The sequence below is a fragment of the Oryzias latipes genome, chromosome 2 (assembly GCF_002234675.1).
Source record: "Oryzias latipes chromosome 2, ASM223467v1".
Taxonomy (NCBI): domain Eukaryota; kingdom Metazoa; phylum Chordata; class Actinopteri; order Beloniformes; family Adrianichthyidae; genus Oryzias; species Oryzias latipes.
The window spans coordinates 16,988,053-17,049,000 of record NC_019860.2 but is presented as its reverse complement, the minus strand read 5'-3'; the positions used below and the strand labels follow the sequence as shown (position 1 = coordinate 17,049,000).

General features: G+C 40.2%; 3 protein-coding genes across 9 annotated transcripts; 2 read left to right on the top strand and 1 right to left on the bottom strand.

Annotated features, from left to right (window-relative positions):
* Positions 1-2,828: 2,828 nt before the first annotated feature.
* acp2 (acid phosphatase 2, lysosomal) lies at positions 2,829-10,193 on the top strand. The gene is made up of 13 exons (XM_004066566.3): positions 2,829-3,002; positions 4,395-4,490; positions 5,581-5,667; positions 5,763-5,823; positions 5,891-5,982; positions 6,052-6,150; positions 6,479-6,568; positions 7,115-7,198; positions 7,274-7,322; positions 7,489-7,577; positions 7,704-7,810; positions 7,888-8,063; positions 8,137-10,193. The coding sequence occupies exons 1-13, from the start codon at positions 2,922-2,924 to the stop codon at positions 8,280-8,282; spliced, it is 1,257 nt and encodes a 418-aa protein (XP_004066614.1). The 5' UTR covers positions 2,829-2,921; the 3' UTR covers positions 8,283-10,193.
* Positions 10,194-11,520: 1,327 nt separating this feature from the next.
* gpr137c (G protein-coupled receptor 137C) lies at positions 11,521-21,592 on the bottom strand. The gene is made up of 8 exons (XM_011484459.3): positions 20,787-21,592; positions 16,192-16,241; positions 15,995-16,102; positions 15,780-15,918; positions 15,407-15,556; positions 14,844-14,969; positions 14,641-14,765; positions 11,521-14,553 (listed from the first exon to the last, which is right to left on the bottom strand). Exons 1-8 carry the CDS (start codon positions 21,153-21,155, stop codon positions 14,265-14,267), a joined length of 1,356 nt encoding a protein of 451 aa, XP_011482761.1. The 5' UTR covers positions 21,156-21,592; the 3' UTR covers positions 11,521-14,264.
* Positions 21,593-22,050: 458 nt separating this feature from the next.
* Positions 22,051-42,670, top strand: txndc16 (thioredoxin domain containing 16). 7 transcript variants are annotated; one of them, XM_023963505.1, is made up of 20 exons: positions 22,051-22,310; positions 22,657-22,735; positions 23,465-23,547; positions 23,639-23,712; positions 25,364-25,438; positions 25,559-25,680; positions 25,748-25,838; positions 26,882-27,050; positions 27,128-27,297; positions 27,384-27,444; positions 27,515-27,638; positions 27,719-27,880; positions 27,989-28,048; positions 28,546-28,744; positions 29,865-29,995; positions 30,126-30,210; positions 31,474-31,618; positions 34,975-35,162; positions 35,241-35,431; positions 41,631-42,670. In XM_023963505.1, exons 3-20 carry the CDS (start codon positions 23,497-23,499, stop codon positions 41,852-41,854), a joined length of 2,322 nt encoding a protein of 773 aa, XP_023819273.1. In that variant the 5' UTR covers positions 22,051-22,310; positions 22,657-22,735; positions 23,465-23,496; the 3' UTR covers positions 41,855-42,670. The 7 variants fall into 7 exon arrangements, with proteins under 7 accessions (XP_023819273.1, XP_023819265.1, XP_023819259.1 ...); XM_023963497.1 differs by having other exon boundaries at positions 22,657-22,821; XM_023963491.1 differs by having other exon boundaries at positions 22,654-22,821.
* Positions 42,671-60,948: the final 18,278 nt, after the last annotated feature.

Below are 60,948 nucleotides of genomic sequence, written 5' to 3'. Positions count from 1 at the left end.
TAGAACTGGGTGTCACTTGAAGGGAAAAAATTTAAGAAGGATGAAAAGTATCGGCCCTAGGATAGAACCCTGGGGGACGCCTAAAGTTAGGGGAAGTAACAGTGAAGTGAAGGAGTTTAGCTGAATAAACTGAGAAAGGAGGTGTGAACCAGTCCGTAAGGGACGAGGGTGAGTTAAATAATATTGAAGAATCAAGACGATAACACATAGGAAGAAAACAGGAAAGCTGCCAGAAGGAAAAACTTTTCAATGTGGTAGTTTCAGTAGAGAAATGAGGCAAAAAACAAAAACAAAAACTGGAGGCAAATTGGTCATAAATATTAGAAGGCAACCATTATCTTTCAAGAATCACAGTATTTGGACCCAGGAACATTCAACCAATGAAGTAAAAATGGATTATACCAGTGATGGAGAGAGCCAAACCAGTTAAAGGTGGATCTGGTTGAGTTAAGATGTTTCTGCAACTAAGGAAAGACTGTTTAGAGCAAATCAGCAGTGGAGCAGGGAAAGATGAAACCAAATGAGCATCATTAACCAGCAGCTGATGAATATTTTGAATTGTGGAGCCAGTTTATCAAAACGACCGTAGCAATAATTGGTGCAGTAAGAAACCAGATCATCTAGAGTAGAAAGTCTGCTTGTAGTTGGTAGAGTTTATGCCAGCAGACTGTTTCCATGCCAATGTCCTCAATGATCCAGCAGGATGATTGATGGTTTAAAAAGTGACAAATTTACCTCTAATGATATTAGCAGTGATCAGCAAAGGCAATCGTCTTTTGTGGCATATCTGTAACGGGGTGCCCTGCTATGTTTTGAGCGCAGTTTCAAGAGTAAAAATTCGTTATGTTTGGTATTTTTGAGTTTATTGTGCAAAATACATTTTTGCAGAGTGTGCACTTGGAATGATGGCACGAAAACCACTCCGTAAGCAAAACAGTGGATAAAACCACCCAAGTGTTTACAGAGAGTCACCAAAATCCTTACACAAGAGTTGACTAAACAAAAAATGCTTTGCTTGACCTTTGAGGTTGTCACAGTGCTGCCACTGTATGACTTCACATAAATGGCGCAGATTGACCGTCTATAAAGTTGAACTTGTAATAGGAGGCACTCTTCAGGCTGTTTTCTGCCAACATTTCGTTCTATTTCCTAAAGAAAGTTATAAACTTTTGGTTCCAATATTTCGACGGTGTGAGGATGGCGAGGTCGCCGATTGTTCGGGTTAAAAAATGCAGCATTAGCGATGTAAAAAGTGCATTAAATTACTGAACAAAATAACATGCTATGTGTTGTTACACTCCAAACCATGTCCATGTTAGTGCTGTTTCGAGCACGCCCCACTCTTTAGGCTACATGAGGCACAAAATGGAACAAAAATGTGGAGTTCTGCTGGCTGTGGTCCAGAGTAGGAGGCAGGTCATGGTGAAGATTGGAACAAACTAGGAGGGTGTCATAAAATCTGTTCATAAAACAAAGGGGGTCTGAGCAGTGAGGATGCACAAAGACCCACCAAAGAAGAAGCTGCTGTTACTTCTTGGTACAGAACTAACCAAAATGTCTTGAAGGAAATCTCTGACATATTTGTGTGGGGTCAGGGTCATGACCTACAAAAAACAGCAAGGCATTGTTAATGATTGACATCTTTGTTGGACCAAAGTAATTGGCGGAAGATGGCATTTAAAAGTCAAATTAACCCAACCTCCAAGTTTATGTGACTGATAATCTTGAGTTACTGTCATTATTTAAAGTTTGGATCAAATGGATATCTTAATATGAAAATAACTCTTTTATTATCCCTCCAGCAATCAGCTATCTTAAGAAGACACTTCTGAATAGTGTTCATTATTTAAAGGTTTAGTGATTATTTGCTAAAAAATGTGAAATGTGTTAATAACAACAGATACACAGACGGTATTACAGGAACGCACAGTTCTTTGAGCGACAACACTGGCCTCTAGTGTCAGGAAGGATGAATGCCAGGTAACTATTTTCTGATTAAAAAGTAGACTTTGGAATGTTTGATTTGTTTATAAGGGCTAATCTTCAGAAAGAAATGCATTTCATTTTGTATGAAAAAGTGGGTCAATTTTTAGAATATATTGGGCAGGAGGAACTCTAACTTAATGAATATTTAAATAAAAGAGGAAAAAGGAAGATTATTGATTTTAAAACCAATTGCTTTCTTTTCATTTTAATTCATTGTTATATACAAAAACATGCAAATAAATGCCTGCTTTTAAAAATATTTTTACCACTTACATGTTTTGAATAGATAATATTTTTGTAAAGCGTTTTATTATATTTGTCTTCAAATAAGAAGATAAATAAGAACATTAGTTATCAAATATATCAAATCCAAAAGACAGTTAATTTTCCTCATTTATTAAATCCTAAAGTGGGTTAATTATGTGTAAGAAAAAATGTAAAAAAAAATAAACATTAAAAAAAAGATTTGGACCTGATGTTGCTTTTGACAGTATTTGGAAATATCAACATAAAGAAAAGATTATTAATCAAACACGAATGAAGTTGTCCACTAAAATCGCCCAATTTTACTGAAAAACAGCTTGAACAGTCATAAGACATTAAGCAAATTGCTGAACTTCCCTTTTTAAAAAAATCACTGTGTCAAAATAAAAGCAGTGTCATGTAACTTCTACCTTTTTGTCTTCTAAAAGAGCACGTTCGCTTAAAAAATGAATAAAAACTTAAAAATGTTCTGAAATTTGAACAATAAATGCTTCCCAAACATGAATTTTTTGTATTTTATTTATCCTTCTCCAATTTTAGGTATTCTTTAACACTTTCACTTCCGGTTTCTCCACCAATGAGAGATGCATAAACGGGACGGTCGGAGGAGCCGCCGCCGCCGCGCTGCTTAGCACAGCTCTTCTGCAGAAAGCGGAGCCACGGACGGAGTCATGATGGTGTCCTCCGTCGTGCTTTTCGTCTTCGCCGTGGCTTCCGCGGTCGCGGAGAAAAAACTGGTGTTTGTGACAGTGGTAAGTATTTACGAGTGGGGGGATAATGGCGTTAAACTCACGTACTTTTTTTCGACAATAAATATTTTTTTTTTTACGTTTGGAGACACAAAAAAACTTTTCAAAAAATACTCAGTGTTTCTGTAAATTCGTTATAGAAATGCAAATAAACATTTAATAAATAAAAAATATATCCTTTTGGCATATTTTGCTTTTTTCCTCGAATGAATTTTGTCCTTGCGGTAAATACACTATCAGCTAGCTAGCTAACAGATAAACTAATTTAAGCGTTTGCTAGTTTTTACGAATTAAAAAAGTTATGTAGTACATTGATTAGTTATTAAATATATTGTTTTTTTAGCATAAAAATAGTATTTAATCGTATCCTACGGTGTTATTCGTGTAAAAAGTCAATGTAGTGAACATGTGATAAAATACCAGAAAAAGTTAGTAGAAATTTATACTACAGTCATGTAAACAGAAGATAAGGGGTTGCTGATGGAGGAATATACGTTTTTTTTATTTCTTTCTACCTTGTTTCAGTTCATTTTTGACTTTTGTTTATAATGTTCCTCCTTTTTCTTTCTTTGGAGTAATTGTTTACATTCTCTTCTTTTCAAGCGAAACCAATGGCTGTGTTATCTGTCTGACCTTATATGCAGATGACCTGAAAACACAAAGAAGCAGTTTAGATCTCACTCCACTGATCTAATGTCACAGATGAATACATTTTTAGTAAAATAGAACCGCTTTAACTAGATACTTCTGTTTTCTTTTAATCTGCAGCCAAAAGCGGCACAGTCTAATTCCTGTTCTTATTCTTAGACCACTAATTTCCTTCTGCAGTAAACTCTTCCTAAAGCGAACGAGATTAGGGCCTCAATAAACGATATAATCCTCACCACAAAAAGAGATTATGCACTTTTCTTTTTGCAGTTGTTAGACGCTTCAGTCTAGCATGTCGGATTTCTCACCTTGTTGTTTTTTTGGTCTTTTTGGTGGTTTGGCATTTAGGGAATGAGACATTTTTAAAGTTTTGAACTGGTTTTTAAACCAAAGTTCACTTCAGCAGAGCGTGTCGAGGCTTTTAGGGCCCCGTTTAGAGTTTGGTGTTTATTTTCCTATAAGTGTGCCGTCAGCTGACTGAATGTCATAACCGCCACTGCTGCAGATAAAAGCAGAACAAAGGTTTTGGCGGGGGTATATTTCATTAAAAACTGCCCTAGATTTTTCTTTATAAGTGCACGTATTTGTCTGAGGGTTTGATCAACTTTTTCTGTTTTTCTTCAGATTCTGTGCTGCGTCGCTTGAGTTGATGGACATCCTTTCGAATATTGGAAATTTTTGAGTTGATGTTGTGCAACAATCGTGTCACCTGATGTGTTTCCTTTTGCTTGCTTTTCATGTCTTCAGCTGTTTCGACACGGTGACCGATCGCCTGTCAAAGCCTATCCCACTGACCCCTACCAGGAGAGTGCCTGGCCTCAAGGCTTTGGGCAGCTTTCTCAGGTATGTGGACTGACTTGCATACTCCGTAAAGTTTGGACACACCAAAAAATCTCAAACATCTGCCTTTTGATATGGAAAAATCTGCATTTAAAAATCACCTTAACTTTGTTTAAATCTTCATTTTTAGTGGGGTAATTATTGTGAACTGGAAGAATTTGCCTGCAGCCCCATACCACCAAACTTCCACCCTCGTGCTTAACAATAGAAACTGCCTAAGCTGGAAAGATTTGGAGGTTTATAAACGCGTCAGCTAAATGTAACCAAGTCATTTTCAACGGCCTGAATCAGTGTGTTTTCTTTCTGAGACCTGGTTCATTTATTATTGTGATGAGCCTTTTCTCACTCATTTGTCCTCTTATTTAGGAAATTCTCAAGCAGTTTTTTTCTTTATTAAAAAATGTTTTCTAAGGTTTAACTCATAACTTTCATTATTTAGTTATTTTAAAAATATATATCAGTAATACTTTAATTATATGTGGGTGGGGTTTAGCAGTGAATACAGTCTAAAGAATATGTTAAAAAAAACACTATTACAATCACATGATTGCAGTTTTTGTGTGTGATTTCAGATCAAGCATGAATATTAACTTCACTATAAAACATCCCTCATTTATTTCTTTTTAGGATTAAAAAAGTCTTAAAGAATACATTAAATATTTTCCATAAAACAATTGGTTGGGGTTTGATGGGATTTGAAGTCTTAAACGGGTCATTAGATCATTAGAGTTAGAAATCCTCCTGGACCCATTTGTGGCCAAACAAATTCAGCGAAACTAAACTTTCTGAACCTCCTTCCCAATGAAATATTATTTAATACCAGGATTCTGGAACAGTTGGAGAGTTTTATCATTTTATGGTCCTTAATTTCACTTGATGGAACCATTTTTCCATCAAGCTAAATGCTAAAGGGTTGTTTGGTTGGATTTTATATAAACACATGAAAATAAGAAATGCTCAAATAGAAGAGACAGCATTGTAATAAAGATTTGTCAGTTTTGATTCCTTTTTCTGTTTATTTTTGGGGAGAACTTAACTAGGATTGACATAAAATCTTGCAGAACCTTCTGGACTTCTTTTTTCTGCTCTATAGGAGGGGATGAGGCAGCACTTTGAGCTGGGTCAGTACCTGAGGTCTCGCTACAAGAACTTCCTGAATGAATCTTATGTTCGGCACGAGGTGAGAAGCGGATTCCTCTGAAAACCTCTGCGGTCACATGACTTCACGGCTCCACCCACAGATGTTTCAACTCCTCTCCAAATCTTCATCGGCAGATCTTAGTTCGCAGCACAGACTACGACCGGACCCTGATGAGCGCCGAAGCTAATCTGGCAGGTGTGAGTCGCCTCTGTCCGTCTTCCTGTTCCTCTTCCTCTCCCTAATCTCTCTTTTGTTTTTTTAGGTCTCTACCCCCCTAAAGGAGAGCAGGTGTTCCATCCAGAGCTGGAGTGGCAGCCCATACCGGTCCACACGGTGCCTCAGAGCGAGGAGCGGGTCGGTGCGACGGGCTCTCTTCTGGCTGGTTGCTAAGCGATGGCGTTCATCCATTTGTGGTTCTTTCAGCTCCTGTCGTTCCCTCTGGGAGACTGTCCTCGCTACAGGCAGCTGATGGAAGAAACGGCGCACACCAAGGAGTTTCTGAACGTGACCAGCACATACCAGGTGCAGCCAAGAATCTTCTAACATCAATGTTTTTTAGAAAAAGTGCAATTTTTCAATCAAAATCTCTCCCTTTTACTTAAAATAAAAACACAGATTTGGTTATTTTTTTAAACAAAAAATCAGATATATGAACTTTTTATAGTGATAAAAGTAATTGGAGCGATGGTAGAGTCACAAAAAAACAGTGATGCTTTCAATTTTAAGCACAAAGAATTACAGTCCAAAAACCTAAGGAGACATTCAAAGAAGGTTTAAATGATCTTCTATTAACGTTCGGTCATTTTTACGCGTTTACAGATCCTTATTTTCAGGTATTTTTATGCTTTAGGACCTCATTGATCTGGTGAAGAATAAAACTGGACTGGAGCATACTACTGTGGAAACGGTGTGGAGCGTCTACGACACACTTTTCTGTGAGGTAACCAACCCCCTTTACCTGCAAGAAAACACGCCCTTATTCTGAAAATCCACACACGACATCTTCTATACAGAAAAAATGTATTTTTTTATTATTATTCTATTACAGACACCTAAAAGAATCAGCAGATCCTTTGCAGGATGGCAGGTTCATGCTTCCAAACATCTAAAAACATTTAAAGAATCTCGCTGAACTTGGAAATTCTTTCACAATATAGTGCCCCCCCCCCCCCCCCGCGCCCTAAAAGAGACAAGCCTGTGCCGAATTTCAAGCTTAAAATGGGAGTTTGTTTTAAATAAACCCTTTTAAAAATACTTTCTTTTTAGCATTTAAGATAAATTTAGCCAAGTTAGCCTAAAGCTTCCTACAGCATGCAGCCTTGATGTTGGCTTTGGTTTTCTCGACTACTTTAGCATTTCAGCATCAACCTTCTTCATTTTATAGCAGTTAAACACATTTTCTACAGAAAGTGTAAATATTTTTTTGCATAATTCCCTTGTTTACCCTATAATTTTACCACTGCTCTCCTGTTTTTGGTCCTTTCAGGCTCGACATAACAAATCCGCACCAGCCTGGGTGACTCCTGAAGTCATGGACAAACTCAGGATCCTCAAAGACTTTGGGTTTCAGGTAGAAGCTGCAGCTGCTTCTTTTATTTTAGTGTAATTTATTTTGAAAGGCGCTGATTCAACTTCCTGTTTGCAGGTCTCCTTTGGCTTCTACAAGCAGCAAGAGAAGAGTCGTCTGCAAGGAGGTGCCAGCTTCTTGAGCTTTTCCAGCCTGAATAAAATGTGCACTTATTTTGAAAGTTCCTGCAGCCACTTAATTTGGATTTTATTTTTTTGGACTTTGTACTGTTTTTGACACGGTGTGTTTTTTTTTGTTTTTTTTGTTTTTTTTTTAACTTTGTTGCTTTTCAGGAATCTTGCTGGGAGAAATAGTGAAAAATCTTTCTAGGATGGCCGTTCCTGACCCGACGCGGCAGTTCAAAATGATGATGCTCTCAGCGGTGAGCGAGTTATGATAGTCCAGATTATCTAGATTAGCTGGTAAGCAGCTCGGGAGCTCTTGTTGCTCCAATGTAGGTCAAATTTGCCTACAAAGAGAATTTTTTTTTTTCCCCCGTTCTCTGCAGCATGACACCACCGTCACTGCTCTTCAAGCCAGTCTGAACGTGTTCAACGGGAAGCAGCCGCCATACGCGTCCTGCCACTTTTTTGAGCTCTACAGGAACGACGACGGGTAAAAATGTCTGAAGTGACGCTGGTTTGATTCCTTAGAACCCATTTGAAGACGAATTTATCTGTTTTTGCACCCAGATCCACATCCGTGTCCATGTTTTACCGCAACGACAGCAGCGTAGAACCGTACCCACTCCAGCTGTCCAACTGTTCCCTTGACTGCCCCCTAGAGGACTTTGTGAGCATTACAAGCCATTTTATATCTCCAAACAGAGATGAGGAGTGTCAGCTGCCCTCAGCAGAGCTCGACAGAGGTGAGCCCCTCGCAAGCACCGCCACCGTCAAAGGCCAACGCACTCACGCCCCTTTGTTCCCGGCTGCTTACAGAGGTCATCATCAGCCTGGCCGTGGCCAGCTGTCTGCTCTTCATCCTCATCGTTATTCTCCTCACCGTCGTCTGTCGGCAGAGTGAGCCCTTCAGAAACAGGGGGTACCACCACGTGAGAAACCAAGAAGCTGGTGAGGCGTCCTGACAGAAGCTCCTCCCACTGAGATCCGCAAGGATCGATTTGTACGATGGCAGTAGCGGCGTGGACGATGATGAACTCTGAACTGTGCGTGTGTGACATTTGTCCAGGACCAAAAAGCCTTAAAATAATGGGCGCTTATCGGTGGTTAGTGTTGTTTTTTTTTTATGGGTTTTCCGATTAAAAGCTGTTTCTAGAGTGTTGGGATCATGCTGGGGAAATTTAAAATGTGGTAGAAATGCTGGATGAAGGGTATTTGGAAACCAAAAGTGACACATTTGTGGGGGTTTTCTCCAAAGTATGGAAGGTCAGAAGTGACTAAATGAAATAAAGTGCAATAAAATAATGAAAAAGGAAAAAGTTATTTTTTTTAACATTCAGAAATGAATCCAACAGTTAAACTAAAAACATGTGATACCCAAAGTCTCCTTATAGCATGACCAGTGAACACATTTAGTGTGTTGAGCCAAGACTTTCACAAAAGGTTTTGCCTAAATAAAGTCAAACTCTTTATATTTGAGTTTTTCCTCTTTAATTTATTTTAAAAAGTGTTACACCCATAATGCAACTGCTGTACTGACATTAACATATGCAAACCAGAAACATTTAGTTTTTGCTAACAGATGTTATGCTAACGTGAGTTTTTAAAACTCCCAATTTGCAATCCAGATTTACTTTTTAGGGTCAAAGCAATTAAAGCTTAGAAATATAAGAATGTAGGTCCAATTGTTGGAAAAAAATAATCCAATTAGTTTAACAGTTTTTGTTCCTTTTGACTTTCCATATTTTTCAGTTACTGCCATTTAAAGAAGGCAGCTGAAGTCCTTTGAAACCCTTTTAATTATGAAAATGAACAGATTAATACATAAAAGTAATCATAATTGTTACTCTAAATTTCTTACAGCTTAATAAAGAAAAATGTATAATTTATTCTCAGTATTAATGTTTGCTAAATTGAATAAACAAACGATCGTATGCTGGAATGAATCAGCAGGTGGGATCTTCTGTCGATATAAGAATTTCTAAATTACAAGCCTCCACCTTAAACACGATTGTTGATTTAAACGTTAGTTTTCTAGCTGAAATCCCTCCAAAAATTTTTAATAAAGTAGGGCAGATCTTGAAGATTTTCATGTGTTTTTGTTGGACTGCTGCAAAGATGAGCTAAATTCCAGCATAACAGACAGAAATTGTTGCATATGCATTCTAATTTCCTTTTTTCAATGTTTTAGTACCAAAAAAACCAAATCTTTAAAGTGTGCCGTGATGAAATGAGCACTTCCAACCGGTTTATGGGATGCAAAATGAGATAAAGACTTTTAAAGACCCACTCCAATGAAAATCAAGTTCTGGGAGTCTTTAACATGTTCTTGTAGCATTTTTCTAATGATGGAGGACATGTATATAAAAAAAATCTTGCTTAAAATTACATTTCTGAAAAAAAATGTATTCAAATGTTTGTGAGACGAAAACAAAAGACCACAAGCTCCTTTCAGCATCAGGGAGGGGAAGTGGGGCGGGGTTGCTTCACACCAATGGTCCCAGTCGTGGTTTCTAATAAATTATGTACAAAAAAAACAACACACAGATTTTGGGATTTAGGCTAAAACGGTATAATCATAATAGGACAAATGGGAAAGATGATCAGATTGGGTCTTTAATAAAATATAACGCGTCACAAATAATTAAATTAAAGTCACTGATCAAAGTTTTCACCAGGGATAAGGAGCATAAAATGATCTGTAGAGCTGCTGTCCTCAGCAGGGGTGACCCTCATCACCCTGTTATCTGGCAAATTCAACCACCTGACCGTGGAAGTGACCTGGTGGGAACGGTCAACTAACAGGGAGACACGAGGACGGTTAAAAACCCTTGCTTTCATAACAAGTTCTGCAACAAATAAATACGATTCCTGTTGGTTGTTTTTCATTTTTTATTTTTAACAACAGTGCAGTAGGCCTTTATTCGAACACCTAGTGCTTTTCCTGCTTACAATTAGTGATCAGTTGCATGGGTTACATTCAGTATGGCCACGGATCAAACCATCGACAACATAAAACACCTTCAAGCTGCAGACTTTGCAGCAAGTCAAGAACATTTTCACACAAAAATGACAACTTGGTGGTGCAGAAACATGCATTCTGCTCTGCGCTTGAACAGCGGTGAGAACTTAGCTTCTTATACTGGAATCCTACAACGGCGGAAAATGGAAAAATGTTTAGAGACTTCTCCGATCTGGCTCTTGTGCAAAGGTTTCATGGTAAAACTTGACGGTTATGGTTTTACAGTGCTATTAAAAATTTAAAAAAAAGACGCAGCATCTCGAGTTTGCTTTACGTACATGATGCTGTGTCGGAAACACACGGACTGACCGCTTTCAATGGAAAGGCGATGTTAATGCATGCATATGCGAGTTTCAGGCTCCACGCGGGTTTGACAAGCGTTTGCAGGTTCCACGTACAAAACGCAGAGCCACTGAACGTTAAACCAGTTGAACTTTGACCAATCACGGGCTCGGATTTGGTAGTGACATATAGGTCAGTGTTTTTCAACCAGTGTGCCACGGCACACAGCTCTGTGTTCATCCTAACAGGCCCTGATAAAACACTGAGTAGTTAGGAAAGTGAAAGATCGTAAAATACTGTTTTCTTTATGTTTATTTGATTAAATTAAAGACATTTTGATAAGAATGACGGTACCGCGATTTAGCTGCAGCTATAACTGTTTTCTGAAAAGTCCCGCCCCTTCAACTGTCTCCACCAATCATTCTTGGAGGCTTAATCACACGTCATCAGTCTGACCAATCAGAAGTGGTTAAAGTCTTTACTTCCCTGTTCTGATTCTGCTCATAAAGTCTCTCAGTTCCAACAAAAATACCAGCTAAAGCTCGTCTTTAGCGGTGTAGCTTTCCACAGAATCTGGTATCAGACCCTGGAACAAGTGAACAAAAAAATCAAGCTCACAGAAGCGAGTCGGTCTGCGTTCGGCGGCTGTTTGCACAACATCTCCCATGATGCATTGGGTTAAAGTGACAGCATCTCAGCGCACAATGTATCTTCGTTGTTAAACGTCTTGAAACCACAACGAAAACGCATCAAACAGTTTTTAAATCTTCTAACTTAACTTTTATTACATCTTTTAGAAAAAACAGCTGCATCCTCCAGCTTTTTCTGCCACAATTATCACTAAAATGCATGTGAGATTGCGGAGGGGCTGTAGATCAATAGAGACTATGAGTTTCTCCTTTTTTTTTTTTTTTTTTTGGGATGCTGGTGTGCCGCGGGATTTTTGTCAAGGTGTGCCGTGGCTCAAATTAGGTTGAAAAACACTGATATAGATAGTTTCATTTCACAGAACTGCTAACAAATTGATCATGTGGGAGAAATTGATATTTGCTGATTGTAACCAGCCAGAATTATATGAGGAATCTTTCAAATATCGGAAAAGTTTGGAGCAAGATTTGCAAGATTTACACCACGACGACATTTTGCACTAAGCGTCTTCCAACTGTAGGTGGCGGACATGCGCTAGTGTCGGTTATCTGTGTGAACGCCACCGCGTTTAAAAACCCGGGTTCCTAAAAACCCGGGTTCCTGAACGCACCACACATGCCCGGTGTGAACGTAGCTTGAGAATTTGGTCTGAGGTGCGAGTCACGGACGACGTATTGCTGACATGATGCAATCCGTGAAGCTCTAGGGGTCACTAAGGTGACGGAAAAAAATAACACACCATAATATATGTTAGTAAAAATCAATGTAAAATAAAAGTTACGTATAAAAGCACGCTAAATTTGAAAATATCTATGACAGCACACAGCCTAAAAAACTCCACACAATACTCATTAGAAACAGATCGACATGGCAACGATTAAAAACAGACACCATCTGATCATTTCTTGTGCAAATATAAAGGAATGCAAATATTTGATATGATAAATGTGATGGCACATTGACCTTTTCCTTCTCTCAGGATAAACAATAAAATAGAGGATTACTAAAGTTAAACAAAGAATAAAAAAACTACATTCAAAACCTTTTTTCTTCCTCTTAAGGTGATCATCGTCCAAGTGCAAAATCTTTGTGTCACAGCTCACAAAACATCAGACGAGATGATATTGAAATTTTTTTTTTTTGGTCACAAATCAGCTTCGATGACCCGTCCCATCCGAACCGAGAGCTGAGTCACATTCATTGCTGACTGAAGTAACTGATTCAGGATCTTAGTGTCACAGACCCAATCTAAATCTAACATAAATCGGATATTTTTCTTCATGTTTATGTAGAAAGAAGGTTTTGTTGCCATCCTGCTTTAGTGACTGAAACAAAGCCTGAGTCATCGATTTATGACCAATGACACACAGACCCTACCATTGACTGGAAATGAGAACTGTGACATCACCAGTAGAAAGTGGCTTACTTCTGGCACCAACCACACGAAGTCAACTCAGTCGTCTCCATGTTGGAACCATAGATTATCAGTTTACAGCGATCGAGTTGGACTGAGTATTCCTTTTTTGTGGCAACCCCTCTAACCAATCAGGAGTGAGCTTGTTGTATGGCCACACCCCTGCCACTTTAAAGTGGGTTACATTAAAACTGTCAATCCGATGTCTCAAACATTCAACATGAGATCGCATGCTTTCATAGAGGCATCTGATTGGTCGGTTTATAACGTAAATAACTTTCACTTCAGGAAAAAAAAAACTATGATGAACTAGAATATGTTAGCTTCTTGGAGCCAGTAGGTACTTCCTATTTAGAATGTGAGGGGGAAGGGTCACTCAGTCCAGTTCTCACCTGCAGTCAACTACCCTACATATGGGTTTTGATTTCATTTTCTTATTGTTTGCCGTTATTTTGTGACTTAGCTTAACATTTAGCATTGCTAAAAGATGCAATCAGGCGACACGAGACGCCTTTGCTGGGTTCTCACAGTTTAAATGGCACCAAAATGTACAACTTTAGCCAAAATTAATTATGAGTCGTCTCCAGCAGCTAAAAAATTGGAGGAACTGTTAGCTACATTACAAACCCCTAGCTAGCTTCAATTAGGCTATGTCCAAAATTCCACCCTACTGCCCAACTACTAAAAAATTATAGTGTGGAACTATCTAATGCCCTAGATCTTAAAAGAAATTCAAACATCATGCTCACAACATTATTTTATATGCAAATATGACGTTGACAATTTCACAAAGTAAAGAACTAATAAATGTTGCGACAAGCGTTTATTAATCCACTGTGTTCTGATAGTGGAAATGTTGATAGTTTATTAATAAAATACTTTTTTTTGTTTGTTTGGCAAAAATGTTACAAACGCAATGAATTGCGGTCTATATACCCCAATCTAGTCAGTATCAATGCGCACTAGTTTTTCAAGGAGAAATCTGGGAAATTGCTAGGGCACTCGATTTGGCCGAACGCACTACATAGTGCTCTAAGTAGTGAAGGAGTTCGGACATAGCCATAGTGAACCTGAATGTCCCACTAGCTAGCTAGCACCTTGTGACGTTTTTAACACTAACACTGGAGATGACACCGGCGACACCGAAATAACACATTCTTTGGCAAACCGCAACTCTTCAACAATTACGTTACATAAGTAGGAGCTTGAAGAGTTACAGTTGTCCAAAGAATGGCAACACTGGAGCTAAAGCTCTGGTGGTAAAGGGTTAAAAGTTTTGACCTTTCATGATATTGTCGGGTGTCACGTTACTAACATAACGCCTTAAAGATGTTAGGCTTCTTAGCTGGACGAGCTGGCTGCTGTACGCTTACGTTTATTTTAATCCGACTAACGTTTAGATCGTGATGTTTGGTCAGAGCCGTTGGCATAAAAGGTATTTAGATCGCTGATCATAAATTTAAGAGATCCTTGAAATGTTCTTTTTTTTGTTGCGAAATTCATTCTAAAAGCACCAAAAATCGATGACTTGCGTGACAAACACACTATTCAGCCCCGTCCAGTTTTCCTTATGGGTGCCCCTTAATTCTGGGGGGTGCAGAAGTACATATGCGATGCACAGTAATAATTCTGAGGCGTGGAATAGTAGTTATTGTGCGGATGGTGGTGGTTGTTGTTGTTCTGCGGGGTGGAGTAATAGTTGTGATGATGATGATGATGTGGATTCTGGATGTTTCCATTTGCGAAGAGGAGGGGGGCTGTTGAGGGCAGGGGCTGCTGGGCAGACGCCCCCCCGGCTGCTAAAGTCCCATTGCGCTGGATGGAGCCGTACCAACTGGATGTTGACAGCTGGGGTGTGGTGGAGAAGAGACTGAGAGGTAGGAAAATCTGTTAGTCTGGGGTTTTTTTTCTTTTCAGGTTAGAGTAAAACATGGTTAGCTGACTCATTAGCACTCACCTGGCGCGATCGCTCCTCGCATTGATGCTTTTGGACAGGTCGTCGTCACTATCGTACCGCCTGGGGTTATCAAAGAAATAGGCCCTGGAGCTGAAACTGTGGCTGCTGATCATTCCCCCCTGAGCCTGGAAGATACGGGATGTTCAACCTTTACCACCACCTCCACTTGGTGGGAGACGCTGAGTTGGGGCTTGCTAGTTTACCAGGTTTTGATGGGGTCTCTGGACCCTGAAGAAAACCACCACCAGGCTAGTCGGCAGCAGCTCCCAGAAAAACAAAATGACCCCAAAAATGATGTAGGCCTCGCCGCTGACCTCTTGTACTGCAGCCTTTAAAAACATGAAACACTTTATGGTTTGGTTTTTTATAGACACTGCCATGCTGGACAAGCCTAAAAATGAGGGTTTCAAATGTATGGGTTCTAAAATGACAATAATTGACAATTTTTCAAAAATGAAGCAAATAAGGAACAAATGTAACAAGGGTAACAAACTCAAGGATTGATACTTGATTTATAGTGAGATTAAAGCTCCTAATACCAGACTCTTCCCATATCAGATGCTTGGGTTGTTTGACAAAAGTACACAAAAACCAGTCTAGATTGGTTTTGGCTGTCAAGCCCCACACCCCTTGATGTAGGTCACGATGCACACGCAGTTATTTATAGCCAGACAAAGCCCTTTACCCCACCATGCGTTGCTCTGCCAAATCTGCTAGGATGGATTGTCTTCAGACGGTAAGTGTTCAATCAAACACAACAGGGTACCTGATCGGAAATGCTGTACCAGCCATAATTGAAGGGACTGGGTCTGTCCTGGGGCGACAGGGCCACCACCACGAGGTTGTAACAGGCTCTGGATGTGTAAAGGAGGATCACCATGGCTCCAATGGCTGTTGCTTGGCACAAGGATGTACCCTGGAGGAGGATTAATGGGGTCGTGAGCAGCAGCTCACCACACGAATTTAACTAAATGTCTAAACTAAACCCAAGAAAATTACAAAATATGTATTAAAGATTAAATGTTTTCGCTCGGGTTTATACGCAGTTAAGTTACTTTCACATCATCTCTGGCGTTTTACAATGAAAAGTCTATGTGTGGATTTTAGGGTTCCTGCATGTTTCATTTCCCCCTTCTTACCTTAGACTCAAGGTAAACGTTGGCAGAAGACATCTTCGCGATCTTGAAGATACACACGGCCAGGGATATGGCACACAAGACGAACAGACTGTCGTTGATCAGGACCCGCGCTAAGACCGCATGCTTGATTCCTCCATCGCTGGGACATAAAGATAAGCTGATGCAACGGAGCCGAACCCAAAGGAAATGATTGGGAACCTTTTGTTTCAACTTACCTTGGCGGCTTGGAGTGCTCAAGAGCTCCTTGCACTAACATTGCGCATGTGAGGTTCACCACCAGGAAGAAAATACTGAGACACAAGAACAGCAAACGCAGTGGAACCCTTCAGGAAGAAAGAAGAGCAATTTATTTATGCACAACCACCTTTTTAATTTTGAAAATTTGAGATTAAAGTAGAAAAGAAGGCCCTACTTGTATTTGGAGAGCTCCGGTGAATACTTGGCTTTAGCTTTGAACATCACCTACAAGGAAAAAAAAACTATTCATAACGTGGAAAAGACATTTAAATGACAGCGTTGCCGTTTTCAGACGACCTAAAAGTTCAATAATTAAGCCGTGCACAAGTCCAGGTTAAATAAACAACGCTAGTGTCAGTGGCTTTGAGGGAAAAGGTTCAGTGAGGCCACTTTGAAAACCAATCCTCACAGTTCTATCAGGCTGAAAGGGCGTTGACCGCTTATTTTAGTTTTTCAGCCAAGAACAAGAGGATGTAACAAACCAAACTGCTCAGAAATTTCACGCAGTGTTGCACTTGTCCACAAAACTTGTGAACTTTTTTATTTTTTGTTTCTTCAGATTCGCACTGTGATCGTTTTTCTTCTATTTGAATCAATAGAAAGTTACTTTGCATTCATACTGTAGTGAACCGCATCAGGGTGCACCTGCAGGAACCCTTGATTTACTTCTTTGCCCTGCATCCGAGTTTAAGGAAGCTTTCAAGCTTCGCTAACAGATAAAATATGTCAACATTTTTTTAAATTTACCACTTATTTGATCCATTTATTTTACTAAATACTTGTTGATCCGTGTGTTGCAAAAACCAACAGAGTCTGACTATATTTAACTACATTTACAATATGAAACTTTTCTTTCCACATTGTTTGAAATTATTTTAAACAAAAGATGTATGTGATTGTTTCCCTCTGTGTTTCACTTTTTAGTTTACGCTGTTGAAATGCATTCTATTGATGTAAAAATATTGCCTTGCAAACTGAAAAATTTACAACACAAACAGTTCCTACTGAAAAAAGAAATAGAAAAATGACTTAAATTAAAACTAAACTGTAAAAGATGATGTTTGTGTTCTTGCAAAATTGTGTCCGGCAAGCTGGAAAACAGCCAGATGACAAAGAAAAGAAGTGTACAAGAAGGGAATAATCATATCTGATCAAAACATTTTTAGCTTTTGCACTAAAACATAAATTGGCTATAATAAATCATAAATGCTTAAGGAAATCTGGACGGAACGATCTGAACTGTTGACTGAGCTTCGGACTGGAAATGAATCATGTTCACATGATGATCCGTCTGTGAAATAAGGGAAATGCTTGGTTTTTGTAGCATCTGTTCCCTAATAAATGCCTTTTACAGTGTTGAGTTGTTTTTACCACTGAGTCATAAATTAATGCACAAAAAAGAACTTATATAGAAAAGAGGAGCTACATTACTTCTAAGAAATCCATTAAGAGTCACAGATTCTCTTCTTTATTACTTTTTCCACAAAACAGAACACGAGTCCCTAGTTTCTAGAGCCTTCCTGACCTATGTTTACTTTTCAAAAATACACAACCGCAGGTAAAAAGCACAGACGCGTGAAATGTTGTGTTGACATGCAACCCACTCAGTTTTCCCAGCATGCTTTAAAAGCTTTTCTGTGTAGAACCAAACAGAGTAATACAGACTTAAGCAAAAGAAGAAGAAAAAAAAGACAATGTTTGGTCTTCTAGTATCAGCACAAATGCTTTAATTAAAACAGAAAACTGTGTATGAATTAGTCAAAAATGATATAAAATATGGTATATTATAGATTTTTTTCATAATATTTAATACCACAATTTGGTGCTCTTTCTAAGAGTGAACAAATTAGCTATAATTTGTTCCTTTAAAAATGATATTTCAATTCTGCAGTTGAAGCAGAGCAGTTATTTAGGGCATAACGTTTTAACAAAAATGTCCACCTTGTTTGTTCTGACCAGTACTCAGAAGAAAAACGTAAAAAACAAATATGGAAAATTATACATTTTCTTGGAGGTGGAAATCAAGGAAGTGTGCCTTCTCCGTTTGGAAAAAGAGTCTAAAAAGCCCTCACTTTATGGAACAATGTTATCAAAAATGTACCCGGGGATGTGGTGAGGCTGTCTGGTTTGGACAAACTACACTGACACAAACTGAACAAAAACAACTGTCAAACACAGTAGTGGAGGCTTTATGATGTGGGTTTTCTTTGGAGCTACGTAACTTCTAATGACCATTAACAGCAAGCAGCCATGTCTATTTTTTTCTGAGAGCTCAACACTAAAATTCAGGTTAAAGAAATTGTTTAAAAAATTTTTTCTTTTATTTACATGAAAAAAAAATGACAATTCCATCACTTTTCCCTACACAGGTATCATAGCTGAGTAGTCATCTATTAGTAGTTTTTGTCCTTTTTTGACTTTGTGCCCCCGCTCCTTTCAAATCCTGTGCACGTCCCTGTTAGTACCAGCAAGAAACTGCAATCCTCCTAGTCACCTGATCACCAATGCTTACTCAGCAATCATGTGATGCCGCCAAGAGTCCACCCAACCAGTGAAACCTGCTTCCTTCCCTTTTTAACCACATGTGTGAATGAACCAGGCTTTAGCATTAAAAGGTGTTGGCTGAGCGATATCAGGCTAACCCCACAGAGCCTGAGCGGGGCAAACCGACCCCTGACCGCTGGGCCGGGCAGTCCGCCACCCTCGGTCGGTTGGACAAACGGGAAACTGATGGCGGGGACCAATATCTGAGCTTAGGGGTTTTAAACAAATGTACAGTACCATCCTCAGAGGTGAATGTTTGGTCTTGTTGGCTCCCATTGTGTGCTTTGGAATTCACATTATGTCCAGATTCTAGGTTGTTCGTTTTAAAATACATTAAAAAAAAATTGCAACAAGTTTTCCTCAAATCGCTACCCAAAATCTCCATAAAATAACATTTTCTGATGCTTACAGTCTTTTTTTTTTTACCAAGAGTTTCCTTTTAGTAGCTCGTCTTTAGCATAGCTAATATTGAGGAGTTTTACAACCTCAGCCTTTCATTAAACACCAAAAAAGGTGACACTTTTACAAAAACCTGAAAATCAAAACACCATGTTCCCCACTTTAAACTTATAGACAAAAAAATGAATTTTCCATTTTTTTAAAATAGAAAAACACGACCCATAACAGAAAGGTTAGAAGCAGAATTTTTATTCCAAAATCAGCTTTAAAATTGAAATCTGAAAAGCTGCAGAAAGCTAAACATTGCAAGAGCTATGGCTAACTTTGCTAAATAAATATGATTAAATAGGTTATTGTGAGTTATATTTAAACAATGTTGACCAACAGAAAAGAAAACAGCATTTTTTTTTCAAAATAAAAGGTTGAAAGATGATTTAAACAGCTATAAAATGGAATACACTTGATGTTAAATGTTACCAACATTTTTTTTTTACATACATTTTATAAAACCTGACAATTTTTTGTAAGCCTCAGCTGTATTTATTGACATTTCTGATTTATCTGTTCAGTATGTAGATGTTAAAGTTATGAAATTGTTGATTTTAACCCAGAATCTTTGGTTGATATTTTTGTTTTAAGATTTTTTCTCTTCTGTTATTTTTTTAAACAACATTCTGAGACTGAATTAAAACCAGACAAAAAAAATAAATACGTAGGCAAATCTGCTGAAGGATTTGGGGTTTGCTGAAAATCTTAGACCACAAGGTTTTGGATTTGAAACGGCACAATCCAAATTAGGCCACTAAAAAGTTGCATCAACAGTGGGAGGATGTTTATTGTTGTACAAATGTACAAATTTAGCACCTAAATTTGACTCCTTCACAAAAATATTAAATTTTAACTTGTGTAAAAAAAACAAAAAAAACCAGCTGTTAATTAAAGTCATTCCTTAAGCTAAACATAAAAAAAGTTTCAATTTGGTTTACGAACTTTGCTCGTGTCGCCTCGTTTTTTTTGAGCTACGTACACACCAAACATTTGGCGCGCCTGCCTAACATTTAGCCCACGCTGTTCACACTGGATAGGCAGGGAGGGGTTTCCTCTTCTTTTTCCTTCTACTGTTTACTAGCGCAGTACCGCCACCTACTGTTGGTGCGAAACGTTGAAGCAGTGCTAATCTCGCAATTTGGCCACAAAACAAAGGTTTCGGTTCATTGCTAGCGTCCTTGCAACCTGGCCATCCTGTGAGGTTTATCTTTATTTGAAGAAGAAAAAAAAAGCGCAGATAAAAGGAAATCATTACATCACTACCAATTCCAAGTGGCGAGACACATTCACACATTCATGCGTTTAGTACGTAGAGCCCGAAAACTGGAAAAAACTTGCATTAAGTACACATGAGCGCGAGAGATTTATGCGTGGAAGTCTGAACTTGCGCAGCCGAGGGTATTTTTACTTCAAAGTACAAAATTTTTGAGGAAAAAAAGTCATACAGATAACCTTGCTAATGTCAGGATAAAATGCTACTACAGCTACAGCTACAACAACTACTTTATCTTTATGCTACCCGGATTATAGAAATACATAGTAACCATTCAATAAATGCATAAAACCATAAACAATGATTTTAAATCACAGGGCTTATCGCTAAAAAAATTTAGAACGTAAAAATGATCAAATACACTGTAATGTGTGAGAATGGGAACATGAAAAACTTTTACCAAGATGAAGATGGAAGTGATGATATTTTTTTTCCCTGAAAAATAACGTTCATAAATAAATAAATACATGAAATAAATGAAAAATCCACGCCTGGACGTGACTCACCTGTGTGAAGTAAAGGTTGAGCAGGCAGAGCGTGAAGAACTGCAGGCAGACGGGGCAGCAGTACAGCAGCCAGAAGGCCAGAGGCTGCAGCTGGTTGGCCTGCACCACATTTTTAAAGTAGAAAGAGAAGAGGGTCGTCCGCAGCGCAGCCCACAGCAGACACAGGAACAAAAACACGCTCTGGAAGCTGAAGCGCTTGTGTCCGTAGTGCAAAATGAGCCAGAGCTGCAGGTAGACGAAAACGAAGAGGAAAGAGTAGAGGACGGTGTAGACGATGGTCAAACTGAGCTCCACGGACGGGGAGATTGCGCGTCCGGAGGACTCCTCCGCGGAGGTAAACAAGTCCTCCCCTGCTGCTGACGAAAACATCTTCCGCGAGAGAGATAGAAAAAAAAAAAGGACAAAGATGCTAAAAGCGGGTCAGACCCGGACAACAAGATCCGTGGTTGACACAAAAACGATGGCACTCCAGTGAAAACGTGCAGAAAAGTAGTGGCATTATTGCGGTTTTAAAGTTCAACTTTTGGAAGTGGATTTGTTTGAAAGGGAGTTTGGTAAAAGATAAATACAATAAAAATATATAAATAGGGGGCGGAAAGGTGAGCAAAAAAACAAGAGAGGTTCCCCTCTGTGATTGTCTGCAAAGCTGCTGTCTGCAAAAAAACAACTTGAGGGGGGGAAAGCCTCTCCAGATCAGCTGTGATGCAGTTTTAGACCAGCCCCCTTGCTCCAAATTGAGAAGGAAACTGGTTCTCCATGGACCGCCATTTTGGGTCCTAGCTTGTATGACTTCAATGGGAAAGAAACTCCTTCGGAGCCGCAAAGTTTTAGCAGTTTCCGAGGCACACTTCCTTGATAACACAGAAACGTCCGCCCACTTTTCTGCTGTCTCTATCGATTTGCTAATCGGATCGCCCAGCCTCCGCAGTCTTCTCTTTCTATTGGTTTTCAATGATGTCAGGATGAGATTAGCCCGCCCACTAACTCATGTGATTGGTGGGTTTGTTTTCCCCTTATATGATTGGTTTAAAAAAAACCTTGCAGTTTCTGACAAAAAGGAAGCGAAGTGTTTGAGGTTTCGAAATAAAATCTTAATGTAATCGTGTCTTTAAGTATTGTCTCAAAAACTACATATTACAAGAGTATTTTTTTTCTAGTTACGATACAATCTTACCTGCTACATTATTTAATACCTTTTTCTTTGCAAGGAATAAAATCAAAAGTCGCACGAACGGATCTTATTTTGAAATTATTAGAGGAAGTTGTCGATAGCGTTGCTAATCAGAATGAACTTTTTTCTATAAAACATGTTTTTTTTTTAACGAAATGTATTATTCCACTTGATGGAACAGTATCCAGAGTTAGCTTTGTTTTAGCTGTTTTATCATTAGACATGACGTGTATAATTTAAATGCGTTTATTTTTATCCCACGGCTTATTTTTTGCCAACATCCGCTGCTAATGAACGGTTGGCGTTTTATCTTCTTGTTTGGCTGAACGAACACGAGATTTAAACGAATATATGTAGGTATAAGAGCCTTTTCGCTTTTTTGTGGTTAAGAGGTATATTTTCCTTTGAAAATATAAAATGTAAATCCTGCCTTTTCTCAGGTAAGAGTATATTTCAAAGTAAACGCTGGACACAAAATGTAATTTTACTGTAGCCTTTTTTCTCCATTTTTTGGAAGAGGCAACCTACTTACTTGCAGTTACTTACACTTTTATTACAAATGCTGCATGATAATAATTCAGTTTGTAAACTAAAAGTTTCCAATCGATTGGTAACTTAGGACCAAAACATGATATATTAAAAAAAGGCTTTTACTTTGCTTTCCATTTCCGCCTCTCTTCCTGTCAAAATTCCCAGCAGTGTCCTTCAGGATGTGGATCTGGACTGCCGTTTTCCTGCTGGGACTGAGCTCAGGAGAACGCACGGACAAGGAAAAAACGTACGAACGGATGGAAATCACAGCTGGAGATTTTAATGAGAAGCTGCAATCTGGAAAGATCCTATTTATTTATTTTGAGCACCAAGGTAGGCCTCTTATTTGGGATGCTGGGAGGGCCCAAATTGAAAAAGATGATGAAAGGAAAGTTTGAAAAGTTATGACAATTATGTAAGTGAAATAAAAGTCGTCATTACATGACATTTTACTCTGTTCTGTGATTTTGATATTAAACTTTCCATTTTGATGTAAAGTTTTAATTGTTGACACTCCAGCAAAAGAAGAAAAATGTGATGCTCTTCGTATAAATCCCACAGAAAACCAATTTGGGAGAAAAACAACACTTTTGAATGACATAAAAGATCAAGTTAGTTCAGAGCCAGTGCAAATATTTCAAAATTGGAGTAGTCTACGATCTGTAGACAACTCATTTGAGCTGTGTGAACACAAACATTCTGTTTTAGCTAGCAAAAATACAATTTCTACTTTGCAGCACGGTGGAGGGAGTGCGATGATTTGCAGTTAATTTTGCTGCATTATTTGTAAAGAAAACAAAAGTTATGTGTTTTTTATTTGCTTGGTTTTATGCATTTCCCTAGTAGCTTCATCTCAAATTTGTATATTTTGATGTAAAGTGTAACTTCAGTTTGCCTATAAACAAAACTTGAGACATGCGGGAAGGGAAATTAAGGACTTGCAGAAGTTTAAAGTCTTCGCTCCTTCTGTTTCCAGTCTCTCCACCCGTCTCTCTGTTCCTAGTGGAGATGGAAAAGTCAGCCGAAGTTCTTCAGGATTACGGCGTTCTAGTCAGAAAAGTAACTTTAATCTTCACTGCTTGCAAAAAACATTATTTTAACTTTCGCTGGTATGTGCGTTAGAGGTGTATCATGTGGTTTTGGCGTTTAGGTGAACTGTCGGACAGAGCTGGTTCCCACGTACTGCACGGAGGAACGGCTCCAGCGCACAGTGTTTCTGTTCCGGTAAGCCCCGCTGATGGGAACTGTTCTTAGAAGTTTGCTGCTCCACATATTTTTGAGGGTTTGATGGAGAGCAGTGTGTCATCGGCATATTGATCTTCAAGGACATACAAACGGTTAAATAGGAGCAGACGCTTAGATCACACCTGGATGCAAACCGGGGTTTATCTGTCAAAGTTGTTGGATAGTTTGGAGCTGATGTGCGCATTTCCACAGCAACATTTTCGTGTCCCGCGGCAGTCCTGGACTGCATATTGTTTTCACAGTTCTTTCTGTCCCTTTGAGCCAAAAATTCACCCCTGTCGAAACTCAAAAACACGCACCTAGGACCTGACAAAGAATTTGGAAGCCCACTCAAAAGATTCCTACAACACAAAGATAAAAATTGAAAAAAGGAAAAAAATAAATCCACTAATGTCACCAAAACACAAATGTTGGTTTTAAAATTATTATGGGATGGCCACAGGACCTACGGCTTGGGTGGCCATTTGTGGCGAAGTGTGACATTTGGCGATTATTGCATCTGGCAATATGAGAGAAGGACATTTTTGTTCAAGTGGTTTTTTAGGAAATTTCGCACATATGCCTTCAGCTTAAGTCTACAAACACAACCCAAGTAGCCGCCATCTTGAATTTTCAAAACAACCAACAACAAAAACTGTCCTTCAGTACCAGATATCAATTTAAATTCCTACTAGAAGTTCAATTTATCTTCTCACGAATTGGGAAGCTAATTGGGAAAAGATATTTGGTTTCAAAGTTTGTAGATTTGTCTTAAAGTGACGTCTTGCTGCTTGTGAAATTTAAAAAACATGAATTGTTGGTGCTAGCTGAACAAAACAAAATGACATACTATAGGAACATATCAGAAAAATGGGCGTAGTTAACAATAAACCTCAGTTGCCAAGGAAATTCAAAAATGTACTCTTGCCTATTCTTGGGGAGCCGGTTTAGCTCGTGCTGGTTTACGGCGCCTTCCGTCCGTGAAACCAGAGTTCAACTCCGGGCTGCTCTCTGTTCCCTTCTCTACTTCTGTGCCGGTACCAAGCCCGGTTGCTTTGAGAAGGCTGCGTCAGGAAGGGCATCCGGCGTAAAACATTGCCAAGTTTACCGTGCGACTCGTTCGCTGTGGCGACCCCTGATGGGAAAAGCCGAAAGAGAAACAACAACAACTCTTGCCTATTCTTCTGAAAATCACATGGTTCTGTTTATCACCCCCAGTCGACAAAAAAATAAAATGGTTGCTATGGAGATAGAACCAACAGAACTTTTTGAAAAGTTTTTTTTTAAAAATGCATTTGTCATGTATAGCGGGAGAGTGAGGGGCGTGTAGCAGCCACTCAGCCAGTGAGGGTCAAAAAGTCGTGGTGGGGGCGGGTAGCGGGACATACAACGCCCCCTGCAACTTTAATTAGTCTTCCTTCTGCCTCGTGTGTTAAAATAAGCACACTAAAATAGGACTAAAAATGTCGGTTTGAAGGCTGAAAATGTCCTCGCTCAAACATGGAACACTTGGTTTTTTTAAACATGTTGCAGCGACAGTTCTAAAACCTAAAAATGAATCGGAAAGTGAACTCCTGATGTATAAAATGACCCTCTTTTTGGAGTGCCGAAGTGCGAAACCTTGTTGTCTGAACCGTTTTTGTGTTTGCAGAGGCGGAAAGGAGTTCCTAAGCTTTGATTTGGACACCGTCTTTGACGTCAACTCCATCGTGGCGGAAGTGCTCTTGTAAATGATGCTCTTCAGTTTCTGAGCCTTCGGGGAAAATGTGTGTGTGTGTGTGGGGGGGGGGGGGGGGGGTGGGGGGGGCGTGACGGGACCAAAAACCATTTTTTGTGTCTCCTCCAGCGCCATACTACGCGAGGAGGTGAAGTACGTCCACACGGACGCCGACCTCCTGGCCATGGAGAGGACAGCCAGAGGGAAGAAGGACATGGTCCTCAGCTACGTCCAAAGCCTGGGAACACAAGGTGAAGACGAGACGCTGAGAAAACGCTGAGGAAAACCACGCCGTTGAGCAGAAATGCGTTGTTTCAGAGCACAGGTCGATCATGGAGACGGCGTACGTGTATGGATCCAAACATCAGTTCATCCTCATCACTGGAGGTCCTGTACTGAAACAGTTGGGGTGAGTTTCTGCCCTTTTTCCTTCAGGAGGGGATCACATGTGTTGTGCTTGTTAAACGTGGCCTTCTAAAGGGGAGCAAAAGCACACACTGGGACACAGTCTGCAGTCAGAACATACAATCCATTGTTTATTGGTGCAGGTGCAGTTTAAATAGGCAGTGACATGGCATGACCACAGGGAACACACCTGAGAAGAATTCTCAATAATTGGGAGCACACCCATTGGACAATCAACCTGTTAACAGTGCTGTTGAAGCTCAGGCATTGGAGGAAAGCAGCTGGTCTCTCAATGACTCAGCAGTTTATACATTGTGTTATGATTTAGATTAAACAGAGATTATTTCTACCTTTTAGAATATTCTTTAAGCGACTTTTGCTTTGGTATGGTGCAAACAAACAAAAAAAACCACCAAAAAATACAAACAAAATGAATTATATTAACAAAAAAAAGCTTTGCTATAGAAAGTCTTCATTATATTCTGACCTTTTGAATAGAAAAAACACCACATAAGTAGAAGCTACTATCTAAAAAAAATAAAAATAAAGAAATAATTAAAAAAAATAATATATAGATATCATAATAAGGATAAAAAAGAAACTTAAAGCATTTTAAATCTGCAGTCAAAGTCATCAACCACAGAACATTTAGAACGGTGGAGAACCTTCCAAAATGAGTCAAAGAACCCAGCTAGAAACCAGCCAGGAGGTCACAAAGCAGTAGAACGAACAAACAAACCCAAAAACTCACAAATAAAAAAAAAAAACATTTGGACAGAAAGTTTGTTGGGATCTTTTAACCGGCAAACATGGTGGTGGTCGGATGATGGTGTGGGGCTTTGAACTGATGGGATGATGATCCTAGCGTATCAGAAAGTCCACCTGCAAGGACTAAAGGCGATAAAAAGTGGGTTTTAGATTCTGTATTTGGACATTGGTGCTGAAAAACTCTGTATTGGGCGCAAAGTAGGAGGAAAATTGCATATAAGGAAATGACTGAAGCGTCGATTTGAATCTGACCCTGATCTGAATTTTACTTCCCTGCAGGGTGAATGAGTCCTCGCTGTCGTCTCGGGTTTGGTTCCTGCACTGCCGGATCCCCGGCGGGTTCCCCACCCCCACGGCTTCCGAGCGCTGCCCTGTGACCCGTATGAGGAGGGCCCTGTCCACCCTGAACCTGCACTCCTTCCTGCAGCTGATGGAGGCGCCTTTAGTGGTGCGTCATCGCCAGTTCCTTTTTCTCACACCTGTGCTGCTCTGACATGCTGAAAACGGCGTTTGTCTCGTCGGCAGCTTGAAGTGGACGTCGACCCCTCCTCCGTCCCGCCGCCTCAGTTCCCCTACCAGCTGACCCCCCAGGTCTTCCTCTTTTCCCGGCCGGCGACGGAGCACCTGGACCGGGATGCGGCGGGCGCTCTGGCCTGGAGGCTGCGCGGCGTCGCTCTCCTGCTGCTGGTGCACAGGTATGGCAAAGCTGTGCTTGCAGAAGAACGGTTGCCTTTGCCCCCTTCTGTTAGCGTAACCCCCCTCCCCGATCATCCGCTCACAGACAGAGTCCCGCGGTGAAAACCCCCGAGGAGTTCAACGTTGCGTACCGCCGGCCCGAGAAGGTGCGACGCTCTCGTTCACAATCAGACGGAGATTTTGCCTTTTTAATTAGACATTTCTCTCTGCTTCCAGAGTTCAGAGGTGAAGTATTTGACCTTACACAGCCTCGATGAGGTCTCCGAGATCTTCCTAGATCAAGACAAAGAGGAGGAGGAAGAGGAGGAGGAGGAAGAAGAGGAGGATGAATCACAATTTGGTAAAAAAAAAAAGGTAAAAATAAAACCTCAACAGGAAAAAAAAGCGTTTCTTGATGTATTTGTATTTTGTTTTCCTAAGGAAAGCTGAATGATGAAGTTGCAGCGTCTGTCTTCGAAAACACAGGCAACCTGATGGATTTGGACTCCATTACCCAGCTAACCTCTGAAAACTTCCACTCTGAAGTTGCACAAAGCAGCCTCACGGTGGTGCTGTTCTACCTCAAATGTAAAACTGATCTCAGTGAAGTTCCTTTTTGTTTTCTTTAATGACAGAAAAATAGACGTTTTTTTTGTTGATTATAGAACATCAACCCATAGTTTCATAATATTTTATGGTTTTGACCACTAGGGGATGCTGTTTCCATGGCATTTCTCAGCTCCTTCATTGGAGTTGCAGAGAAACTTGAAGGTAAACTGGTAAACTTTGTCTTTTACGTCGTGTTTTAAACTCCCTTTGCGCCAAAGTAAGCGCACAAAATTATCTCAGTTTATGTTCACTTTCTACCAAAATAAGGGGACAAAATTCTCTGTTAAATGTTCATATACCTGAGTTTTGTGTTTTAGGCAAGAATTCCTCACATGTTTTATTTTCTGCTAACGCCCAGCTTTAAAAATCCTTGAGTTAATGTCAACATTATTAGCTGAGTAAATAATCTCAAACTTACCCGTCAAGGTGATAAAACATTTAGTTTTTAAGACGCTTTACCCTTTGAAATTTGGGCTAAATAATTCGAATTATGTCCACAAATGGAATAAAATAGCCTTTTGAACTTAAATCTGATACGAGCTAATGTGGTTTTATTCCATTTTTCAAAATTAATTAGAAAAAAGTTTTTGTGCGCCTCAATTTAAATCTTGTTTTTCTTCTTGATGTGTCAAATATTTACATTTTTATTTTATTTTTAGAGTCCAAGGTGGACGATGTTCTGATGAGCGTGGTGGACTGTGGAGAGTGGACTGACCTCTGCGCCGCTCAGCCCGGCGCACTCGTGCCTTTCCAGCCAATCACAGAGTTTCCCAGCGTTGTGCTGCTCCGCCCACAAGAGTCACCGCAGTACTATGCATCCATGCTGGGCAGTGAAGCGCTACATCGCTTTATCATACTGTAAGAAGATGCTAAGCTAAGTCATTCTATTTCAGATTCACTCAAAAGGATGTTTAAACAAGTACATGTGCTAAAGTAATTTCCAATTTTATAGGGATTTAAAATGAAAAATGGGGCAATACTTCAACATTTTGCTATTTGATGTTTTCAGTTCCAGCCCAGAGTAACAAACCCAAAAGGGAAAACAAAAATGTCTGCTAAGGCTGTGTTAAAAATTCATAATCAAATCATACTAAAATTAGTTCAGATGCTATATTGCTTTAAAAAATAGCAGGAATTTTATACACATATCAAAATGCTTTATGATAGAAGCCCCACCCCCTGTTTTTAGATCCAAAAGGTGTTACAAAAAGCTGCAGTCGAATAACTGGTTGCAAAATGTTTAAGAAATTCTATTAATTTATATGTGAAAATGCATCAATCAAGCCAAAATAATGCAGAGTCTTGTGGCTGTTATCATAGAATATCAATTGGCTGTATTTATGTCTATGTTAGCAGCATTTGTGCGTAAAAAATTGGGAACATTTTAGCTCAAAATGTAGTCAGGAGTGCGTCAATACAGTAGTGCAGTTTCCCTGAGACCAATGCTTCTGGATTCTAACTACAGAGTGTGACTTCAAGTGAACCCAAATAATAAAAATAGAAAATTAATGCAGGTTTGTGTCTCCAGTGGACGCAAAGTAAAGAAGAAAATGGAATATTTCAAATCTCCAAACACAAGTTATGCTCATTCATAACAAACACTTTGGAAATGTTAGACTTCTCTGAGCTTAAGATGTTTGTCTGAACAACAACCAGTTGATTTTTGTGATTTGATTCAATAAAGTTAAGCTTTTTTTCCCCCTAAAACAGCTAAATCAGAATAGTGTTTTCTTCTCTCAGAGGCTTCCAGCCACACTTTGCAATCCCCATCGCCTCATTTTTCCTCAGACATTTATTGGTCTTGTGGTTTTTTTGGGTTTTCTGTTCGCCTGCAGGCTTGCTTTAAAAGTTTAAGGACAGATTTACGGGATCATTTTCCAATTATCGATCCAATTACCGCTGGACTTTTAAAGTTCTAGTCTTCCGTCTGTGACCAAAGAACATGTTAATGCAGCCAGGTGTGTTTATTTTCATTCAGGAGCCGCACTGCTGCTCCAGTGCGACTATCTACTCAGGAGGAAGTGACGTCATTCCTTCAGGAAGTACCTCACGGATCCCAAGCAGGCGACAGACCCGACAGAGTCTTGGGGTTGTTCAGGTCACCGACAGGTAGCTGTAAAAAAATTAATAGATAATTATAACAATTCTCATTAGAATTTAAAGGAAGTATTATGTCTTGATTACAAAATAAAACGTGGCAAATCTGAAAAAAAAAGACGTAGATTGACTGTTTTTGCAGATGCATCAGCGTTCCTCGAGGCAGCCATGTCCCTCAGAGGGGAAGTGCTAAGCGGACTACTGATGGATGGAACGGCAGAAAAATGGTATCGCCCCAAATTCTACATTTTCACTGCTGCTCTATAAAATGGGTCATCCTCTGCCAGCTCCTCTGCAATTGTCTGGAACTTTGAAGTGGGCGTGGCCAAAGAGGCTAAATATTTTGTTCAGATTTTAATGGAAAAACAGTTTTTTAAAACTATTTTCTTCTTCTTAGCATATAGGCCTGTCAACTATTTAAATAGCCCTTAACTAATAACTGATCAAATGAATGCATGTTAAAATCATTTTTGTTTTATTTTGAAATTTTATACTGATTTGAATGATGTAGTATTGGGGCCACCATAAACGAAAATAAATAATAATGAGAATACAGTCACAAATTTATGATTTAAAAAGTTATAATTTTACAAGGAAAAGGTTATGCTTTTTTTTCAAAATAAAGTTCCAGTTAAATGAAAATAAAGTTTTACATCCTGTTACTCTGAATTGTCAGCAGTGTAAATGAAAGTTGTGTGATTGTCTGTGTTGAAACATTTTAAAAGCTAAATGTAACTTTTTTTTCTAAACAAAAGTACAACTTTTTCCTTTTAAAATTACCACTCTTTGAGGCATAAATTTATGACTTAACTCTTGTAAATTGTTAATTTTGTTTTCACAAAAGTTTGACTTTTTTCCTCACAATGGTATGATTTTATTCTTCAATTGTTTTTTGTTTTTTTCTCATAAATGTGTGATTTTCTCCCAGACTTGAATGACTTTAACAACAATAATTGTTGATTTTTTTTTTTTTTGGAAATGCACCACATTTTTCCCAGAATTATGTCATTTCTTTTTGTTCACAAGTATATATGTTTTTAACTTTAGAACTAAACTTTATTCTTTTAAATGGTCTAAATCTTATTTTTATAAATGTATGACTTTTTCTAGATATTGTACATCTTTATTTTCGTAAATTGCTGAATTTTTGGTTATTGTGATCCAAGCAGTAATTTCAGCAGAAACGAAACCTAAGTTTCTGCTGAGTGTGTTTTAAATTGAAGAATTGTTGCATTGACCAGTAGCTTTTTTCTAAGTTTTTAACAGAACAATTCTTAGTTAAAATGATAAGATTATACCCTTGTTGAGTTTAAGCCACTAGTTATGTAAAAAATGTTGCACCACCAGTATCTGCAGAAAGTAATCACATTTCTTAGTTTCATCAAGCTTATATGCTTTTATTTTGAAATTCTGTAAACATTTAATTAGATTTTAGCCTTTTTTTCTTTAGTAGTTAGTGTCTGATCCCCTTGTTTGTGTGTGACGCACAGGGCTGCAGCCCACGCCCTGCATCTTCCGGCCGTGTTGGCCTTTCCCTCCTGGAGGACTCCTGCTCATCCGTCGGCTCTGCCGGCGGCGTCCTCCTCTGCGGCGGAGCTGCTTTCGCAGGTTCGCTTGGCGATGCTCCACCCCATGGTACGCACATTCGCCTCTCTAACCAGCACTGCTTTGAAATGTGTCCAGAATTGTGACGTTTGCAGCTTCGGAGCAATCACTAAAGTGCGTTTCAAAAGCCTCATATCCATTCAGGCCCTTCGAATAACAAAGTTCCTTATAGACTGGATGAGTGTAGCCTCTGTGCAGCCTTCAGGAGACGTTGGAAATCTGGTTATTTGAAAAGTCATCTGACCTGAAGATAAGATGAAAGCGACCTCTAACAGCCTCTGACCGTTTTTTACAAAGACAATATTTATTCAACAAAATAGAAGAATTTCCCCCCAAAAAGAAATAGTATGAGGGCCACACAAAGTTCATCATATCTGCTTCCACGGTGGAATAAAAGGAGAAAATTCATTTTTTTTAAACAAGTCATTAGTGCATTGAGTTGAAAAATATGTCGATAGATATATATATATATATAGTCGATTGCTAATCTGGACATGCCATCAACTTTACCCAATTTTCAGGACAATACTGCAGTTCCAGAGCAACAGTTCAGTCTGTGCTAGCATCAGTTAGCATCTTAAAAGACCTTGACTGTACAACAGGGTGAAAAGAGGACAACATATTAGGAAAAGTCACCAGTGGAAGCCTCTCATCTGACCTGAAAAGATCAAATGCCATTCTTTTCTCGTCTGAAACTCCTCACTGTAAAGCACGGCGGCGGTTGGTTCATCATATGGGCTTGTGTTGCAGTCATGACTTAAAAATCGAGGTGCCAGCTTTTTGACTGGTAGAACTTCTCTTATATTACGAGTTTATTCAACAACGAGCGATTTTTGGAAAATCCGGACTCTGCAACACGCGTTCAAGTGACCGATTTCTGTTACGGCTTGAGACACGAAGGAACCCAGGAGCAGGAAGGACTTGAATCCAAATGGTGGGAGAGCCGACATGTGTAATAACAAAACTCACCACAAGCGTGGGTCAAAAGTGGGTCAAAAACATCAACAAGAAACCTGCTGCCCTTCACAAATCATAACAAATTTCAATGAATAAGGTTGTATGTGCAGCCGTACTCTCCCAGCAGGTCCCTGAGGTCATGTGACCAGGGTCTGCTGGTTGTCAAGAGAACACGGTTAAAAACTAAGGCCGCCTTTACACTGCATGGTTCAAGTGACCCAATTCCAATTTTTTTCCTCTCATTTGGCACGGATCGGATATGACCGGTGAACGTGTAAGCAGGACAAAAGCGCATGGATTCCGATTTTCTCAGATCGGATTCAGGCCTCATTCATATGTGGTAATGAATCAGATACGAATCGGATCCGTGCATTTGTGTGTGCCATGTAATCAGACAAATCAGATATTCCCCAGTAAATGCGAGTCGTACGTCAGTGACGTCAACTCAGGACACCACCTACTGAGATCACATGACTTATTAAGGTGCTTTTATGCGCTGATTTTGCTGTCAGCGTGTTACCTTTCAGCCTCAGGCTTCAGACCGTAGTTGGAAACCGCTGTTATGTCCCGTCCGGACACAAACGGTAACTAATCAACCGGGACACCGTTGCTCTGGAACAGGCTAGAAGCCATTTATTTCTTTGAGGGGCGTGTATGATGGGGACTGTGTGTGTGTGTGTGTGAGCGCGCGGGCGTGCTTGCGTGTGTAAGGAGAGGAGAGGAGCGTGAGCGCGGAGCGGGGGACTGTCGGAGAACCGTAAATTAAAAAGAAGGTGTCTCCCCCAAACGTTTTGGAGTCTTTCTTAACCCACTCTGGAGGCCGGAGGTTCAGAACGGAAAAGTGAACCCGGAGGAAATCTCCCGTGCGTTTCTGACCACGGTTGGAAAAGAGAAGTCATAGCGCAGGAAAGGTTCAACACTTGGATCAAACTGCTAGTACAGCACGTCTGCAAACACTTCTTCCTCTCCCGCGCATCCCCTCAGGAGCGCCCAAGGCAACGCCTCCTTCCGTCGCCGCCTTGCCTCCATGACAACCGCAATCACAAAAGTCCGAAAGAGGTCTGCGGAAGGCGGAAATACTGCTACTAGTCCTCAGAACGTCTACGTTTGATAGTTTCAGCATTGTATAGTGTAAATGCAAAAATCAGATACGGGTCACTTTTAAAAGATAATGTAAGCAGGTCGTCAAAAAAATTGGATATAGTCCGGAAATCAGATATGGGCATCAAGACCTGCAGTGTAAATGCGGCCTAAAGGTGAAAGAGCCTTTGCAGCAGTGGCTCCATCCCTCTGGAACTCCCTTCCTCAGATCTGCAGACTCTTTTTAAAATTATTTTTTATATTCCATATTTTACTGTGAAGAATTTTGTGATTTGTATCTTGAAAGGTGCTATACAAATAACTTTAATATTGTATTTTGATATGAACGTATTTATGTTTAAAACTCTCATTCATGCGTCACTACACAAGTTTTGAAGTAAAATTTCAGTTTCTACCGACAAAATGCTGCCAATAAACACATGTTGGAAGATAAACCAGTCAAACTTTGACCAATCAGGGACTCAGATTTGGTAGTTGATGACGTCCTCTTTAATTCACAGAAGTGCCAACCATTTGAATATCAGTCATAGAGGAGGAATTAGTAATTGCGATTTGTGCTCAGCCGGAATCACACGAAACCACTTCTTTTATACAGTACAGACCAAAGGTTTGGTGTGTCTAAACTTTTGGTCTGTACTGTATATCGGAATAGAGCTGAGAAGGAAAAAGCCTGGAGCGAGGGATTTGGTCCGTTTCAACAAGCCTCTTTCATATGCGAGTACATGCGCTACAATTACGTAGCCACGGTTGAGTCTGAACATCGTATGCTAAAAGCGGGTTCAACATTGCGCGTTTAGCGCGTAACTGAAGACACAGCAGATGCCTGGTTTTGAATGTTGCATTAGAGAAACCAAGTCAAAGTCTCACTCCGAACATCTATTTTAAAATCGTTTCTGCGGAGCTGCAGTAGTTCATTCAAAATTTGCAAACCCTAGCCTCCTTCCTCTCCACACTGCTGAGAGCTCTCTGTTTACACTCCCTCCTGCTGGCTTACAGCCCCTCACAACCCCCAATCTAACGGTGCAACAAACACGGCGAGCACTATAAGATATAAACAAAGACGTACACGGATCTATTTATTCCTGCAAGTGGATGCATCAGAATGGAGCAGAGCAGGGAACTTGAGGCGCATATCCTACGTAACAAACAACTTTTTTTTCATCCGCTCCTGATTTACCACTAAATGTCACAAAAACATGTTAAAAACACCAAAAACATATATAATGGCCTTATTTAGGATATCGGTATTCAGGTTTTTTGATAGCTTCATATCTCTTTGACATTAAAGCAGAAAATGGCCAACATTTGTCTTTTTATTCTATTGACAGCCTGAGCTAACGGTGGACAACCTGCCGTCCTTCCTGTCGCTGGGTAAAGCCTTGCTCCTGCTCTTCGTGGGAGAAGAGGAGGACGAGATCGGGCAGAAGCAGAACCAGGAGCTGGTGGAGGAGATGAGGAGAGCGGTGGAGCTGGGAGGAGCCAGGATGGAGCGGTACCTGGCCTGCTGGATTCACCTGTACGCGATTCATCGTGAGGATTTCTCTCACCAGAATCTGGGTTGGTGCGTCAACGTTTTTGGTTCTGCGCTTGTCAGAGGCAGCACTCCAGCAGGGATGTCCGTCCTGGGATCTTACCTGGGGTACATGCCCCCACTTCCTGCGCTGGTGCTCACGCATTTACCAGACGGGGAGGAGGTTTATCAGTACCCGGCCGACAGTGTTGTAGCAGCCCCCTCTGTTTTGCAGTGGCTGCAGAGGATTGAGGACGGCGCCGAACCGCCTGCAGGTAATGCGACACGACAGTAAAGTTTCCCATTTTACATAAACATACTTGATTGGTTGAGGGATTTGTCAAACACAAGCCCTTTCCAGGCCTCCTTGGCGGCTTATGTTCTGAAAAGCGTCAAATCTGGCAACGCGTTTGGAGATATGAATTTAAAAGCGCGTTTTGTTCGGCTATTTCTGTTCTCACTAAGCAGGAGCGCGTGCTGCTGTGAGGCTCCGCCCACTCCGAAGCAGTTTCCACAGTGAATGTGACAATCAACTCCCCGGCAGGTGCAGGAATGGGGGATCCACACCCCGCCAAAATTAAAGGGCAAATAAATAACATTCGATGTTGCAGCAAATCTCCCCCAACTTTACAGCGTGGAATGAGAATATATGATTCTCTTCTTCCAAAACCACTTTAAGAAAATTATTACAACTGATGCTCCAATGAATAAAATTGTCATGATAATCAGGCGGAGCGAACCCAGGCGCTGGAACCCAGAGTAATGACAGGTAAGTTGTAGGTGATTAAAGATTTATTGTTTCTCCGTGGAAGACTGGGACTTGACTTAGACGAGGTCCGGACTTGAGGTTGGCTGGTGGCGTGGCTGGAGGTGCTAACGCGGTTAGCGACAGAGGCAGAGGCTGCAGGCTTCCTGATGCTGCTTAGCAGAAGGTCCACACTGGCGTCACTCCTGAAGTGGTTTACTGAGGCACGAGAACAATAATTAGTTTCAGTTTGAGAGCAGGGAGAGCATGACGGAACATGAATGGGACCAGGCGAGTCACCGTTGAAGGGCAACAAACTGGCGTCGGCTTGAGGCTTTGCAGCTCCTTAAGAGGAGATGAGGTGATGAGGATGAGTGACTGCAGCTGGTGGAAATCAGGAGTAGAGTGGAGCAGAGCTGGAGGGGGAGGAGTCTGACAGAGGCACCATGACAAAAATAGAGATGACCTTCTTTTTTCTGTGATTAGCACGATCACTCCTGGGAAAAAAAGGAAGATGTTGTGGGCTAGTTTATGCAAAAATGTTAGAATTTATAACAATACGATACTTTTTTGGATGGATAAAAGAGAGGGTGCATTATTGTTTTTATGTTTTACCAATCGTTTTTTTCCGTTTGTTTTACCTTTTTTAATATGCTCCATGCAAACAGTATGCTTATTAGGCAATTACCTAATTTAGTAACTTTTGGCTCAGCCAATAGCAACTCTCCTTAGTAATGCGATGGTAACAATGCTTTGAGCATCCTGCAATTCTACTTGTAGTTTATTGAATATCCACTAGTGGGCAACAACAAATCGCTTTCAAATTCATGCGCAATCGGCTTCCTGCCTTTTTGACACTCAAAAAGGTTCAAAATGAAGATGACCCCGTTGTACGGCAATTTGCACGATCATCTAAGAGAAAAAAAGGGAGATGTTATGGGCTAGCTAACGCAAAAATGTTCACGTTTTACTGCTGGGACTTTTTGTTTGGCAGCACAATGTTAGAAACTAAAACACGAAACAATACAAAGTAGTAACTTTACTCTATGAAAGTGTTTTTTTGAAACACTTTGCCTGTCCCAAGCATGGATAAAATAGGAGAGGATGTCATTGCGTTTATATTTTACCGTTTACTGGTGAAAAAAAACCTCAATGCCAAAGATGCGATTACGAAATTCGGCAAATTCTAGCGACTTTTCTTACTAAGGAGATGGCAACAGTGCTCTGTGCATCCTACTACTCTACCTGTGGTCTATTAAATATCCACTAGAGGGCACTAGCAAATGGCGTTAAAATTCATGTGTAATCCTCTCCCTGCTTTCCGGTGTTAGGCTCAGATTTTTATCATTTTTGGATGAACCAAAAATCCTCAAAAAGTCCTGCTGCCATTGCTAGCAGCCCCATGTGGTCAGGGGTGGTATTGCTCCACTACTTGTTTGTATGTGTAAATGTTCCCAGAACTGACAGAAACAGAATTGTACGATGAAATTGTACCAATGACACATTTGACAGTTTTCCCTGCTTTTTTCTTTTTCAAACCCAAAAAAAAGGATTTGGTTTAGTCAAACAAAACCAAGCCATAAAGCCAAAACTAGATTAAAACAGGAATACATCTTTTATAGACTTGTTTTGTGTTTCCGCCGTCACTTTCCCCCTTTGAGAGGCTTAAATGCGCTGAGATGGCCGCTGTTATCACCCCTCCAGTAGGTGATGCCACTTGTCAATCAGTCAATTAATGATTACTCACAGACACACGGTTTGGATTTAATGGATGTGTGACTGACCTCGAGCCTGCTGCTCGTGATTCAGTTTGAAAGCATCTAATGAGACATTAATTTCCTGTTACGACTTTCCAAACTACAGAAAAAGTGATGGTGGGGGGTTTTAAGGCTGCAGGCGTCACCCATCTAAGTAGATCAAAGGGTCAGACGGTTTCAAGCTAAGATCTGATAAGAAGTGTCTAAATGATGCGTTGTTTGTTTGAGGGGAAACTGAAAGGGGGTTTTGTTCTGAAAATTTCCACTAGCAGCTGTGGATGCAGACTTGTTTTTTCTTTTAAAAATATTGCAGTTCCACAAACGACTACTACAGGGGTCGGCAACCCATCGTTTCGGAGCCACATGTGGCTCTTTCAACCATCTGTTGTGGCTCCCTGTGACTTTGGAAAATAATGAGTATTTTATAATAATTAAATTTTATTTTAGTTTTTTCATTTTTCATGGCATTTCAAAGGCGCTGCTGGCTCCGCAGGAAGCGCGAGCCACGTAAAAAACAGCTTCGTAATGAGCTCGTATTTATCGGGCGAGACCTGCAGAGCTGATAGCAGGGAGAGGCACGCGGGCGGCTTCAATAAACACTCCGATCTTCTGCCGGGAACTTGACGTACCGCGGGGCAGAGACTGATGACAGAATGAGAGTTCGCGCCAGCGTTGCCAGATAGAGTCACAGTTTTCCAGCCCAAAAGTCATCTGAAAACCGCCAGACCCAGCCAAAAACCGCCCAACACAAGTTTTGATTATGTTTTTTTCCCGTACTGGACTGATAAAATGAAAAAATTTTCTAAATAAAAGATAGTTCAGACTAATAATAAAATGTGTACAATATTGAATATTTCTTCAGCGGGCCGCCTTCTTCCATTCATTTGCTTAACCCGCTCTATCCCCGCTATAACCTGCGTCCGGCTCTTTCATCCTTGTGCTGCGCTGGAGCGCCCCGACTTCCGTATTTTGCGCTCTCTGTGTAGGACACACTGAGGAGCGCGGGGGAAACCAACTCTCAGCTGCAGAGGATGTGAACAGGTGAACAGGTAGAGAGGTAAAGCAGGTAAAGAGGCGGAGGAGGGGCTTTGGCTTCAGACTCTGTCAGAGAGATGCAAACACGGGTGTCAGATTGAGACGCAGCTTTCACTGCAGGAGTTGAAGCAGAGACTTTCCCTGGGAGGATTTTATGAACTTAAACATGGAAACATGATTACCAAGTAGAACTCTTCAAAACAATAAACCTGATCTCTCCACATTCTCAGTGTCTACCATGCATTGATAAACACATCGCTCCATGCAGCGATCAGAACAGAACCAGTAGCTCCTCCCACACGCGGCCGCGGTATCATCCTTTGAAGAACATAATGTGCATTTGCAGCGACGTATGCTTCAGACGATGTCCGATTGGCGAATCTACATGTCAATCAAGTCCCTTACTTCTCAGTGAGGATTTTGATTGGCTGGTGGATTTTAAAGAAGTACTTTTTTTTTTTTAATCTTTTCTGGCCCGCGATCTACACTCATGTCATTGAAGGTCGACCGGTAGATCGCGATCGACGTAATGAGCACCTTTGAATAATATATACATGCATAATATATATAATGATGTCAAAACGGGTTGTGGCTCCGAGTGCTTTCTTTTTTATTAGGGGCGGTCCCAAATGGCTCTTTGAGTAAAAAAGGTTGCCGACCCCTGCACTACTAGATCAGGTTGCAGAAAAGGAGCAATTTTCTATCGACTACGGAGTTTATTTAGTCTATTTAAAAGTTTTCTTCCACATGTAAATGAGTATTGTGATATGATTATAAAAGTATGTGATGGTTTATGTGAATGTGAATATACCTGTGTTACATATTTTTTTGTTTTCCCTCCTAAATAAACAAAATTTAAGTGAATTAAATGAGAAAAACTCTATTTGTGGTTAAAGTGTAAAAAAAGCTATCCCGATTAAACAAATTATATTTATTTTACATGCAATTACTTTAGTTTCTTTGCAATTTATGTATGATGATGTCAAGGTATATAGTAAAAACATTTACAACAATTACAAAGTAGAAGGAGTGGATAAAGTCCGCCCCATTACCTCAAGTCTCTGGATGCTCGTGGTGTGTCTTAGCTGACATGTCTCTGCAGCATCGCGTGGCAGTCTGCAACTGTACCACTGGACTGGCAGACTGGGGTGGTGGTTCCCTTTTTCAAAAAGGGGGTCTGGAGGGTAATCGCACTCATACTACCGGGGAATCACCCTCCTGAGCCTCCCAAGAAAGTCTATGCCAAGGTACTGGAGCGGTGACTATTGTCCGATAGTCAAACCTCACATCCAGGAACAACACTGCAGTTTCCATCCTGGTCGTGGAGCAGTGGACCAGCTCCACACCCTTCATAAGTTGCTGGAGGGTTCATGGGAGTTTGCTTATCCAGTCCATATGTGTTTTGTAGATTTGGAGATGGCTTTCAACCTTGTCCCCCGTTGTGTCCTGTGGAGGGTTCTCTGGGAGTATGGGGTCTGGGGAGCCTTACTGAGGGCTGCTTGGTCTCTGTATGACCAGAGCAGGAGCTTGGTTTGCATAGCAGGTAGTAAGTCGCACCTGTTTCTGGTGTATGTTGGACTCCAGTAAGGCTGCCATTTATCGACGGTTCTGTTTGTAGTCTTTGTGAACAGAATTTTCAGGCGCAGCCAGGGACCAGAGGGACTCTGCTCTTTGCAGATGATGTTGTCCTGTTGGCTTCATCAAACCAGGACCTCCAGCGTGCATTGGGGCAGCTTGCGGCTGGGATGACGGTCAGCACCACTTAATCTGAGGCCATGGTTCATGAGTCCTCTAACTGGGTGGGTGGAGTGCTCCTGCCCCAGGTGGAGGAGTTTAGATATCTTTGGGTCTTGTTCAAGCTTGGTCACCTAGAGAGAGCTCGGAGTAGAGTCGCTGCTCCTCCACATGAAGAGGAGCCAGTTGAGGTGGCTCGGGCATTTGGTCCAGATGCCTCCTGTACGCCTCCCTGGGGAGACGTTTAGGGCATGTCCCACTGTGTGGAGACCCCGGGAAGACCCAGGACACACTGGAGAGACTATGTCTCTCGGCTGGCCTGTGAAGATCTCAGGCTCCCCCCAGAGGAGCTGGAGGAAGTGGCCGGGGTGAGGGAAGTCTGGGTATTTTTGCTTAGACTGCTGCTTAGACTGGATGGATGGAGAATTTGTTATAATTAAAACTTTAACTTTTAGAAAGTGTCACGTTCAGCTCGTAGTCTCGGAGGATATCATCATGGTAGAAGCACACGTGGAGTCTCAGGACTTGGGTTTAGCTCAAATCTTTATTTTCCATTTCTTCAATTGCCACTTCACAGGCATGCCCCAAGCTCTAACCACTAACCAAACCAAATGGTTACAACTCCCACCTTTATAGGATTTCTCCTTTGGGAGCTACCATCCACCCAGGTTTCCATAGACAATCTATTTACAAAAAAGATTAAAATATATACATTCAAAGTTTCCCCAACCCCAGTACAAATAGATATTTACTCATGCAAAAATAGAACTCACTAAACTAATCCTAAACCATTTCAATAATTCACTCAGATAATAAAATGACTACTCTAAATCTTCCCTCTTAACTTTACAATAATTTTGGTTCCCTCCGGAACCAATATAAGGTTCTTGCACCCTAAGGGATCTCTTTTGTTGGCGGACCATTCCTAACACAGAAAACAGAGGTGAGTCACCACAATTAGACAATTAATACACATAGACATGTAGTGCAGCAGCAGTAAAACCTAACTATTTCAATATATCTGCTTTCACAGGTGCTCCTGACCAAGAAGAACTTTGCTGCTGCAAATTATTAGTTTAGCTGCGTTAAACTAATAAAAAAATCAGTCACTTAACCATCTTTGCCTGTTTCTTTAATGTGACAACAGTTCATTGTGACAGGAAGTTTTAAAAGCAGTGAACAAAACAGTCCCATTCTCCATAGGGATGCTGGGAGCGGACAGCTGGCCTCCTTCTGCCGAGTTTTACGATCTCCTGAAAGTGATGGAGGAGGCGCAGGAACCAGAGTCAATGCAGCAGCCGACTCCAGCCGACGAGGAGGAGCTGGAAGAGGAAGAAGAAGATTTGCACGTCGAGGAGCCTTTGGTGGCAGAAAAGGTGACGGATGGGAGTCCTGAACCTAATCCCAGCATTCACTCTGAACTTTAGGGACGAGGAGATGAGAGGTGAGCAAAGATGGAACATGATCAGCTGCTAACAGGGTTCAGTAGGAAATGACCACTGATTGTTGTGTCATGTATTGTATGTTCATGGCGGTTTAGAAGGTTTTAATGCACCTGCAAACCCTGCCTCCATGTTTACTGTAACACTTTTTTATATTTCTGTGGTCTACTGAATGGAAACAGCAGATAAATTGAGGTATTTTTGTATAGGTTTTTATGTTGCAACTCACGTAGTTTACCTCAAATTCACCAAAGGAATGGTGGATACAGTTTGTTTCTTTGGATATTAATTAAAAAAACACATGAAAATTGCTATATATTTCCATGGAAATGTCAAACTTTTTATGATTTACATCTTGTTGGAGCCTTTAGAGAAGTTTATTTTGCTTTAATAACTTGTTTCCTAGAAACATAGAAACAACATATTGACTGTGTAAACTTTTTGCCCGGCTGCCGGCGAAAACCCAAAGTTTGGAAAATCTACCAACTCCATTGACGCATTTTCTTGTAACTGTACTTTATTGGAAATATGTGGTACCATTTCCCATTACTTCAGCTGCTTTTTGGGTACTTTTCAATACAGTTTTATAACCGGAAGACGACCTACTTTTTCGCATGTGGGGATGTTTTCTGGAAGTTTCCACAATGTACATGCAAAGATGGATAATAACTGTCGACGGTATGCGTAAAGTGATGTCATAAAGTAAATGTTGGCTTGAGACCTTCAAATATAAAGGATTGTGACTCACTTTTAAATATTATTTACTGTTTTGGATGATTAAAAGACATTTTTACAGTTAAATTGTCTGGAAAAGCGCAATAATTTCACTAAAAGGGTCAAATACTGAAATACCTGGTAGAATAATACAAAAAATAAACAGAAACACATTCAGTTAAATTTCACAAATTGAAAAATTATTAAAAAATGAAACGAACTAATTCAGTCGTATTTTGTTGGTCAGATAGTTGTCAGTTATTTTATTTGATTCAAGAAAAAAATGGGAAATTAAACATTAAAACATTTCAACTGTTGAAATAATCCAACTCACATTTGGTTTAACCTCCGAGGTGTTCAATAAACTGTATCAAACATTTTGGCTGTCTGATCTGTTGATGGAGACAAAGCCAACCAGGAAATACTGCATGTTGCAGTTCCTCAAATGACCACTAGGTTGCAGAAAGGGGCAATTCTCCATAGACTCCCAAGCTAAAAAAAAATAATCTAATTTTGAATGTACAGTCTATTAGAGCTCATGATTTCCTTTGTCCCCGCCCATTTTTGGGTTGTTTTTGAGGTGGGCGGAGTCTGCCTTCAGGCTTCCTTTTCACTGTTCAGAATACTACGGTTGATGTCATAGACTATCTTTCAAGCTGATATGAATTTATCATTAAAAACATCAAACACATACTTAGCCAAAACCAGTTTTCATCAAATTAGAGGGCGTCGTCCCAACTGACAGCCAACCTCTGCGGTTTTACTCTGACACTTATTTTTGACTGTCTAATCCTAAATGCACAGGTTTTAAATTCATTAAATCAATTCACAAAACTTTAAATCTTGTTTTCTTCTTTTGTGTCGGTGGGATGGTATAAATTGCGCAAATATATCTCAAAGGTTTAACACAAAACTGGAAAATGGTAAAAGGCAGCTCAAGGGAGGGTGGGGGGCTATTATGAGAAAAACTGTATCGTCAAATGTAGTTCAGACTTAAAATAACTTTATATTCTAATATTGGCAGCTATTTTTTTGTTTATCATCAGATGTTAAATTTTGACTTCATTCTCAAAAATATAAAACATTTACTTTAGATTAGATTGAGCAAAATGTTTAAATTTTGCGTTTTAAAAAGTCAGAAACAATATTTTTAATTAAAAGTCCTTTTTGGCCCTAAACAAGTGTTTCATTTTATTTTATGGGATTTAAAGCACCATTCAAACTCTTTTCACAGATTTTTAAAATCTTCTAAAAGAAAAAAGTGAGATTGTACGGGATAAAAAAGTCCTTCTTTTTTTTTTTTTTTTTTTTGAGTTAACGTTGTTTCAAGCTGAAAAAAATAAGTGAAAACAATTTTAGTTATTGTACACCAGAGGTGCTAAGAAAAAAACCTTCCTTTTTGTTTCATTAAAGCAGAAAAATGTCTTATTTCAGGTCAGCTATGCAGTAAATGCAGCTGCCAATGGCGATGCCGGAAAGACGTTGGCGTCTTTAGCTGTGCGGGATTTTAGAGATAAACGATGGTTACAGAGATTTTATTTTAGTCACATTAATGAGGAAATTGATCTGTGACGGTCAAGAAATAGAAGGTATTTGGTTTAGCTAAAGGTTTAATGAAAGAAATGGACTCAAAGGAACATATATCAATCAAATACTAGGGGAAATACACAAAATCAAAACAGATACCAAGAAAATAAAAACAAAGTACAGTTTATTTTTTAGTAAAACAGGTGTCCACATGTGATGTAACTTCATCCATTTACGAAGAAGTTAGTATATTAAGCCACATTTTAACCAGTTTGACTGAAGCTATTGTGACCAGCTGTTTTTTAGGAAGCTATAGACCAATTTGGACGACTGTTTGGCTGTATTGATCAAACACGAACAGGTCAAAATAATATTATGAAGCACAGTACGATGCTCCACATTGAAGATTTATTCCATCCATTTTCCAAACCTGCTTGGTCTCTTTTGGAGTCATGGGGTTGCTGGAGCCTATGCTAGTCGCTGTCATGGAAAGGCGGGGTACAAACGTTTTGACTTGTGAGTTCTAAGATTTGACAGAAGGGCCGGGCTATTAGTATTTTGTTAGCCCAGCTCACCATAGAACGATAGAACATGGAATTTGGATGAAACCATGCCTACATTTTGATTAAAAATGAGTATATACATTTCATAACAGGACATTTTGAAGGTTTTAATTCCAAACTGAGGCTTTTGTTCTTGTTATAGTGCCAGTTGCACCAATGGGTTGATGTCCCTCAGGGGGAAAAACGTTAAACACAATGCTGTGCTTATGTGGAAGAATCTGAATTCTTCCCCTACGGCTCCTCCTCACCCCTGCATTTAGAAAAATAGTGTCTTCTAATCTGGACGTCACTCCCAATCCATGACGTAATCCATAGTCGTCGTTCAGCTACGTTAGTGCGTTACTGAACGGCGTAAAGATGCGGCGTATAATTTCTTCCATCCAGGTTAAGGCAGGATTTCTGGAAAGCCGCTGTTTGCCCACCCCTGCCCTAGAGGGTTTGCCTGTACAATACAGGGTAAAAAAAGATTTATTCTAATATAAAATATCTATTGTTTCTAAGCACTCTGCAGTTAGTTGTACAAAAAGGCAATAATTGACGTGTCGCCAATAAGCAGAACAGTAAAGGAGAGTAAAGAATGTAAACAATAATACATAATAAAAACATAACTGATTATATCTAAAGAAGTGAGGATTTTGTTTTAAAAAAAATGGGACCATTCAAATTGGTGCAAGTGGTGTGAAAAGGTGAAGATGTTCACCAATATTTTGATAGCACTAGTGTGACCAGCAGATACTTTCATTAATAACTTCCATTAAAATACTTGGTAGAATTATAAATAAAATAAATAAACACATTCAGTTAAAACATTTCACTTAAACAATGAAACTAACCGATTCAGTCGTATTTTGTGGGTGCAGATAGTTGTCATTTATTTTCTTTGATTCAAAAAAATGTTTATTAATTTTGAATGGAACTTTATATTGCATACAATATTTCCCCTCAAATGAGTAGCTGTGTTTATGCTCAAATGGTTTGGTCCACTCTTGAAAGTGCAGTGTGAAAGTGGACCAAACCAAACGGGGTGACATTGTTGCACATATCAATAATCCTAACAAGAGGAGACGAGCTGTGACTTCCAACAAGCTGACTCCTGATTGGAGAGAGAGAGAGTGGTTGCCATGGAGACGAAGACTCAGACCAACTAGGACCAATCACTGCTCATTTACAATGTCTGGCTCCGGCGTGGCGGCTTCCGTACTGCTAAAAAAAGGCTACTGAATTGAGTTTATTTCAGAGCGTGAGTGGGTTTTTTTATGGCTGACATCGTCCAGGTCAGATATAAAGTTAATGATATATAGTTATTTTTACTGTACTGATTTTAACGAATCTAATTGAAAAAAACAAAAACAAATTTCCTAAAGCAGGTTTAGTCCAAATTCAGTATAAATCCACCATCATAGTACATAAGTGATGTTGAAAAAGTACTTTTTATTTACTTTTCTGATAGTTTTCAAGAGAAAATATTTAGCATTTTTGGATTAACATTACAAGCAAGTAAAAAGGATTTCCACTTTTTTGTCTTAGCATAGCGAGATACTTTTACAAACCCACCACATCTACACCACACAACTAATTAATTCTCCCCACATGCTCCTTCATCACCGATTAGTTCCTGAAGTGCCGATGAGGAACGCTGGTATTTACGAGGTGCTTTGCATGTTTACTGTTTAGGTTAGGAGGAATTCCAGGAGGTTTTCGTTAGTCCTTTTGGCTCTGAGTGGAAGCAGACTAAAGGTTGTAAAAAAAAAAAAAAGAAAAAATTGACTTTTAAGAAAAGAAAAACTGCAGAAGGACGGGCCAGCTTTAAATCAGAACAGAAAAAAGTCGGCACATGAGGAAGGAATCTGACTCCATTCCACGCAATCATAGGGTTGTTAGTGTAATAGCACACAGATGCATCAGTGTGAAAGCAGAAAAATGGAAAGATTTGGACCAGATTTTGTAAATGATGAGCTAAAATTTCCCATCAGCACTTGTAATATTGTGATTGACCCTTGTACCGCTGGAGGACTTCCTGTTGGCAATTTCCGTGCAGGGCGGCCAAAAGTGTCCGAACTGGATTTGTGCGTGTGTGGGAATTTATCGTTATCAAACTCCTGACCATAATTACTCATAAAGTCGTGCGGGAGGTCAGCTATTTGTGTTCTCACAGACGCAGCATGAAAACACGGAACATTGGATTTATTACAAATGCACCACGCCCAAACTGATTTGCTTTTTTTTTTAATGTAGCTTTTTGATTTCCTTTATACATTTTTTTTGTTTTAGACTTTGAATAATTTCTTGTGAAAAATTCAGATTTTTTTTTTGTTGTCTTCCTGTTTTTTGTAGGATTTATAGATTTTGTGTGATTTTCCATCTTTGCTCACTCATTTGTCATCCTCCTTAAATTCTTGGATTTTATTTTTTTCTTATTTATAGTCCTTATGAGAACATTTCCCACAATCCCCTATTGTTACATAATCAAAGTCAGTTACCTAATTACTCTTTTAGATCCTATCTAGGCATTAGATAATAGCATTTCCCTCTTATATATACTCTCAAAACTTTGCTTGGAAGTTCCTTGTGCACCAATTTTCTAAAAGAAACGTTTGAAATAGAATTGTGTTTTGTTTTTGTTTCCGTACTTTTGGTCAACAACCCCACATTATGCATCTCCCACCACCATGCTTTACTGGGAATAGTGTTAGGGGTGAGAAGTTTTCTTTATTATGAGAGGATCTGCATCAATGGACTCAGTGGCCAAGTGATAGAGTGTCCTCTCTGAGGTGGTAGGTTCTAGGTTCGAATCCACAGTCGAGTCACACTAAAGACCCAAAAACTGTGATCCAAAGCCTTCTTGTTTGACACTCACCATTAATGGTTCCTAAAATTATGTTGCAAATTTGTACAATTTTACACTTAATTAGGAGGTCAACTTTAAATAACTGCAACGTTCAACTGCCATTAAAAAACGTATCAAAAATTTTTTTTTGCCATCATTAGAGGAAAAGTTTTTCATTAGTTTTACTGTGACTGGATTTAAGGAGGATCACAAACAACTGAGTGAAGATGGGGGGGAAAAAACACTAAATCCTACAAAATAAAACAGGAAGACAATAAAATAATAGCGGTATCTTTCAAATCAGGATTATGAGGGTTGGTTTTTGTATCCAAATTTCTTCAGATTAACTGTTTTTGGGAGGCGTCCAGAGGTTTAGGTCCTCCAGCAAACTGGATTTAAGTGGCAGCTCCTCCCAATCCACTATGAAAACTGTAAAAAGGCCTCTTCAGTGAATGGATTTTCTATTTTTTATTTGGTTTGTTGAAAGCAATAAAAGGTCACTCATTGAATTAAAACTTTTGTTTTTGTGAGGGTCACACTTTCTTCAAAATTGCTGGCGTCACGTCAAGAGTCAAACATTTTTACTTTTAATTAATTTTATTCCCGTCAGCATATTTACAGAGAGTTTAAGACACAGGAACCAAAAATTACAGGTTCTGCTGCTTGAATAGCAATGATCATGTAAAGAGCTGAAGCTCTCAGTTTGCTGTTCCCATTTACAATCATCTCTAGCTAATAATAAGCTGCAAAATAATTAAAATATATATATATATATATATATATTAGCTTATAGCTCTGAATAAGCAAACTAAAAAACAATCAAACATAAATTGTACTTAAAAAATACCCAGTAAATTGTTCCTGCTATGAAATAGTCCCACATCATTAACCTTCCTCCACCGTGCTTGACAGTTGGTCAGCGCTGCTATCAAAATTGAGGCACAAATCCGCCTGGAATTCTGAGATATTATTTTCGAATCCATTTTTTAATCAAAGTTCTCCACAATTAGACATTTATTTCCCGTAATTCCCGTCCCGAACTGCAAACCTCTGCATCGTTTTCTTGTCACCTGTGTTTTCCTCACCCACGTCTCCTCTGGAGATCCCCTGGATCCCCTCTGAAGTTCTCCTCACATCCTGCGGAGCATGGAGCCACGTTCACACCTGCATTGGCCATGCGCGTTCAAGCCACCGCTCCCAATGAAAAGGCCGTCTTAAACATGCGTTAAAAATCTCATTTAGCATGGTCTTGAACATGCGTTTTAGCCTTTGACCTTCACACCAGACAAGCATGGAGGACTTGGTGCTTTACAATTCCACAAACCGCTATTATTATTGTCTTCCGTGATCGGCCAAACAGTTCCGTGAATTCAAAAGGGACGTCATCCAGACATAACTACTAAATCTGAGGCCCTAATTGGTCAAAGTTCCACGTGGTTCGACTTTCAGCGCCATGTTTTTTGTACTTAGAGCCCGAAAACAGTTTCGCAAGTTTCCCCTCGTTTGCATAGACTTTTGATTGGAAGGGGCTGCTTTTGCAGAGGGTGATGTGAACGTAGCTTCATACTCATCCTGTCTGACACTCTCCACACCTCCAGAACATTCTCAGTAAACTCCTCCCTACTTCCACACCATGATAAAAAATATATCAATTTATAAGTCTTTCTCCAGGAGATCCGTCTTTTCCATCACGTCGGCCAAATCTCCAGTTTTTTTTCCAACATTCAAAATTCCTGCACTCCTGCTTTTTATACCATTTTCTTCTGTGTCCGGCGTGACCGATTCCAGGCCTCGATCTCTGGCGTCCGACATGTTTTCCAGCCAACCTGCCATTGAAGCTCCCTATTGGTTTAACACACCTGATCCAGGAAATCAATGGCAGATAAAGGAGGATTTCTGGGAATCCAGCAGGAGGCCGGCCCTCGAGGCCTGGACTTTGATGACACCCCAGTGTCCAATTTGATTGAAATATGATAGATAATGTCCGTCAGTGTGCATGTAGGAGCGATTGTGTGCCCTGCGACAGAGTGGCGACCTGTCCAGGGTGTACCCCGCCTTCGCCCCACAGTAGCCGGGATGACGCCACCGTGACACTGAAAAGGATACAGCAGGTTAAGATTATGGATGGATGCATAATTGATTGAAGACACTGAATTATGCCCCATGTGTTTACATTTACCCAGTTTTACCTTCTAGTCAAGTGTTGTTTCAATATTCTATGAAATGTAAAGGTTTGAGAACGTTGTGTGCCTGTGTGAGTTTCTGGTTTCCCCTGTAACAACTAAAGTGTGTTTTGTCACGCTGTTAGCTATGACTAGCGTGTGTTTTTTAAAGGTACATCAACTTATTTTCTGCATAATCTCACAAACACATCAAACAAATAGCAAATGAGTGAGGTTTTTTTTGTTTGTTTGTTTGTTTCTTGATAAAAGTGGTTTGTTTTTGCACAAATGCAGCCTGAAGTGTGTCAGACTCGCACATAATCCCACTAATGACGCCAGTTTGGCTTTTTGCTGCATCATCAGCACCGACAGACTTTTAAAATCAAGTCTGGAATGAAAATCAGCGGGAAATCAATGCGATGAGAACACAACGTCCAGGAGAAAAGAGGCGCAGGAGAGGAGTTCATGTCAGGAAATGTGCTGTTTTGGTTTGATGGAAGCATTTTCTCGGAACCAATGCATTTTTAATTATTTTGAAGTTCTAAAATTAGGGGTTTCAAATGGGACCTCATCCCTGACAGTACTCTAAAAAGCTGCAAACATCCTTTGTGTGATGCTGACTGGTGCACAGCCTCTAAATGGTTTAGTCCTGAGGAGAACAGCTGTCTGTTCAAACCGGAGCACAGAGAACAATGAAAGTGCCTCCAAAGATTTTTCACGCCCGCCTTATGCAGGGCATTAGAGGGGATTCCAGGTTTTGATTGGCCGACGAACTCGATGAAGCAGCCTTAAAGTTCGATCTATGATGTCATTTTTAGGTTAACTAAAAAAAAAAAGTGTCTGCAGAGAAGAGGTGTAAGAAACTGTGTGAAGTTGATCTTAGATTGTATTGTTTATTTTTTTGAAGTACATTTGCATGTGGTGTTTTATTTATTTGTCAAGCGTAAAAAAACACTCTGTAATTAGAATAAAATGCTGTTTTCTTATTTCAGTGTTGCATTTATGCAGGAAAAAATACAAAGGAGTGTTAAATTGCTGTAAATTAAGACCGTTTTGTTTAACAAGTCTTAGTCTTGAAGGCCCCAGACGCCAGATCTAAACCTTTAGGACTTTTTTTTTTTTTTTACTGATACCTTTTTTTCTTTTTTAATCATTTCCTCTCATGCTTTCCAACCAAAAAAATCAATCTCCAAAATAAAAGCTTTAGCTTATCTGTCATCAAGATAAAATGCAGTGGGCGGTCTTTCCTCACCTTTCTTGCGGCGCTCCGTCTCTCAGTCTGCATGACTGTTCCAAACGTGTTTCTTGTTTGCTAACAGTCGTTCCAGTGGGTTTTTGAGTTAGTCTGTCCTCTTCCTGCTCTCTTGTGGTTGCAGTTACTAAAATATTTCCTGTTTTTTTGCCAATACATCTTCTGTCATGTTCTGTTTGCTGCAGTGAGTTATAAGCGAGTGTTGTAGTGAGTTTGTTGTGTTGTCTTCTAGACGTCTCCCGTTTGTCTGCCCTTCTCTTGTGAGGCTGCAGCTACAATCTCACCGGGTTTCTCAGTGTCACAGAAGGTCACCTCTAGCTTGAATTATGTGGATTAAAACAGTAAAGACATTTGCTCGTTGACGTTTCACTGTTTTTTTTGTTTCCTCAGATAATTTGCTTGTATTTAATCCTTTAGCTCACTTCACTTTGTCTGAAAGTCTCTTTTAAAAGGTGCGTAGTGGTTTTTCAAAAAATAGGAAGCTAAGTTACAGTGTTCCTTATATTTAAGCGGAAAAGAACGTTTTGTTTTAGAGGGATTTTGCTATTTTTTTCCCCCCTCCCATCAATTGTAGCGAAGCAGCAAAGGGGAGCCAGTCATTAAAATCCAATTTTTTTGGGCCTGATGTTGACGTTTAGACAAAGAGCGGCTCTTCCACCTCCAGCTGCTGGCAGAGACACAATGCAAACCCTCTCAGCACCTTCTTATATGCTGCAGAAAAGCCTGGAAGTTCACATCGCTGCAGACCTTGAACAGGACCCAGAGGAAGATGTGGCCGTCATTTTTTTGTTTTTGTTTTTTTACAAAGAAAACCTCCAAAACAAACCATTTCCACTTTGAATCTTAAGAGAGGACAAATTCCAGTTTGTGTCTCACATTTACTGAAGTTTTTTCTTTGGTGCAGAATAAATGCAATTCCTTTTACCGGCTGCTGATCCTTTCAGTCCCGGATAAACTGGCCGTTTCACCTCATTGAGTCCTCATCGCTCTGAGTTTCAGATGTTTGCTTGTTTTCTACGGGAAACCGATGGATCGAAACGCCATCAGGAGTTAGGAATGTTTTGCTCTAAAGTTCTGTTTTAAGATCACGTTGAAAGAGAAACCTCAGCAGTCCGAAAGTTTGTTTGGAAAGCTGTCGATTTGCTGGAATCAGGAGACATGAGGCAAGACGGAATAAAAAAAAAAGAAACTTAATTGAGTCCAGCAGGACGTGAAAAAACAGAACCGAGGCTCCGACCTGGAAACCACACTGGCGGTAAAACAGAAGGCAAATAACTGAAACAGCTGTAGATCAGATGTTCCTTTAATCCTGCTTAAGAACAGAATCCAAAACTCTGATGTTACTGGAAATGCCTTCACTCCCTTTCTCCCACACCATGATGCAGCCGCCTCCTACGCAAACCCAATTTAATTTTTCTAACCCTGTAGAAACATAAAATCATAGATTTCAATTTCTGTTAAGTATTATAATGAGATAAGATTTAAAGTGAAGCGGAAAATTTTAATATATATCACAACTTTAAAACACATTCAAAGACACATTTACTACATCATCATCATCATCATCCTCATCAGCCTGTCTCCACGTCTTACTCCACTCATCACGGTTTTGGGCACTCTGGGTCCACGTGCTGCCTGCCTTCTGCTCGATGTCATCTCTCCATATTTTCTTCGGTCTTCCCCTTCCTCTCTTCCTGTCCCACGGAGTCCATTCTGTTGTTTTCTTAGCCCATTCGTGGTTCTTCCTTCGGGCTACATGTCCTCCCCACTTGCCTTTGGCTTCAATCACTTACTCAATGACATCATTCATCCCTGTTCTTGATCTTAAGTCTTCGCTCCTGACCTTATCTCTCCTCGTAACACCCAGCATTGATCGTTCCATGCTCCTCTGGGTGATTGCCAGTTTCTCTCTTTGGCGGTTGGTAAGTGACGATGTCTCAACTCCATACGTCATTGATGGCAGTATGACAGCGTTCATGATCTTCCTCTTCAGACACATGGGCATTTTTTGATCTCTCAGAAACGTGCTGTACTGTCCGAATCTCTTCCAAGCGGATGTTACTCTCTCGTCTATTTCTTTCGCCATCTCATTTCCTGGTGTTAGCAGTCTTTACTACATATTATCATTATTTATTATTATTTTCATATTAATGTGTGCTAAAATCAAGAATTCTTTGCCTTTTTTCTACTGTGTTTTATAGCCAAACATCTCTTAACCATGATCTAGAAAGGAATAGCATAGACGCCACCTATAAAACTAAGCAATATTAAAATGACATTAGAATAGTACAAACAAACCACAGAAAAAAGAAAAATAGACCCGAAAAAAAAGACATTTTGCGTACAAATAGAGCAGAACTGGGTTATTTAAGGGGACATTTTCTCAACTCCTGAAGGTAGAAAAACATCTGATTAAGGAGTTTTTTGCTATAGAGGCAAAAACTAATGAGAAAACAAATGAGGATTTTATTATGGAAGACACTGTTACTAATAACATTAATTTTCAGAACAATCATGAACGAAATGCCTTTGTTTTAATTTTTGAGAAAATGATGTAGGAAATTGTGTTTTTTATTTATTTTTCAATAATATAATTTTGGTTTTTTTTCATCGCAGTACCAGCAAATACCGCTGGGGGCGCACACCAATCTAGAAATCAGAATTTTACAGACGTTCGAAACCAGATCATTATAATTTAGCAATTTTATGTTTATCAACGCATTTTACTTTTGAATTATTTCATACATACATACATATGACTCACTCTTACTAGGCTAAGCCTAAATGAGGCTTCCCCCCTTTTTTTGTGACAGGAGGACACAGAAAACTGAACACAACCTTAAAAAACAAACAAACTTAAAACTCCCCCAAAAAACTCCGATGAAAAGATACCAATCCTGACTTTTGATGGTAAAAACCACCACTATCATCTGGTAAGATAGCAAAGAGCAGAGCAGAGGAGACTGGAGCCCTGAGCCTGTGCAGGAGGAAACATGCAGGATCTGCACTGTCCTTCTGCAGCTTCAAAAAGACGTCTTTTCTTGCTGCCTGGAAACCACTTTAACTGTAGGACCATAAACTTATGCAATCGGTAAAATGGAAAGGAATTTGTTTTCAACAAATGCCAACGTAGTATGTAGTTTTGCGGCTATTCCTCCTCCAGTTTTCTGGGATGATGGTGGGGGGAGGCGTCATGTTTTAGTTCTTCCTCCATCTTATTTCTGCTCAGCATCCAGGTGTTGTTGATTTAGTCTGGACTGGTGACCTTCAGGAACTCAGTCTGGGGGGTTTGTGAGTGATGCTAAGCTCAGATTTCCTCCTCTGGTTTTGGGGTTTCTGTTTTTTTGTTGTCCTTTTCTCCTTTACATCATGTTTTTTTCCTTAATATCTTTCTTTCGATCGTCCTTGCATGGATGTTGGGTTGGTAGGTGACCTTGGGGTCTGTTGTGGCTCAGCAGAAAGCCACCCAGCTCTCATCCTTACCAGATTTCTGCTTCCTCTGGACCCACACAGAGCTCCAACTCCATGGGGTCAGAGGGGATTCTCTACAGGTCCTTGGCTTCACAGGCCCTTAGGGGGCCCCCGTGGCCCCACTGCCTAAAGGAAAGGGGGATTGTTCTTTTATTACACTGGTTTTTTTCGGCATAGTCTCAATTTCAGCAGCAGATAAGGTCTCACCTTTAAGTGGAAAGGAAATTGCAACAAAATGAATGCTTTACTTCCAAGTCACTAAATGATATAAAGCTTTCATTTCTACAACAGTGTTCACATGTAGTCTTACTAAAAATTAATTACTTGCCCCGCCTCCACTGGCTGGGGCCCTCACTTGGTTTTATCTCCATAGCAACCATTGTCTTTTTTTGTTGCCTGGGGGTGACAATCATGCCTGTGTAAGTTTTGGAAGAATTGGTTGAAGAAGAATTGGAAATTTTTTAATTTCCTTGACAACAGAGGGTTTTTTTGCTGGTTGCGCCCACATTCCTAAGATGTGCATTTTGTGCGTCGCATCGTTTGGTTCATCTTGAGACAAGGATTCATGAATTCAAATTTCCCAACATTCCAGTACAGAAAAGTGCGAGCTACAGGGAAACGCCACTTTTGTAAGTTTGCCACTCTTAACGCTGTTCAAACTCTACAAAGAAAAGAAAGAAACAGTTGTTGCCCAGTTATTTTCACAATAAAGATGGAGGAGTTAGGAGGCAATACATCGAGATTCCTAGTACTAAAGGGGATTTTTTTCATCTATTTATTTTAATTCTAGTAAGCGGCCTCTTTGTGAGGTCAGAGGTTTCTTGAATATCTCTCGAACTAAAGTTTTCGTCTCCTATATTGTTCAAAAATGTGCAACTCAGCAAATTATTGCCAGAAAATGACCGCTAAGCTGTAGGTCCTGTGGCCATCCCATAATAATTTTCAAACTTCTGTTTAATATCCCAGACATGTGCATTTTGTTTTTTTTGGTGGATTTGAATATTGCTAGTGGCTGGGTGGCTCGGTTGGTAAGGTGACAAGCTACCATGCAGGAATCCAGGGTTCAATTCCCGGAGGGGAATAAGCAATGGTACTGGGGGGCAATTACCATATCAATGGCGAGCAGTTAACATCACCCAGTGGGGGTCCTTAGGCAAGGCCCTTAACACTACTGCCTCCCGAGCGCGGTTCAGCTGCAGCTCACCGCTCTATGAAGGTAAAAATGCTCCAAAAAGAACGCACTTGTAGATTTGATTTGAGAACTTGTAATATAGAATGTGAAAACTTGTGCATCAAAAATCTGCATCTGTGTGTAAAAATCTTCTGCTGTGAACTGACAAATTTCCATTTGCATGTGTTTATTTAGAGTTACAACTTCAAATCTGTGATTACAACTGCTCAAATGTGCTTCAGCGTGTGCTTGAATCTGCTGGCGCAAATCACAAGTGCGCTACAACTGCACTCTGAATTCTGACACATTCCTTGCGAGAAATTTGTGTCAAAAGTGATCTGTGTCCGATAATGGAACAAGGGGGGGAGGGAGGGTTAGAGGAGGCGGAGTCAACCAATCAGAGTGCATGACTTAGAGTACTTGGTAAAGTTAGAAAGATCTTCACAGATTCGGACTTCCTGCTTCAATAACTCTTCCGATAATCGTTAACATGTGACAGAGAATCTCAATCATTTTGTATTAACATGGAGAGTGAACTACAAATGCATTTCTAAAGAAAAATGACCGTTTTTTCCTGCATTTTAATGAGAAATGATCTCTTCGTGCTTAAATGAAGACATGCAGCTAGACGGCTGCCAACAGGAAAATCATCTTTGTTGTAGCAGGACAATAGGGCCAGGGCTATTGAGCATCTTTATTATAAATCAGATTGATTAACATTTGAAAACATGTATTAGAAACCATACTGGGTCTGTGACACCGCGCTATGGCCGAACTCCGCGGAGGAAGGAGATGCGAGGACCCGCTGACCGACAGCGGAGCGCGGCTGTCGGTCAGACCCAGCCTCGCCCAGCGCCGACGCCGCTTTACGCCGTCGCTCAGCGACCAGCCCCCGAAATACGCGGAGGAAGGAGATTCGAGGATCAGTCAGCGGGATCCTCGCTTCTTCTTTCCTCCGCGGAGCTTGGCGACTGGCCGCGGTGTCGCGTAACCAGCGACACAGCGGCCAGACGCCGAGCTCCGCGGAGGACGGAGAAGCGAGGATCCCGCTGACCGACGGCGGAGCACGCCTGTCGCTCGCGTAGAGCCAGCCGTCTGGGTCCGCCACAGCCGCGCTCCGCGGTGCCGTCGCCTGGAACGTCGCTCGCGGGGAACGCGTTGATCTAATCGAATACATTTTTTTTTCAAATGTTAATCCATATGACTTATAATAAAGATGCTCAATAGCCCTGGCCCTGTTGTCCTGCTACAACAAAGATGATTTTCCTGTTGGCAGCCGTCTAGCTGCATGTCTTCATTTAAGCACGAAAAACAGAGTTTTTTTCTTTAGAAATGCATTTTTAGTTCACTCTCCAAGTTAATACAAAATGTTTGGGAGACTTGCTGTCACATTTGAACGTCAATTAGAAGAATTATTGAAGCAGGAAGTCCGAATCTGTGAAGATCTTTCTAACTTTACCAAGTCCTCTAAGTCCTGCATTCTGATTGGTTGACTACGCCTCCTCTAACCCTCCCTCCCCCCCTTGTTCCATTATCGGACACAGATCACTTTTGACACAAATTTCTCGCAAGGAATGTGTCAGAATTCAGAGTGCAGCTGTAGCGCACTTGTGATTTGCGCCAGCAGATTCAAGCACACGCTGAAGCACATTTGAGCAGTTGTAATCACAGATTTGAAGTTGTAACTCTAAATAAACACATGCAAATGGAAATTTGTCAGTTCACAGCAGAAGATTTTTACACACAGATGCAGATTTTTGATGCACAAGTTTTCACATTCTATATTACAAGTTCTCAAATCAAATCTACAAGCTCATCCATTTTGGAACATTAATACCTTCATACCGCTCCCCCAGGGGATGGGTCAAATGCGGAGAAGAATTTCCCCATTGAGGGATGAATACAGTATAAATTTATTTATTTTATTTTATTTAATATTTTTGGGATGAGAGCTTTTGGTCCCCATTTGTTTTTGACAGTTTTCTCCCATTGTGATGTCATCGTTGTTGTATCATCTTATTTAGGTTTAGCCACAAGGGGGCCCGGTCTGGGTTTCCCTGTGCCGGTCCCCAGCCCGGATAAAATACAGGGTTGTGTCAACGAGGGCCTCCAGGGTAAAACTCTCTGCCAAACCACCTGTGAGGGATATGCCGAAGGGTTAACAACAACTTTAATCCATTTAATGTCTCTTTAGTCATGCTTTTAAATCTCAACTTTATTTTGACAGGGAACATTGGTTTCCTCTTGATGTTTTCCCTTTAATTCTTTTAATTTATATTATGAGATTTTTCTTCTATAAACCTCTAAATTTGGAGCTTCAGTCACTATTAAATCCCAGTAAAGCTTTCAAAATAAAAGCCTAAAATGATTAACTTTTTTTTTCTTCTGGAGTTTATCTTTGGTTCCTCCCTTCACTTCCTGACTCGTTTGTGCTCCAAGTTGGAAGAGGAATGTTTTTGAGTGTCAGGTTCGAACGTTTTTGGAATTATTTTTGAAATGGTTTGAAAGCAACTTTAGTTACATGGATCCTAAAATTGCAACCACCAGAACCTAAAAGGTCTTTTCTCCACCGCTTGTGTTGTTCTTTCAGCTGCAATGATAAGACGATAGACAGGAGGAAGTTCTGGTTTAAAAAATAATAGCGCCCATTTTTTTTGGAAAGTAATTGGAAAGCGGGCAAGGAGGGCCGGAGTTGCAGAGGTCAGCATTCCTGTGAGGCGCCATGAGGAAACAGGGCTGCCCTTTCAAAATAAGACACGCTGCAGGAGGCCGCCGTCGCTGTAGGAGCACCGATCCTGCCGCTGAAGCAATAAACCAAGTTTGATGGGGAAAACTTATTTTGCCAGAACGTAGACCAGCGTTAAATCTTAAAGAGCGCCACCATTTATTATGTTGCCATAGCAACAAGTCCAGTCACCTGGGGATCTAAAACGAGGCCTGTTTCTTGTCTCTACCAAGAGTTAGATCAATTTTTTTTCTTTTTCTTTTTTTCAATGAAGGGGGAAATTCTGGGGAGATCTTGAGAGGACTTATCCAACTTGATGTTGTTTTTCATAGAATTTCCGCTCCCAGCTCGTTCTCCTGGACGTGTCGGATCAGAACCAAAACCTCTTGAGTTTTGACGATTCGAGTTTTAGCCTCCAAACGAGGCTTTCAGATTTCTACCATCAAATCATAGGAAAACTGAAAATGAAACAAGAAACATTGAAGTCCCTCTGGGATCATCTTTTGATCTATTTGCAAAGACTTCCCAGTGGTCTTTTAATTATGATTTTGCAGTGTTTAGCCTGAATCCACAAAAACCTGTCGTTTTCCAGGACATAGTTTCTGTGGAGCTGCAGTAATTCACCTCTGAATCTACACGTTCACACCAGACATGTGATGCACAGTGAATACTGATACTTTTAGCATACGGTGTTCACTTTGGATAGTTGCTACCCGATACTAGCACATTAGTTGGAAGCTGGAAATATGGAAGCGGTGCAAATTTCCTGAATCTTGCTTTAGGCTTTTTCTTTAACAACTATTTTCCCATAAATTGTCATAAAATTCTGGCCAGGCACGACTCGTTAAAATCAATTTCTCCTTCATGATCAATTTTCAAACAATTGGCACTTCTGTTTTTATTTTATTTTAATTTTTTATTGAGCATCAGGTATACAGAACATGTACAAAAACAAGGTCAAATGTCAGACACTATTCAAACGATGCTCTTTTTTTTTTTTTTTTTTGTAAACAAAACAAACACATACCTGAACCCCACTCCCACCCCACCGCACAGAACATGAGAGACGTCCGAAAAAGAAAAATAATAATAATTAAAAAAAGAAGAAAAAAAAAAAATATATATATATATATATAATAGAAAATAAAAATAAATTCAAAAAAATGATTACGTCAAGTGATATAAGCAGGTATGCACCACTAAGGCTCAGTGTGACAACACAGGAAAACAGGAAAGTCGTTGGAAGCTGCTACTTGGGGACAGTTTTGAGCTCATTAAAGTATGATAGTATCGGGCACCACACAGAAAGAAATTTGTCTCTGGACCCCCCCTAGTTTTCTAGCTCCATAAATTGTAACAAGTCACTAAACCATAAACACACTTTGGGTGGTTTATTTGACTTCCAGTGCAGTAAAATCCTTCTACGTGCAAGTAGTGTTGTAAAAGAAATGATATGTTTATTTTGTTTTACTTAGAGTGGATTGTTTTCTACCTGTGATGCCGAATATAGCCATGGCTGCGTTGGGTTGAAGATTAATTTTGAGAGCTTGTGACAACGTTTTAAAAATGACAGACCAGTGGGACGTCAGAGATGGACACAGCCAGAACATATGGGTTAAGTCAACAGGAACATGGTGACATCTATCACAGCTGGCTTGTACATTGGGATAGATCTTTGCTAGTTTTGCTTTGGAGTAGTGGATGCGATGTACATTAACATATACATTGGATGCCATTTACTTTCCGTAAAGCATCATTCCATGTCGTCCTCCAAAGCCAGTTCCTCCCCCCAACTCATTCACCCAATCTGTCCTGAGTTTAACAAGATTTGTGTTTTTTAAGGAAGTTATCTGATCACATATTCTTGAGATAAATCTTCCAAGATGTTCTGGGATTTCTAGAAGTGCTTCGATACCTGCGCATGACGGCAAATATGGAAAGTCTGGGGTATGACGCTGAAGCAAGTGGCGAATTTGGAAGTAACGGAATAGACTAGACCGGGGAGATTAAACTTGTGTGAAAGATCATCAAAGCTGGCAAAAACGGAGTTTAAGTACATGTCTTTGAACAAATTAACACCTTGAAACCATATTTTAAGAGTATTTATGATGACTGGGTTATCGGTGTGTTTAAGGGCATAGAGAGAAAAGTCAGAGGTGACCAGAGCACAGAGGGAGGTTCAGATGCATGATGCAGCTTCAAGAAGGCACCAGTCCACACCTTATTTTTTTATTTTTATTTCTTTAAGGCCATCCATACGTCACTAACAAACAAATCAAAGTCCCTGATTGGTTAAAGTTCAACTGGTTAAACTTTCAGCGCACGTTCAATGGCCAGGGGTTTAATGCGTAGGGCCCAAAAGCAGACTTTAAAAAACTTTAAAAAAACTAAGAAAACGCGCATTTACGTCGACTTTCCATTCCATCGGTCATTTCCGAGCCCTGTGTGAAGGTAGCACAAGATGATGGTGGGACTGCTGGCGCAGAGCAACCCTCCCTGTTGCTGAGATCTCTCGGTTTACCCTCTTTCCCGCTAGCTTACAGCCCCTAACACCAGTACCCTAACATGGATGTAGTCGTCTGCTTCACAATGGGGCGGAGCAAGGAGCACGTGGCCCACCCAACGTAGGTTCTACACTGATTCTGCTCCTGATTTACCACGATTTGA

Coding starts and splice junctions, on each gene's coding strand:
- acp2 (XM_004066566.3), top strand. CDS start 2,922: ATGATGGTGTCCTCCGTCGTGCTTTTCGTCTTCGCCGTGGCTTCCGCG. Junction 3,003..4,394: donor AACTGGTGTTTGTGACAGTG/GTAAGTATTTAC, acceptor TCATGTCTTCAG/CTGTTTCGACACGGTGACCG. Junction 5,668..5,762: donor AATCTTATGTTCGGCACGAG/GTGAGAAGCGGA, acceptor CTTCATCGGCAG/ATCTTAGTTCGCAGCACAGA.
- gpr137c (XM_011484459.3), bottom strand. CDS start 21,155: ATGTTTTCGTCAGCAGCAGGGGAGGACTTGTTTACCTCCGCGGAGGAG. Junction 15,919..15,994: donor GAGCACTCCAAGCCGCCAAG/GTAAGTTGAAAC, acceptor TTTATGTCCCAG/CGATGGAGGAATCAAGCATG. Junction 14,766..14,843: donor AGAGACCCCATCAAAACCTG/GTAAACTAGCAA, acceptor CGTATCTTCCAG/GCTCAGGGGGGAATGATCAG.
- txndc16 (XM_023963497.1), top strand. CDS start 22,668: ATGTGGATCTGGACTGCCGTTTTCCTGCTGGGACTGAGCTCAGGAGAA. Junction 27,051..27,127: donor TGATGGAGGCGCCTTTAGTG/GTGCGTCATCGC, acceptor TCTCGTCGGCAG/CTTGAAGTGGACGTCGACCC. Junction 27,298..27,383: donor CTCCTGCTGCTGGTGCACAG/GTATGGCAAAGC, acceptor ATCCGCTCACAG/ACAGAGTCCCGCGGTGAAAA.